We start from the raw sequence: 72,089 nt of genomic DNA on the forward strand, positions 1-72,089 counted from the left end.
AATATCGGGTATAGTTTAAATTTGTTTAATGTTTACCTCTTTATATAATGAAAGCCCAGTTTATTTAAAAGAGCTATTGGTATCAACTCACCTGATCACTACGCTCATCTCAACAACATCTTCTTCAGTCGCCAAGTAAAATCAAATTATTATCTCCCTCAAAGTGGGTTTTTGGGTATATGGGTTCCAAATTATGGAATGAGATTTTTATACATTTAAGATTGTTTTTTTTCTTTTTCAGAATTTTTATAACTGATGTATTTTATGGTTCTTTTGTGCAAGACTTTATAGGAATTGTTATAGTTTCTTTTTATATTGTACACATATTATTGCATTTTCTACTGTGTACTTAAGTTGAGTATTTTATATTTCAGTGTATTATGTAATTTTTGATTTGCTGTTTCTCACCTCAAGTTTTTTACCCCCCCCTGTTTACAAAGCCATGCTTGTGGCTGTCGTGCTGCACCAGTGGCATTCCTGGGGGGGCGGTGGAGGTGGTCCGCCCCGGGTGCATGCCGCTGGGGGGGTGCCACGCACGCCTGTCCATCGTTCGTTCCATGCTCCCTCTGCCCCAGAACGAATGACGGACAGGCGCGCGGCACTCCCCCAGCGGTGTGTACCCAGGCGGGGGTTCTTTCGCCAGGGGGGGTCACGCTGCATCCGGGGGGCGCTGCACCCGTGGGGGCAGGGTGCATCGGCGATCCGCCCCGGGTGTCAGCCCCCCTAGGAATGCCACTGTGCTGCACTGCCAACATAGCCCATTCAAAATGTCACAGAAGTCAGGAATTGTGAGTCCTTGGGCCACTACCAGCGACCGGAAGCAGCAGGCGAACCACCTACACAAGGATCTAAGCTGGAAATGGACAGGACTGGTATGAGTAGAACTGGAACCAGCTGGACTGAAGCTGAAGGAGCAGGACTGGAACAGAAGCTGAAGGCAAGCTGAAGACAGGCAGGACTGGAACAAGCAGGACTGGAACTGAAGCTGAAGGCAGGCAGGACTGGAACAAACCAGACTGGAACTGAAGCTGAAGGCAGGCAGTGCTAGAGAAAGCAGGACTGGGACAGAAGCTGAAGGCAGGCAGGACTGGAACAGGCTTTGAAGGCAGGCAGGGCTTGATCAAGCAGTGGTGGAACTGAAGCTGAAGACTTACATGACTGTAACAAGCAGAGTTGGATTCAAGTTGAAGACTGGCAGGTCAGGAACAAGCAGGGCTGGAACTGCAAGAAACACACACAGACGAAAACTCATCTGACGACCTCTGTTGTAAAGGCAAAGCAGGAAGTTTTCTAAGCGCTTAATAAAGGCATTTACTGATGATGTCACGAGTGAGAATGAGGCTTGTCAGCAGGGACAGCAGAGCAAGGCTTGGCAGCAGGAACACCAGGTTGAGGCTTGGCTGCAAGAACACCAAAGCGAGGCTTTGCCACAGGAACACCAAAGTAAGGCTGGAATGCTGGAACATCAAAACAGGACTGGAATGAACTCTGGAACACGATTGGGAAACAGGGAGGAGGCAGTCCAAAGCAGCCACAGTACCTGGTTACTGGAAGGAGAGGTGAGTGTAGACCCAGGGCATGGCCGCAACCGTGACACAAAGTGAATGGGCTGTGTTGGCATTAGCACACCAGCAACCGCTACTGCAGCTTAGTAAACAAGGGTTTAGTGAGGCTTGTCTTCAAATAAAGTAAAGTAGAATGATTCATTTTTTCACAATCTTCCTTTGATAAAACTATGTTCCTTCAGATCTTGCAGCCTATTTGATTCTAGAAAGTTCATTATCCTTTCCTTCAGCAATGTCTTCATGACTTTTTCCACCAATGAAATTAGACTAACCAGTTTGTAGTTTCTCACACCTTCTCTATCATGTCACCAATTTTATAAAGAGGTACTGCATCAGCCCTTTTCCAATCCCATGGAACCTCTTGTATCTCCAAATATCTGTTAAGAACCTGCCAGAACCTCTCAAAGCTCTCTCAGTATTCCAGGATGCATTTCATCCAGCCTTATGGCTTTGCCCACTTTTAGTTTTGAAAGTTGTTCATAAACACTACTGTGAATGATGTGGTATCTACTCCATTACCACATGTGTCTCTGTGAATCATTTGTGGTCCTTTGCCAGGATTTTCTTCTGTAAACACTAAAGAAAAGTATGTGTTTAGCATTTCCACATTTTCCACATCACTCTCCACACATAGTCTTTAAGTCTTATAATTGCTCCTCTGGCTTTCCTCTTCCACCCAATATACTTAAAAAATGTCTTGTCACCTTGTTTTACATTTGCTTTTGACATCCTGATTTCTCTCTTTATTCCAGCATCAACTCTTCCCTAGTGGGTTTCATGGATGCCTTGCCTGTACAAAGCTCTTGGCAAGGCATCCACATGTTTTCTATTTCTTCCACATCACTGGCATACTCCACTCCATATCTAGCTGATTTAAGTCATCTAGTCATTTCTCACTTGCTCCCACTTTGATGATACCATTGATCAGATTTATCCAGTTCTTCTGTTTGAGAGAGGGGTCTATAGACTTCACTGGTGAGGGTGGAAGTGCCATCTTCTCTTTCAAAGATTATACACAGTGCCTCTTCTCTTCCTCACACTCTTGCATTTCAGCCTCTTTAATACATACACACACACAGGGCCGTGCCAACACGGTAAGCGGGGTAAGCATCGCAGGGGGGTGCCGACCTCTGGAGGGCGCCACCCAGGTCCGCTCACTTGCAAAATCTTTTACCTGAAGTTGTGATTCTCCTCTCTCCCCTGCCCTTCCCTCTCCGCGTCAGGAAGTGAAGGCAGCCCAGCAGTGCTAACTGAGGCAGACACGCTCTGCTAAATTTGCTTCAAAGAGTACAACCAGTGCTATATATGTCTTTGGTGTGAGAAGAACTCCTCATTCAGGGTGAGCTTCAACAACATTCAAATTAAAGAGAACAGGTTTGGAGGGAGGTGTGCAAGTGAGACTGGGGAGAAATACAAAATAAATAGTGTAATTGTTTGTTAAAATCTGTAAGTGGTTCAAAGGGTTTTTTTTTCTGAGCATGTACACTGAGAGGAGGGCATGACTGCAATGATGTGTGCATAATTATCAGGTAAGCTGGAATATCTACAGCTAAAAGCCATTTCATTGGCTGATGGTTCAAACAGTAAGTTCAAAGAGGAAGTTTAGCAGTGTTTAAGAGCTGGTAAGTGAAAATCTGATTGCTTTTCTTGTGTGTAATTACTAAATGTTTATTTCTTATATATCGCCACCATTTATGATGTATTGTAAGCCACACTGAGCCTGCAAAGAGGTGGGAAAATGTGGGTTACAAATGCAATAAATAAATAAATATAAACATTCTGCTTGGATAGGATGTGATAAATTTTGCTTTAATGAAATTGCCAAACTTTAGAGTCAGTGCTTTTTTTGTGTTTGTTTTTATATAAAACATTCTCCTTGGATAGGAAGAGTCTGTGATATGTGAAAATACATTTTGCTTTAATGAAATTGCTAAACTTTAGAGTCAGAGACTTATCAATGAGGGATACATACAGTGCTTTTTTTGTGCCAGTACAGCGTACCGGCACCTTTTTCCTGAGGTCCGGCTCACTTGCCCGCTCCCTTCTGTTCCTGCTCTCGCGCTCCAAAATCTTTTACCCCCGTTGCGATTCTCCTCTCTCCCCTGCCCTCCCCTCCATGTCCAGCAATTCTCTCTCTCCTCCCCTGCCCTCCCCTCCATGTCCAGCATGTCGCCTCCCTCCCCTGCCCTCCCCTCTCCTCTCCATGTTGGACATGGAGGGGAAGGGAGAGGAGGGCAGGGAAGAGAGAATTGCTGGACATGGATGAGAGGGGAGGGCAGAGGAGACATACTGGACATGGAGGGGAGGGGAGGTCAGCGAAGAGAGATTCACTGGACATGAAGGGCAGGGGAGAGAGGAGAATCGGACATGGATTGGAGGAGAGGGCAGGGGAGAGAGGAGAATCGGTGGACATGGATGAGAGGGGAGGGCAGGGGAGAGAGGAGAATCGCTGGACATGGATGAGAGGGGAGGGCAGGGAAGAGAGATTCTCTGGACATGGATGGATGGAGGAGTTGGCTGGGAGAGAGGAGAAATGCTGGTCTTGGATGGAGGAGAGGGGAGAGAGAATTATTGCTTTATATGGATACAGGGGAGGGACGAGAGATGAGAAATGCTGAACATGGATGGAGGGGATGAGAGAGGAGAAGTGTTGGACATGGATGGAGGTGAGGAAAGAAAAAAGAAGAAGATGCACATGGATGGAGATGAGGGAAAGGGAAGAGAGGAGAAAAATTGCACATGGATGGAGAAAATAGGCAAAAGCTAGATCCACGTTATACCTCCTCCAGTCAATTCCACAGAGGAGGACACAGCTTTTACTTATGGATGTAGGGCAAGAAATGAAGAAGAAAGGAGGAAAGTAAAGAAATAAATGGAAAGGAAGCCCTGGAAACGGAGTTAAGAGAACAGACAGAGAGCAGCAGAATCAGAGACTCGGACCAATATGGATAGAAAAACAAAGTCACCAGATAACAAAGGTAGAAAAAAATCATTTTATTTTTATTTTAGTGTTTGGAATATGTCCACTTTGAGAATTTACATCTGCTATCTTATTTTGCAATGTATAGCAATTTGTTTTCTAAGAATATTGCTGACAATTCCTGTCAGTGTGGCAAGTGGTGAGCGATCATTTTCACAGTTAAAAATCATAAAAAATTATTTGCGATCAAGTATTTCGCAAGAAAGTCTTGTAAGCCTTGCCATCTTGTGCCACACGGGGGGGGGGCCCCAACTGATAGTCTGCAGGGGGGCACCAGAGTCCCTAGGCACGGCCCTGCACACACACACACACATATTCATGAGGCTCATTGAACAATGTCTCCATAATTGCTACACTGTCCAACTCTATTTTCACTATTAAGCCTTCCAGATTAGAAATTTGATTGCCTATTCTCTGAGCATTTTTGATCATAGTCTTCCAGCAATTTTTGGCTGGCTTGCTCAAATGTTGTATAGTTTCTCTATTCCCGTCTCCTCTTCTCTTTTTTGTTGAATGATTTAAGATGTCTCCTTTTTATTTTTGCTATTATTATAATGCTTAAGGAGCTGGATGAAATGTTAATGTGGTTTCATTTTGGAGGTAGAAATAAACAATGGAGAATTAACAAAAATAATTCCCCTAATCTCTCATGTAAAGCCTTGGCATAAATGAGCAGTTTTTTTTTTTTAAACCAGTGCATACCTCTGAGCTTGTGTAAAAACTTGATGGAGGATTTTTTTTCCATTCTTCAAGAACTGAATAAACCTCCAATAAATAAAGAAGGAGCACTTAAGGTTCTATCTTCTCCAAACAAAGGGTTCCTTATACTATATAATAATGAACAACACTAAGGGACTATTTTACTAAGCTGTGATAAAAGGGACGCTGCGCTATTGGTGATAACCATTTTTGCCATGCACCAGGGCCCCTTTTACCACAACGGGTGAAAATAACCAAAAATGAAATGGCTATGTGGTAAGTTGGCACTTGCCCTATGGTCATTTCGGGAGGGAGCACTTACCACCACACGTTGAGCTGGCAGTAAGGGCTCCCACGCAAACCTAGCGGCAACCAGGCAGTGCGCGATGCTACCTGATTACCGCCGAGTAACCCCCCCCTGCGGAAAGTGTTTGTCAGTATTTCCGCTAGTGCCGGAAATGGAGCGCACTTGGGGTGGAAAAAAATGCCAGCATCCGCATTGGGTCAGTGGTAGTTTCAGGTTGCCACGTGGCAAGTTCGTTGCTGCACAGCAACCCTTTAGTAAAAAGGGTCTTTAAATGCCAAACAGCCCATTGTGTTCCTATGCACTGAATGCCATTTAACGCACACTAATTTATTAGTGTGCTAAATCCATTAATATACCTTAGTAGAAAGACCCCCAAAGTATTAAAAAGAGAGATGTTCTAAACATGGAGGAAAAAGCCTCAGAGCTTACATGAGAACCACTTTAAACTTATCAGTGCTGACTTGTTCAATCAATGTCATTAAAAGAAAAACTCCATAATATCTCTATAGGTAATTTGAGTTATCATGTGGCCCTTTTACTAAGCTGCGGTAGGCAGGATGCGCTGATGCATCCCGTGGTAGTGTGCTGATCAGTATGTGCTAATCCTGCGCTAAACAATAGGAGGATTTTGGCATGGGAAGCATTACGATAGGCAGAGAGTAGGTGTGCCCAGTGCTAATCGAGTAGCTGCCTCCTTGCTGCTTTATAAATAGGCGGTGGTACGGGCTCCTGTGGTAATGGACACAAGCTAATTAGGAAGGGGAAAACCTCAGACGCGGATGACTGTGGTCCACTACGTACAAAAGTTCAAACAGATAAGTAGTGTGACCATTTTATCTTTTTTACTCATATATTTGTACGTTATTATTTTATTTGTTTTTAGGCCCCTGAGGCAGGCACTTTGCCAAAACATGGTGCCGTGTCGGGCATTATTATAAAAATAAAGTTGTCATTACCACAGCTCCATCTTCCTGTTGTCATTGGTCGCACATGCTAATTAGGAAATTAACGTGTGGCCATTATAAGAAATTAGACAAATGTGGCCATTTTATTGCCATGCTCAAAGTGGCTGCAGAGTGTGAAAAGCCCATGTGCTGTAAACAGCACCGTTCACTTTTGAGCGTGGCTTCGTAAAAGGGCCCCTATATATTTTCTATGAATAAGTTGTGTAATTTTATATTTTACACAAGGAACTTTGCTGTTTCTGTCCTTCGTGGCCAGTGTTTTGCAGTATTTTAATGGTTAATGCAGTGGCCTGAGGACCTTGGGAACTGGGTTCAATTCCCACTGCAAATCCTTATGACTCTAGACAAGTTACTTAACCCTCCATTGCCCAAGGTACAAAATAAGTACCTGTAAATAATATGTAAACCGCTTTGATCTTAATCACAGAAAGGCGCTATATCAAATCCTATCCCCTTTCCCTTTGTACCACTACCTCAGGGACTATGAAAAGCAGTTTCAGTAATTCAGCTTTTTTTTCTCATGCACATGTATTTCTTTTATAAAATGGAGAATGAATGTGTAGATTTTTGTCCCACCCAACCATGCTTCCTTGAAATATCTATGTGGTATTAATTTTTTGTATTAATAGTGGCTTTCTGAAATCATCATTTACATGTAGTAGCCTAATGGTTAGTGAATGCGGAGTTCCACAGGGATCCCCCCTTTCACCGACCTTATTCAACCTAATGATGATACCCTTGGCCAAACTACTATCAATAATAACAAATATTGGGAAAACTTATATTTTAGAAACAAAGTACGTTTTTTTACACTCAAATATCTCTTGTACTCCCTGTTATTCAATTAATTCTACATATTCAAGTTATTTTAATGATTTTAATATAGGAATACAAATCTCAATATAAAACATATAACATATATAGCCCCACAGTGCTCCCAGCGTTGCTGGAGGTTCTTCCCCAATCCCGGTCATATATACATCATCTTTCAACAACTGTAAAATATACCCAGCTACTTAAAAGCTGATACTATTTTTTCCCCCCAAAAAAACATTTCCTATTGCATATTCCAAAGTCAATAACCCACAGGTATACAGGATTACCCTTGATGATTATCGGTATAAGATTTTTCAAGATAGTCCATGTGGTAGTCAGTATACTACTAAATACATCAAAAGTCCTGCGCCAACCGGCTTCAACTGTTAGTAACCCTCCTCAATAACAAGGAGCTTTAAATGTTTTTTTCCCAAAAAAATAGAAAAATGAAGCATCCATGAGTATAATCTTCTATGTTTTAAGACCGTCGGTGATAAAGGGATCCAGCTACTGCGAGCACCTGCAGTGCGTCCTTAATCCAGCCTGTTCTCACTTTCGGTTCTCAATGCGAGACCGCATTTCGCTCAAGGCTTCCTCAGGAGAACCGCAATCACCAACCTGAACAAACACACACAATATCCTACATAACATAACTCCTACTCACTTTTCATACAACACCTCTTAAATATATATAGTTCATTTTTAATCCATCAGTGATAATATCAATTTACTTGGCAACTTACCCAGCGGGCTGATTTCCAACTCTGAGCGGACAGGAAATGACGACACTCATTTATACCGGCGTTCAAGGTATGCACCCTAGTTCACAAAATCATCCATGGCGATGCTCCAGTCTACATGTTAAACCTGATAGACTTACCACCCAGAAATGCCAAAAAATCATCTTGCACATTCCTTAATCTTCATCTCCCCAACTGCAAAGGCTTAAAATACAAACTAATGCACGCATCAACCTTTTCCTGTATGAGCACACAACTCTGTAACACGCTGCCGCACAACCTAAAAATGATCTACGAACTAGCCAGCTTCCGCAAACTATTGAAGACCCATCTCTTCAACAAGACATATAACAAAGATCAAGACATTTGAAATTCCCCACATGCATCCAGAATTGTCTTATACTGTTTATCTTGTCATATCGCTACTATGCTTTATCATTATCATGTAACCCAAAATCCTTCTGTAATGCCAAATGTCTAAACTGTCCTATCTCCACTATTCACGATGTATTGTAAGCCACTTTGAGCCTGCAAAGAGGTAGGAAAATGTGGGATACAAATGCAATAAATAAATAAATAAATAGTGCAGTGGGTTGAGAACTGGGGGAGCCAAGTTCAGTTTCCATTGTGGCTGCTTGTAACCCTGGGCGAGTCACTCAGGGGTCCTTTTACTAAGCTGCAGTAAAAGGGGGCCGGCTCTAGCGTCAGCATGTGTTTTTGATGCGAGCTGAGGTCTCCTTTCACTGCAATGGGTAAAAGGCTGTCTTTTTTTGCTGGAAAAGAAATGGCCATGTGGTAAATGAACCACTTGCCGTGTGGCCATTTTGCGGGGAAGCACTTACCACTGCCCACTGAGGTGGCTATAAAGGCTCCCGCGCTAACCTGGCAGTAACTTGGCAGTGCTGGGTAAGCACCGGTGCTACACAAATAGAAATATTTTTGTAGTGCCGGAAATAGTGCGCACTGGGGGCGGGAACGACTGCCACGCTCCTGTGGTAGTTCCAAATTGGTGTGCGGCAAGCCTTTTGCCGTACTCCAACCCTTTAGTAAAAGAGCCCCTTAACCCTCCAGTGCCTCAGGTACAAAGCTTAGATTGTGAGCCCACTAGGGACAGAGAAAGTACCTGTATCAAATACGTAAACTGCTTTGGTTGAACCACAAAAAGGCGGTACAGAAACAAATCTTCTCTATTTACACATGGAGATGCTTCTGAAATAAGGAGCATTATTTAATAGATAATTACATTTTGGAAAAATAATGCCATGATTTCTGCTAGAAAACAATTGGAACTTGGGATATTTCCTGAAATATTGCCTCTAATTTATTATTTATGACAGAAGAAAAATAGAAAAGATTTGAACGATGCACAACCAGCTGTTTTTGGACAGTGTTTCTCAGTTGCCACAGATCCAGGAAAGCTGAAATTGTTCCAGAAATGCTTTTAGTCTCCCTTGTGTTGTAAATGGATAGACACTTTCTTTTGAAAACTTTCTTCTTTCATAGGGAGAAGTTATTCCTGACAGCAAGATTGTCTATTTTTTTCCTGACATTTCCAAACATACTCAAGATAAACCCAAAATTGTTCTTGGCTATGAGACCCTTAATAACCTTTGGTGTACAATTGTTTCTTAGATTTCCCTGTTAAGTACTTGACCAGATTTCATATAGGCATATGTTATTTTAAGGTTATGCTGCCATTTTCAGCATTCACACTTAGGCACATGGCTGCATTGAAAATCCATATAACTTAAATAACATCCATTTTTAAGTTATGCATTGGCTGCTTGACTGAATATTGCTTTCATGCTGACCAGATATTCGGCATCTAGAAATCCCAATGCAGTTTTCTTTCTATGTGGCTTCCTCCTAGGTAACACAGAACATGGATGCCTGCACGCTGGCCTGACTACTAGGCAAACTAGGTGTTTAACTAGGGGAACAGATTTCGGGAGGCAGCAGCACATTGCCAGCAAGATAGCAGTGATGGACTTTTGAGCACCCATGTGTACTATACGCTGCCTGCATCTCACCCCATCTGACAGGAAGTTTATGTCAAAGAGGGAGGAATGCTGCAGACCAGGGACATACATGGGTACTCAAATGCCCCAAGTAGTGTTTCCTGTTTGGGTGTTTGGAACAGAAGCAGGGTGGTGGTGACAGACATAAAGAAAGAGAAAGAGAAGCCTGCTTGTCATGGCGGCAGGGTCGAGAAGGAAAGATGCTGGGCACAACTGAGGGGGATGGAAGGAAAAATGCTGGACATGGAGAGGGCAATGGCTGAAGGTTTGTCTAGGGTGTTAGATACCCTTGGCCAGCACTGGATGTGTGCCATGGTTCAATATTCCAGTGACTGTCTTAAGGATTCCTAGCATACAGGAAGATAATCGGCCATATTTTTGAAAGTGATGGTAGCCCATATTTCGACCCAAATCGGGAGATGGGCACCCATCTCGCAAAGGCGCCCAAATCAGTATAATCGAAAGCCGATTTTGGGCGTCTTCAACTGCACTCCATTGCAGGAACAAATAAAGTTGACGGGGACGTGTTGGAGGCGTGGTGAAGGTGGGACTGGGGCGTGTTTATCGGCTGAGGAGAGATGGGCGCCTTTGGCCGATAATCAAAATAAATGGGCGTTTTTAGCGAGAATTTAGGTCACTTTTTTTGGACACTTTTTTTTCATGAACAAGTCCCCAAAAAGTGCCCTAAATGACCAGATGACCACCAGAGGGAATCGGGGATGACCACCCCTGACTCCCCCAGTGGTCACTAACCCCCTCCCACCCAAAAAAATACAACTTTGACAACTTTTTTTGCCAGCCTGTATGCCAGCCTCAAATGCCATACCCAGCTCCATCACAGCAGTATGCAGGTCCCTGCAGCAGTTGTTAGTGGGTGCAGTGAATGTCAGGCAGGTGGACCCAGGCCCATTCCCCCACCTGTTACACTTGTGGTGGTTAATGTTGAGCCCTCCAAAAACCCCAAAACCCACTGTACCCACATGTAGGTGCCCCCCTTCACCCCTTAGGGCTATGGTAATGGTGTAGACTTGTGGGCAGTGGGTTTTGGGGGGGGATTTGGGGGGCTCAGCACACAAGGGAAGAGTGCTATGCACCTGGGAGCTATTTTAAATGTTTTTTTTTTTATTTGTAAAAGTGCCCCCTAGGGTGCCCAGTTGGTGTCCTGGCATGTGAGGGGAACCAGTGCACTACGAATCCTGGCCCCTCCCACAACCCAATGCCTTGGATTTGTTTGTTTTCGAGCTGGGCGCCTTCGGTTTCCATTGTCGCTGAAAACCGATAGCGCCCAGCTCAAAAACGCCCAAATCCTAGGCATTTCCCCGCACAACTCGTATTATCGAAAAAAAAGATGGGTGCCCATCTTTTTTAGAAAATATGGTTTGTCCCACCCCTTCGCATGGCCACCCACGGAGATGGGCGCCCATGGAGTTGGGCACCCACTTTTGATTATGCCCCTCCACGTGTCTCAGGTATCCACATGATCCACAAATAAGTGGATATCCAGAATGTTTAGAAGGTCACTTCAGGTATTCTGTTTGCTCAGGTGTGGCCTTAGAGTGCTCTTCAGAAAAAGTGGCCATGATTACTTTTCTATTGCTTTGCATTGTAAGTAACCATTTAGTATGCATGTTAAGCTTGAGTTTTAGTGTATTAGAACATTTAGAAGTGCAATGCTGATTCATATCACTGGTCCCTCGTGTCCAGTCTCATATCTCTGACAGTATCTGGACCACTTGGAGTGCACATTAAACTGCAAATAGAAAAGCCCCCCCCCCCCCCCCCCCTCTATGAACAGGATACCAGCTGCTTCCAGTTATTCAGAATAAGTTGATCCAGTCCTGGGCTGTATCCTTCACACCCATAGATTTATGCTTCTGAAGGCATACAAAGAAATCCTGTATAGAAGGTGTGGAACTGATCAAGCTTAGTGGTAATTAGATGGCAACACCACTAATTGGAAAGCAAAGCCAGTGCTGTGCAGACTTCTATAGTCTGTGCTCTGATCGTAGCTGGACAGATTGAGCTTCAGTAGCTGGAGAGCAAGGCCAGTGTTGTGCACACCTCTACAGCCTGTGCCCTGAAAATGGCAAGGACAAATCAAGATCAAGCACACATATGTAGTATCACATCATACCTTGTGCTATGAGTTTATCTTGTTGAGCAGACAGGATGGATTGTACAGGTCTTCATGTTCTGTCATCTACTATGTTACTATACTAATATGTTAGGACATGCCTTCATTTTAAACTGGTTCAAAGAATTTTTGTTTCAATAGTCGAGTGCCACAGTGTGGGATTCCACAGGGTTCACAGCTCTCATCATTCTATTTAACTTCTATATGAGTTCATTTGGACAGGGTTTCTCCACTCTTAATGTCAGCTTGTATTCATATTCGGATGACGTGTTGCTTCTTGTTCCTGGAGAGGATGACTAAATCCCACCATGTCCAGTGTAAATGACAGTATTGCTTTAGTAGAAACCCACAGCAAGATACATGGCTTTAAACTCAATGGGGTAAATATTCAGCTGGCGGTGGTGAGCATTTTGCTGACTGCTGTTGGCGTTATTCCCAGATATTCAATGCCAAGCCATGTCTAGGCTTCAGTGGCACCAACTAACACATAGCTGGTTAAGTCAATATTCAGAACTTTACTGGCCATGTGTTGCCACACAGATCGGACTGTGTTTTATGTAGTCCAATGTATTCGGTCACTCTGCCTGGTTAAGTGCTGACAGGATTATTATATCCAACTGACCAACTCTCTTGGCTCTAATCCTCGACTTCTCTTCACCACATTGAACTCTCTCCTCAAGGTGCCCCCTCCCCCAACTCCCCCTTCATTATCTCCTCAGACCCTTGCTGAATTCTTTCACAACAAGGTTCAAAGATAAACCTTGCTTTCTCTACCTCACCAGCTCTCCCTCCACTAGTCCGTTCCCCTCTCTCTCCTTCCCCTCATTCCCTTTCCTCCTTTCCTGAAGTTACTATTGAGGAAACTACACTTCTCCTTTCTTCCTCAAAATGTACCACCTGTTCCTCTGATCCCATTCCCACCCACCTTCTTAATGCCATCTCTCCTACTCTTATTCCTTTTATCTGTCACATTCTCAACCTCTCACTTTCCACTGCGACTGTCCCTGCTGCCTTTAAACATGCTGTGGTCACACCTCTCCTTAAGAAGCCTTCACTTGACCCTACTTGTCCCTCTAATTACCGACCCATCTCCCTCCTTCCTTTTCTCTCCAAATTACTTGAGCGTGCTGTTCACCGCCGCTGCCTTGATTTTCTCTCCTCACATGCTATTCTTGACCCATTACAATCTGGTTTTCGCCCTCTCCACTCAACCGAAACTGCGCTTACTAAAGTCTCCAATGACCTATTACTGGCTAAATCCAGAGGTCAATATTCCATCCTCATTCTTCTTGATCTTTCCGCTGCTTTTGACACTGTCGATCACAGCATACTTCTCGATACCCTGTCCTCACTTGGATTCCAGGGCTCTGTCCTTTCCTGGTTCTCTTCCTACCTCTCCCTCCGCACCTTTAGTGTTCACTCTGGTGGATCCTCTTCTACTTCTATCCCTCTGCCTGTCGGCGTACCTCAGGGTTCTGTTCTTGGTCCCCTCCTCTTTTCTATCTACACTTCTTCCCTTGGTTCATTAATCTCATCCCATGGCTTTTCCTACCACCTCTATGCTGATGACTCCCAAATCTACCTTTCTACCCCTGATATCTCACCTTGCATCCAAACCAAAGTTTCAGCGTGCTTGTCTGACATTGCTGCCTGGATGTCTCAACGCCACCTGAAATTAAATATGACCAAAACCGAGCTTCTCATTTTCCCCCCCAAACCCACCTCCCCGCTCCCCCCATTTTCTATTTCTGTTGATGGCTCTCTCATTCTCCCTGTCTCCTCAGCTCGAAACCTTGGGGTCATCTTTGACTCTTCTCTCTCCTTCTCTGCTCATATCCAGCAGACCGCCAAGACCTGTCATTTCTTTCTTTACAACATCCGTAAAATCCGCTCCTTTATTTCCGAGCACTCTACCAAAACCCTCATCCACACCCTTGTCACCTCTCGTTTAGACTACTGCAATCTGCTTCTTGCTGGCCTCCCACTTAGTCACCTCTCCCCTCTCCAGTCGGTTCAAAACTCTGCTGCCCGTCTCATCTTCCGCCAGGGTCGCTTTACTCATACTACCCCTCTCCTCAAGACCCTTCACTGGCTCCCTATCCGTTTTCGCATCCTGTTCAAACTTCTTCTACTAACCTATAAATGTATTCACTCTGCTGCTCCCCAGTATCTCTCCACACTCGTCCTTCCCTACACCCCTTCCCGTGCACTCCGCTCCATGGATAAATCCTTCTTATCTGTTCCCTTCTCCACTACTGCCAACTCCAGACTTCGCGCCTTCTGTCTCGCTGCACCCTACGCCTGGAATAAACTTCCTGAGCCCCTACGTCTTGCCCCATCCTTGGCCACCTTTAAATCTAGACTGAAAACCCACCTCTTTAACATTGCTTTTGACTCGTAACCACTTGTAACCACTCGCCTCCACCTACCCTCCTCTCTTCCTTCCCGTTCACATTAATTGATTTGATTTGCTTACTTTATTTATTTTTTGTCTATTAGATTGTAAGCTCTTTGAGCAGGGACTGTCTTTCTTCTATGTTTGTACAGCGCTGCGTATGCCTTGTAGCGCTATAGAAATGCTAAATAGTAGTAGTAGTAGTAGTAGACTCTGCCCCTGGAATTGCCCTCAAAATGGGCAGTTTTCACTTAGAGGGGCATTTTGAAAAGTCTAAGTCAGACTGCTCATAACATCTAAAAAAAAGACCACCCATCTCACAGCCAAGTTCAAACAGGAAAAACAGCCAGATTTTCTGTTCGAAAACGGATGTGAAATGGACATTTTTGTGCTGAGAACATCCAAAAGGAATAGCTATTTTCCAAATTGAAACATTCAACTAATGAATGGCAAAAAAAACAGGGATAGGGACGTCTGTCTGGCATCATTTTCAGAAAAATGGCCACACAGACCTCCAGACAGAGTAGAAGGATAGCCTAGTGGTTAGTACAGTGCACTTTCAACCAAGATTCAAATCCCACTTTAACTCTTTTATTTTGTAACTGTGAGCCCTCCGAGAACAGAAAAATACCTACTGTACCTGAATGTACACCGGCAGCCTTCAGGCTTTCAGGTGGCTTATATATAGTAGGTATATTTCTGTTCCTAAAGGGCTGAAATTGTTTTTATAAATGAGTTAAAGGAGGATTTGAATCAAGGTCCCTTGGTTTAGAGTCCACTGCACTAAACACTAGGCTATTCTTTACACTTGCTTCCTGCTTTGGTCATAATGCTTGTACATAATTATTACCACACTGGGACAGACCAAAGGTCCATCAAGCCCAGCATCCTGTTTCTAACACTGGCCAATCCAGTTCACAAATACCTGGCAAGGTCCCAAAAAAAGTACAAAACATTTTATGCTGCTTATCCCAGAAATAAGCAGTGGGTTTTCCCCCAAGTCATTTTAATAATGTTCTATGGACTTTTCCTTTAGGAAGCCGTTCAAACTTTAAAAAAAAAAAAACTCCACTAAGCTAACCGCTTTTACCAACTTCTCTGGCAACGAATTCCAGAGTTTAATTACACATTGAGTGAAGAAACATTTTCTCTGATTCATTTTAAATTTACTACTTTGTAGCTTCATTGCATGCCCCCTAGTCCTAGTATTTTTGGAAAGAGTAAACAGACGCTTCACGTCTACCCGTTCCACTCCACTCATTATTTTAAAGACCTCTATCATATCTCCCCTCAGCCGCCTTTTCTCCAAGCTGAAGAGCCCTAGCCGCTTTAACCTTTCATCAAAGGGATGTCGTCTCATCCCCTTTATCATTTTTGTTGCCCTTCTCTGCACCTTTTCTATTTCCATTATATCTAATTCCACTATTCCACCTGGGTCTTTTATAAAGCCTATTTTTTATTCAAGTTTTATTTTCAGGGGAGAAGGAGGGGGGACAGTAACCACTTAATCTGTTCAATCAGAGCACAATTTTTTTATTGTGGACATTTATTTATTTATTTGATTATTTATTTACTTATTTATTTGTGACATTTAGATCCCACAGTATCCCAAACAAGTTTGAGATCAATGTGGCTTACATTAAACTGTATAGGATACATAATGCATAAGAAAGTAATTTGTTGAAAGAATCCAATTATACAATACAATATCATAAACATACTGGGATAGCTATGGATGTTTAACATTTAGAAAATCTATTATGAATGAGAAATTGTACATAAAAAAGAGAAAGTTAATGGTAAACAGAGTAATAACCAATTCAGGTAATAATTAATTGTTTGAGATATGGTCGTTCTTTGTGAGGGTTTGTTTGAATAGGAACGATTTGAGGATTTTGCGGAATCTAGTATATTCCTGTATATTTCTTATTTTGGGTGGTAAGGAGTTCCACCGTTTGGTTCCTAGGTAAGTGAAGTCTGCAGAGTAGAGTTTTGTAGATCACTTTTTTGCAATTTGGGAGGTATAGCCTGAGATAGTTTCTTGCCTCACATTTAGTGTTTCTTTGTGGTAAGTTTATTAATGGTACCATAGAATCTGAAGCTGTGCCATTTAGTATTTGAAAGCTAAAGGTACATAATTTGAAGGTGATTCTCGCTTTGATGGGAAGCCAGTGTAATTTGATTAATAAAGGGGAGGCTGAACCTGGCTGCAGTGTTTTGAGCTGTTTGGAGTTTTTTCAACAGGTATTCCTTACAGCCACCATATATGGCATTACAATAAACAAATTGGGATAATGATTGTACCAATAGTCTGAATGTTTCTGATGAGAAATAGGATCTGATCCTTTTTAGTTTCCAAAGAGACCTGAAAGATTTTGTGATTACTGAGGAAACATCAGTATCAAATGTTAAATGTTTGTCTATAATTATACCTAGAAGTTTCAGATTAATGTCAATGGGGAATGAAGTGTTGTCAATAGTGAAACAGTTGTAGTTGTTTTGGTCAAATAAGTTGGTAATGACCATGAATTTAGTTTTTTCTTTATTTAGCTTTAGTTTGAATTCTGAGGCCCAGGTTTCCATCAAATTTAAGCCATGATTAAAACAGGTCTAACTTAGACAACATAAATCTAAGACATGGACATTTCTTCCTGTTCAATTATCACTGTTAGATGTCCTGTATTTGGGCCCTCCCTAGTCCCACCAAAAACATGCCGCCTACCCACCCCCAACATACACCTTGCCTCAGCCTTTCAAAAATTTCTATTTGGACATTTTGGCAGATAGACATTATTATGGGGGCGGGGCATTATCAGACATCTTTGTGCTTTGAAAATGAGCACTTTAGGCGCTAATTCTAATTTTCAGTGGTGATAACTGGTTATGTGCCACTGAAACTTAGTGGATATCCCCTAACAAGCGATTTAACTGGTCAATGAATGTTTCTGGCAGGTTAAATTGTTTGTGGAAACCAAAACAGCAGATCAGTGAAAAATATAAAAACTTTATTAGTAGTACCATATACCAAAATGCTGCCCGACACAGGCCATGTTTCGCCCAGAAGGGCTGCGTCAGGGGCTATAGTATAAACCGTATAATGGAATGCTTGTATAATGGTGGGTGTTGTTCACATCAATCTTGAAAAACATAAAAATCTTGAAAAAACCAGCATGGAAACAGCAACTGTTGTCCACCAACATACATAAAACGCTTCGCCTACAATGCTGGTTAAATTGTTTGGAATATCAACCGGAATAAGGATAATCTGAAGTTGCTCTGGTTCAGTCATTTTATGAAACAGATTCCAGAGCTTTCAACACTTCCAGGTGGGTCATCTCTTAAAGATGAATTCACTTCTAAAGTCTTGGGAGTCCTTTTGGACACTACTTTATCTTTTGAACCACAGATTAATCAAATTGTTAGCAATTTATTTCTGAAATGGCATCAAATCCGTCTTATACATCCTTTATTTTTGGAAGAATCCTTTTTTTTTAAAAATTGGTTCAGGCTCTTATTCTGTCTCATTTAGAAGAACAAATCTCCACAGAAAGCACCAAGCACAGTAACACAGCGAATTAAGCAAAGACAAGAGATATTTGTGCCAGTAATCCTTTTTTCCAACTTTATGGAAGGAGGTTGCTGCGATTGTACACAAATTGCGGAAGCAGTTTTTACTTATGCTGTGCATTGACCTTTGGGTCATTATTGGCACTTGTGTCAATTGAATAATTGTATGCCAGTTTGGATTCCTGCCCCTCAAGTTTTCAGAGACTCCTGATGCAGGCATAATTGCTGAAACATGGCTCTTGTCGCCCCATTTAGATTACTGCAATAATTTGTATTCTACTATTTCTTCAAAGCTTTATTCTAAATTACAGCTCCTTCAAAACACCACAGTCAAAATGATTTTCCATCTGAAGATGTTTGATAAAGACATTCCTGCACTGCTTCATTTGCACTATTTTCCGACCCTCATCACGCAGAACGAGGGATCTCTTCTGCATTCTAACCTTCAGTCTCTGGCCGTCACAGCCTGGATGTTGAAAGCCTAGAATTGGTTTCCTTGGGTCTGTCGGAGGGTGTCTCCCGGGTCTTGCTGGCTTTCAGGAAAGATTCCACTAAGAGGTGTTATTCCTTCAAATGGAGGAAGTTTGCTGTCTGGTGTGCAAGTAAAGCCCTAGATCCCATGTCCTGCCCTAAACAAACCTTTCTTGAATACCTTCTACACCTCTCTGATTCTGGTCTCAAGACCAACTCTGTAAGGATGCACATCAGTGCAATTTCTGTTTATCATCAACGTGTAGAGGGTAAGCCCATCTTTGGACAGCATTTAGTTGTTTGCTTCATGAGTGGTTTGCTTTTGTCAAAGCCCATTGTGAAACCTCCGCCTGTGTCATGGGACCTCAATGTTATTTTCACCCAGCTGATGAAAGTTCATTTTGAGCCATTGACTTCCTGCCATCTGAAATTCTTGACCTGGAAGGTCATTTTTTTGGTGGCTGTTATTTCATCTCATAGAGACAGTGAGCTTCAGGCTCTAGTAGTGGGTGCACCTTATACTAAGTTTCATCAGAACAGAGTAGTCCCCCACATGCACCCTAAGTTCCTACCTAAGGTCACATCAGCGTTCCATCTGAACCAGTCGATTGTCTTGCCAACATTCTTTCCCTAACTTCATGCCCATCCTGGCAAGAGCACCTTGTAAACCTTGGACTGCAAGCGAGCATTGTCCTAATACATGGAGCAGACAAGGCCCTACAGATAGTCCGCCTAACTTTTGCTTTTTTTGATCCCAGCAGGATGGGGGTCACCATCAGGAAATGCACAATCTCTAATTGGCTGGAAGATTGCATTTCTTTCACTTATAATCAGGCTTGGCTGACACTGGATGGTCATGTCAAGGCTCACAATCTCAGAGCCATGGCTGTGTCAGTAGTCCACTTGCGATCAACCTCCATTGAAGAAGTTTGCAAGGCTGTGACGTGGTCTTCAGTCCACACATTCACATTTCATTACTGCCTTGAGCAGGATACCCGACAAGACAGTCAGTTTGGGCAGACAGTGTTGCAGAATCTGTTTGGGGTGTAAAATCCAACATCACTCCCCTAGGCCCATTTTATTCTGTTCCAGGCTGCACTCTCAGCCAGTTTGTATATAGTTTCAGGTTAATCTGAGTTGTGTCCTCGCTGTTGCAAGGCCCAATTGACTAATGTTTGTTGTTTTTGGTGAGCCTGGATGTTAGGTGTCACAAAAGTCAGGAATAGTGAGCCCATGGGCCACTGCCGGCAACCAGCAGCAGCAGGAGAACCATAAGCAGGACTGGAATTGAAGCGGAAGACAGGCAGGAATGGAACAAGTCATACTGGAATAAGCAGGACTGGAGCGGAAGCTGAAGGCAGGCAAGGCTAGAATAAGCAAGACTGGAACTGAAGCTGAAGTCTGGCAGGCAGGAACAAGCAGGTCTGGAACAAGCAGGAGTGGAGCTGAAACAGCAGTAATGGAACAAGCAGGATTGGAACTCAAGCTGAGGGCAGGCAGGGCTGGAACAGTAGGAATGGAACAAGTGGGACTCGAACTGAAGCTGAAGGCAGGCAGGGCTGGACCAAGAAGGACTGGAATTGATGCTGAAGGCAGACAGGGCTGGAACAAGCAGTGGTGGCAGTGCCGTAGCGAGGGCGGCTGACCCCCAGGGCGGTTCGCCGCTGTGCACCCCCCCCGGGTGCAGCACGGCGCACCCCCCCCCCCTTGTCACATGCACGCACCACCCCCGGACCGCGCACCCTCCCCTCCCAAGCGCATTCTTACCAAGGGGGACGGGCGGGAGGGCTGCTCCGCTCCGAGTGCACATCGATGGGAGCTGCGTAGGCTCCGCTGGTTCCCTGCTCTCTCTGCCCCGGAACAGGAAGTAACCTGTTCCGGGGCAGAGAGATCAGTGAACCAGCGGAGCCAACACCCCCCAGCGGCGTGCACCCGGGGCGGACCGCCCGCCCCCCTTCCTACGCCACTGAGTGGTGGAACTGAAGTTGAAGACAGACGGGGCTGGAACAAGCAGGGTTGGAATGAAGCTTAAGACTTACAGGACTGGAACAAGCAGGGTTGGGATTGAAGTTGAAGACTGGCAGGATAGGAAAAAGCAGGGCTGATACTGTAACAAACACATACAGATACTCATCTGAAGAGCTGAAAAGCCTGAAAGTTCCCAGGTGATTTATAAAGACATTTACTGGTGATGTCACAAGTAAGGATGAGGCTTGGCGGCAGGAACACCAGGGCGAGGCTTGGCTGCAAGAACATCAAAGCAAGGCTGGAATGATGGAACATCAGAATAGGACTGGATTGATCTCTGGAACACGACTGGGAAACAGGGAGGAGGAGCCACAGGGCCTGGTCACTGGAAGGAGAGGTGAATGTAGACCCGGGGCATGGCCACAACCGTGACACTAGGGATACTTCAATTGTGAGAATTAATGGCCTGCTTGTCTTCAGAGAAAGTGAAGATACTTACTTGTAGCAGGTATTCTCCGAGGACAGCAGGCCTTATAGTCTTACAAATCCTCCCACTTCCCCTAGGATTTGAATCCTATTTTTTTCTTTTTTATGCTGTAGTATTTAACTGTGGTAGCCACACCTTTGTGGTGGGCAGAAAGGCACCCGTACATGTGTGGTGGAACATGTCTCACACTCCACAAAGCTCTGTAAAGTTTGTTATAAGCTCTGTACCGGGCAACACAGTGCCACATTACCCAGTTCTGAGAATTTAAGGTCTGCTGTCCTCAGAGAATACCTGCTACAGATAAATATCTTTGCTTTGTAATCCTATATAACTTGGTTATATAGTGGCATGTAGTGTTGAATAGAGTTCTCAACCGTTATAGTGAATAAAAAAATTCTTGAAAAATTCTATTCAGGAGGAAAAAACCTCATAAAACTGAGGCAACATCATGACCAATATCGTGAATCGTTTCATCAGTATTCACATCTGCTCACAGTTAAAACAACAATCATTGGTCAAAAACTTCCTTTCAGTGAATTAATGTCCAAAAATTATATCTAATATAATCATTTGCTCCTGCAACGTTCCAATGTCTCTCACTGTGTTCGTAACCATCTCCTGATGTCACTCTCCTCCAACGTTCTCCGTCCCTCCCTCCCTCCCAGTTCCAGGGTCTTTGTCCCTCCCTTCCTCCCTCTTTCCCTCCCTTCCAGTTCCAGACCCCCTCCCTCCGAATTTTAAAAGTCATCTTGACTTACCACGTCGGGGTTATGGCGGCCGGCAGCAGCAGCGGTAAAAAGCGTGCAGGCTCGGCCCTTCTCTCTCTCTCAGCTCTGGTCCTGCCATTGCGGAAACAGGAAATGAGGGCGGGACCAGAGCTGAGAGAGAGAGAAGGACCAAGTCTGCATGCTTTTTACTATTGCTGCCGGCCGCCGTAACCCCGACGAGTTAAGTCAAGATGACTTTTAAAATTCGGAGAGAGGGGGCCTGGAACTGGAAGGGAGGAAGGGAGGGACAAAGACCCTGGAACTGGGAGGGAGGGAGGACCCTGGAACTGGGAGGGAGGGGCCCTGGAACTGAGAGAGAGGGAGGGGGACCTGGAACTGGGAGGGAGGGAGGGGATGACCCTGGAACTCGGAGGGAGGGGGAACCCTGGAACACGGAGGGAGGGGGAGGGAAAGGAGAGAGAGAGGGGAGGGAGGGAGGGGGCCTGGAACTGGGAGGGACTGGAACTGGGAGGGGGGTCTGGAACTCGGAGGAAGGTGGAGGGGGGAGGTGTGATGCACATGTAGAGGGGGAGGGCAAGGGACAGAGGAGAATTGCTGCACCACGATGGATGGAGGGGGCAGGGGAGAGATGCTGCACATGGATGGATGGAGGGGGCAGGGCACAGAGGACGTTTGTTGCATATGGATGAATGCAGGAGAGAGACCATAATTGGTGCACACGGGACACACACACTACACTCTCTCACTCACACAGACAGACAGACAGACAGACACACACACACACACACACATTCTGTCTCTCTCTCAATCACACTCTCTCTCTCTCTCTTTCTGACACATGCTTTCTCTCTGACACATACTTTCTCTCTGACACATACTCACTCTCTGACACATACTCATTCACTCTTTCAGACATACTCACTCTCTCTCACACATACTCTCTCCTAACAGTTCCCTTAAAAACATAGTTGCCATTAGAGGACAACCTTGCTAGCGCCCGTTTCATTTCTTTCAGAAATGGGCCTTTTTTTACTAGATTTATAAATAAATATGTCAAAATAATATAACTCACATAATTCCCAATGTATTCCCAATAATTCACTCTGCACTTTTTTGTAGTTCATAAGCAGGGTCAAAAAAATGATGGCAGGCAAGTCTGTAAGTTTTCACAGGCAAGAGAATAGAACAGTGCACTGTATTCACTATAATGGTTGAGGATTGTTTTGCCTGTATATTATGTTGCGTGAATAAGATCCGATTTTGGCACTTTAAACTGTGCTGCATATAGTGACAACACAAACAGAAGAACAGGAACCCTCTCAGTCCCAAAATCATGCCAAACACAGCAAAAGTGACAAATGAAGGAAGCTAGACAATGTTCAACAAATATACATGTATTAAAACATCCCATACTCGACACGTCATGTTTCGGTCAAAGTGGCCTGCTTCAGGAGTCTTCTAGCTGATGTTATTTGCTAGCTATCCATTTGTTAATCAAAATAATACCCTACTGTTGGAGTTGCTGGCAATAAAACCTAAACAAATGGTGATGAAATGTCACCAAACAGCTTAAAAGTACAGTCTCTCACAGCCAAGCACTTACATGTGATCGCTCAAACTTAGCTGCTGGCTACAAAAGGGTTCAGTATGTCTTCCAGGTTCACTGAGATTTCTTTCAGTTCTTCTGCATCGTCACCCTTGAAAACCATTTCCAGTACAGGTAGATCTGTTACATCTTCCGTAAAGATCGAAGCAAAGAATTCATTCAACCTCTCCACTGCTCTGCTGTGATGCCTGTGTGGTTAGAACATAACATAAGAACATAAGCCATACTGGGTCAGACCAATGGTCCATCCAGCCCAGTATCCTGGTTCCTCCTCCATCCCAATCACTTGAGTTTATGCATTTTATATTAGTTTTTTTTTCAAAAATGGTCCAAAAAGATAGATGCACTGAGCACAACAACGTCTAGCAAATGGCCATTTCCAAAACAAAAAGATGTTTTTTGAGTCTCTTTCAATTGAAAGGAAGCTCTGGAATGAGGGGGCATAGGATGAAGATAAAAGGGGATAGACTCAGAAGAAACCTGAGGAAATACTTCTTTACAGGAAGGATAGTGAATTCATGGAATGGCCTCCTGGTGGGTGGTGATGGTGGTGACAAAAACTATATCTGAATTCAGGAAAGCTTGGGACAAGTACATAGGATCTCTAAGAGAGTGGAAGGGATAGTAGATGGCATTGTTAGTAGACTGAATAGGCCATATGGTCTTTATCTGCCTTCATTTTTCTCTGTTTCTATTTCATCTGAAGCCATTTGGAAAAAAAAACACTATAAACAAAACTACTGTTGTTATGTTGCAAATATCTTTTAGTCATCACCAAGCAATAACCTAGACATTATTGAGATTTCAGAAACATGTTATTAGCATGAAAAATCATTACTTTTCCAAGACACTGAACCAGGCTGGTACTCAATATTTTTAGATGTCCTTTCCCCCCCCCCCTGCCCCCCCCCCCCAAATGATCTCATCTAAAAATTTCAGTGACTATCAACTGTCCAAATTTCCATGGTCTCCAACAAGCCAGTTAATTGTTTTCTTGCTTAAAAAAACAAACAAACAATCACTCACTCACTCATATTTATTCCAGTAAAACTGTTTCAATTTAAAATAAATCAGCACTGTTGAACCTTGATAAATAGCCCGTTTTTGGAAAAAGAAGAAGAGTGAAACCTCTGGCATATTTAAGAAACTTATTGTTCATCGGTTTGATTATTTTCCAATGAGTAATTCAAAGCATACTTTAAAATAATGTTTTCTTAAACAAAGTGCTTAATTAGATTATTATTCCTTTTGTGTTTAGTTTTCTCACTTATTTGAAAATGCTTTCTCCATTCCTTTTAAAATGTTTACATAGTTGTTAATTGTACTTTAAAAAAAAATTCAGGGCTCTTTAAAGTGGACATCAGTGCATAGTTTTAGAGCTACAAAATTAAATCTAATATAATTAGATTCCTTCTGACAACACTCAGAATTCATAAAGGTATTTGAAGACACTGGTAAAAATTCCATATTACTTAAATCTAGATTACATGACCTTTTTTTGGAATGGACTACAGCTTGATTCATGATTTAATATATTTAATTTTGTTCAGAAAAATTATATATAATAACTTAGAGATCTAGGGAATAGTTTATTGACGTTTACCCTGCTGAAAACATTGTTCAAGGTTCATTAATGAAAATCTCCCAGTATTTTTGGTGAGAAAAATACTATAACCTACAGTACTATGCTTGGAATTATTAGGAAAACAATGGAAAACAAAAATGAGAATTTTATAATGCCTTTATTGCTCCATGGTGCGACTGCACCTCGAATACTGTGTGCAGTTCTGGTTACTGTCTCTCAAAAAAGATGTGGAGGGGCATAATCGAAAGGGGCGCCCAAGTTTTCCTGAGGACGTCCTCGCAGGATGTCCCGGTGAAGGGGCGGGGAAACCCGTATTATCAAAACAAGATGGGCGTCCATCTTTCGTTTCGATAATACAGTCGGGGACGCCCAAATCAAGAAATTTAGGTCAACATTAGAGATGGTCGTCCTTAGAGATGGTCATCCCCGATTTTCAGCGATAATGGAATCCGAGGATGCCTATCTCAGAAACGACCAAATCCAAGCCATTTGGTCATGGAGGGAGCCAGCATTCATAGTGCACTGGTCCCCCTGACATGCCAGGACACCAACCGGGCACCCCAGGGGCACAGCAGTGGACTTCAGAAATTGCTCCCAGGTGCATAGTTCCCTTACCTTGGGTGCTGAGCCCCCCCCAGGCCCCCAACCCCCCCCCCCAATACCCACTACCCATAGCTGTACAACACTACCATAGCCCTAACAGGTGAAGGGGGGGCACCTACATGTGTGTACAGTGGGTTTCTGGTGGGTTCTGAAGGGCTCACATTTACCACCAGGAGTGTAACAGGTAGGGGGGATGGGCCTGTGTCCGCCTGCCTGAAGTGCACTGCACCCACTAAAACTGCTCCAGGGACCTGCATACTGCTGTCATGGAGCTAGGTATGACATCTGAGGCTGGCATAGAGGCTGGCAAAAAATATTTTTGAAGTTTTTTTAGGGTGGGAGGGGGCTAGTGACCACTGGGGGAGTAAGGGGATGTCATCCCCGATTCCCTCCGGTGGTCATCTGGTCAGTTCGGGCACCTTTTGAGGCTTGGTCGCAAGAAAATATGGACCAAGTAAAGTCGCCCAAGTGTTCGTCAGGGACACCCTTCTTTTTTCCATTATCGGTCGAGGACGCCCATGTGTTAGGCACACCCCAGTCCCACCTTCGCTATGCTTCTGACACGCCCCCATGAACTTTGGTCATCCCCGTGATGGAAAGCAGTTGAGGACGCCCAAAATCGGCTTTCGATTATGCCGATTTGGGCGACCCTGTGAAGACGCCCATCTCCTGATTTGTGTCGAAAATAAGCCTGATAGTGGAATTAGAAAAGGTACAGAAAAGGGCAGCAAAAATGATAAAGGGGATTGGACGACTTCCATAAGAACATAAGTGTTACTATATTGTGACAGACCGAAGGTCCATCAAGCCCAGCATCCTATTTCCAACAGTGGCTAATCCAGGTTACAAATACAGTAAAATAGATTTTATGCTGCTTATCCTTGAAATGAGCAGTGGATTTTCCCCAAGGCCATCTTAATAATTGCTTATGAAAAGGCTAAAGCAGCTAAGGCTCTTCAGCTTGGAGAAGAGAAGGCTGAGGAGAGATATGATAGAGGACTATAAAATGCTGAGGACCAGATGATCAAAAGCAAACGTAGGTGCTAGAGGCCGTTTGCGCCGGAGTAGCACCTGTGTTTGTCTGTGGCCCAGGATCAGAGCCAGAGAGCACATATAACAATGCGCTCGCCAGCTCTGATCGCTAATAGCATGCAATTGCATGCTAAACAGGGACATTTGTATTCCTCCCCAATGCTCGGAGCTGGCGTAACGGTTTAGAAAGCATTGGGGAGGAATGGGTAGCCCTGTCCAGCATACATCTGCATGCTAGCATTGGGCCCCCTATTCCCCCCTAACTGACTGACCGACCCCCCCCCCCCAAGAGATCCAACCCCCTTACCTGGTGGTCTAGCAGCCCCTTCAGTCTGTCCCAGTATGGCAACGCTTATGTTCTTATTGTAACCTCCCAAGTGAAGGAGCCAGGTATTACAGTGATGTTACAAAATATGTCATGGTGTTTCCTCAAATGAACTCTACACCAACCAGAGAGTTTAACAATAAAAATAAATTTTATTTTGAAATGTTTAAGCAAGTCAATCATAGTATTCACTCGTCTTTCCCTTTGCAGAACCCTCAGAAGTCTACAACAATATTTTAACAGTACAATGAAAAAAAATAAATTTCTAAAACAACCCTGTTCTTCCTTGAATTGATTCTTTGTGAACTAATTGTGTTTTACAGGAATTTAAGATCCATCTCAGGAGCAACAACCCCAGAGTCAGGTAAATAGGCTTTTTCTTTTACTCTCTCTTACTGTTTATTTTTATATGTCCCTCATGTCTCAGTCTTTAGTATAAGAATCACTCAGCTGTGTTACAAAGCTCAGTTCCCATGAAATCTTCTCTTTGTCTTCTTTTTATTGCGTTGGCCGGCATCAATTCCAGAAGATCTTCTCCCTACTATCCTTTCTTCAAAAAACTCAATAAGAAAAAACTTATCTCCCTGGTGTGTGCTCACTTCTTTAATGTGTCCTGCCTTAAAATTTAACTTTATATATATTTACTATTTTAAAATAAACAGATAATTCAGGTCCCTACTCTCCCCAACCCACAACATGAGCCCCATTACATTAACTCCATAACTCAGTGCATGGTTCCTTTGAAGTTTTTCAAAATCTTCACTTCACAAACACAGACATTAACCAGCTTATTTTCGAAAGAGAAGAGCATCCATCTTTCGACACAAATCGGGAGATGGGTGCTCTTCTCTCTGGGGCACCCAAATCAGCTTAATCGAAAGCCGATTTTGGGCGCCCTCAACTGCTTTCCGTCACAGGGACGGTGAAAGTTCCAGGGAGCGTGTTGGAAGAGTAGCAAAGGCAGGACAAGGGCATGCCAGGGCATGCTTAAGAGATGGGCGTCCACAGCCGATAATGGAAAAAAGAAGGGTGGCCCAGATGAGCATTTAGTCCACACACACTTGGTCCCTTTTTTCGCGACCAAGCCTCAAAAAAGTGCCCGAACTGACCAGATGACCACTGGAGGGAATCAGGGATGACCTCCCCTGACTTCCCTAGTGGTCACTAACCCCCTCCCACCTTAAAAACAAACACTTTAAAAACGTTTTTTCCAGCCTCTATGCCAGCCTCAAATATGATACCCAGCTCCATGACAGCAGTATGCAGGCCCCTGGAGCAGTTTTAGTGGGTACTGCAGTGCACTTCAGGCAGGTGGACCCAGGCCCAAGCCCCCCCCCCCTACATGTTACACTTGTGGTGGTAAATGTTGAGCCCTCCAAAACCCCCCAAACCCCACTGTACCCACATGTTGGTGACCCCTTCACCTGTAAGGGCTATGGTAGTGGTGTACAGTTGTGGGGGAGTGGATTTGGGGGGGTTTGTGGGGTTCAGCACCGAAGGTAAGGAAGCTATGGACTTGGGAGCATTTTGTGAAGTCCACTGCAGTGCTCCCTAGGGTGCCCAGTTGGTGTCCTGGCATGTCAGGGGGACCAGTCCACTATGAATGCTGGCCCCTCCCACAACCAAATGCCTTGGATTTGTTCATTTCTGAGATAGGCGCCCGCGGTTTCCGTTATCGCCAAAACTCAGAAACGAACAAGTCCTCAGGGCGAACATCTCTTAGTCGACACAGATTCAAGGATTTGGGCGGCCGGAACCGTATTGTTGAAACGAAAGATGGACGCCCATCTCGTTTCGAAAATACGGTCGGCCCCGCCCCTTCATGGCACCATCCTCGGAGATGGGCGCCCCTAGAGATGGGCGTCCCCGATTAAAAATGCCCCTCTATGTCTCAGTATATACTAAGACAGCCTCAGTGTCTCCCTGTTATCTTGGCAGCCTTTAAATTAAATATTCAAAATTATATACATAACACCTTTCACACACTGGTCATCCACATAACAACCAGCCAAGCGATAATGACAAGGAACTAGACCCCCTTCCACACCCTCCCACCAATCCTCCTACATCTCCTCCCCCCTATTCTCTCACACCAAATCTCCTGATTTAAAACAACTCACCCACCCCCTCCCTAACTCTCCCACCTACACTACCCCTTCTCTTGCGATAACAAATAACTACTTCTATACTGCTACGCTAAGACAACGCTGCTACAGATTGTACTTCTCTCTGTAATTCACTGAAATCCTAACTACTATGTAAGCCGCATTGAACCTGCCATGAGCGGGAAAGCGCGGGGTACAAATGTAATAAATAAATAAATAATTCTCACACCCTGAAGTCAAAATACCCGCAGGCTTCTCACATTAACTGTATCAGTCACTCTGCATCAAAACTGGTAAACAAACCTGACACATTTCCTATTTTAAAAACTTACTTTCACTCACAACTTACAACACATGTTCACACTCTTTTACTTTCCCTCCCAAGTACTAGGTACAGCAGCTGCAGCTTTTAGAATGTTTACCCTGGTAATCAGGACAACCGGCAGGCACATGCATGCTTGTCCCAGCACAGCTGTACGGCGTAATCAAAGCTTTTTCAAAGTTCAGTAAATTAGTAAATTATTTAAAAGTTTGATGCGTTCTTTAAGTGGGAGCCAGTGTAATTTTTTACATTCAGGTTGGCAAAAAAACCCAAAAATGTTTGTCATAAACATTTTTTTAACACTGCCCCAACTACCAAAAACTTCTCACTGACATTCCACAAATCCCAACACCCAATCCTGTCTACATTTGTCACATCTTTTAATACATACATTTTACCCCTATACACATTACACTTTTATCTAACATTTTTCAGTCTACTCCTTTCTTAGTCAAATGTACATTTTACAATACAATTTTCAATACCTTTATTTATTTATTTATTTGTTGCATTTGTATCCCACATTTTCCCACCTCTTTGCAGGCTCAATGTGGCTTACAATACATCAAGAATAGTGGAAATATATTAGAAAATAGACATTTGGTGTACAGAAGGATCTTGAGCAATATGATAATAGTAATACATAATAATAGTTTAACAAGCAGATATGAGACAGTTCTAAATATATGTGGATGAGTTGTGTATATTCACATTGGTTGATCTTTGTGGTAGGCTTTGTCAAAGAGATGGGTCTTCAATAGTTTGCGGAAGTTCGTTAGTTCGTAGATTGTTTTTAGATTGTGCGGTAGTGCGTTACATAACTGTGTGCTCAAGTAGGTAAAGTTTGATGCGTGCATTAGTTTGTATTTTAGACCTTTGCAGTTAAGGAAGTGCAGATCAAGGAATGTGCGGGATGATCTTTTGGCATTCCTGGGTGGTAGGTCTATCAGGTCTGACATGTAAGCTGGTGCATCACCATAAATGATTTGTGAACTAGGGAGCAAATTTTGAACGTGATACATTCTTTAAGTGGGAGCCAGTGTAATTTTTCTCTATCACATCACTGTTGTAATCACATCACTGTTGTAATCACAGTGTAATTTTTCTTTATCACATCACTGTTGGTAAATTCATGTTTGCGCAAATGCTAGGGTTAAATTATAGTCATTCCTGGGTAACCCCCAGACCTCCCCTTCAGATCAGAGTCACCTCTCAACCATAGAATATCTCTTTTTCCTCTTCTTGAAGTCAAAGTTCCTCATTTCTTTTCGGGTTTTTTTACAGCCTGCTTCATTTTGCACTTTTGAGCTGGTGTTAGCTGGAAATATTCCAGATTTCCATCACATTATGTGGTTATCACCGGGGCACCCCCATGTCACCAGAGTCAAGCTCAAATCACATCAACCCTCTGCATAGGAAGGTGCGGCACAATACCATCCTTACTGGATATAAACAGGGACGACCACATAAGGCTTCCCTGGTGGCAGGGGAGAAGGGCTGCTGTTATTAGTAAAGTATCCAAGGTGCTCCCTCAGAGGAAGGGAAAACTAAGGAAAAAAAACAGATAAAAGTAGGATTCGAACAGATTTTATTTTCTTTCTTGGAAGAAGGTAAGGTAATAAGCAGGATGAGAGTTAAAGCTATATAGCAAAATAAAATAGAAAAAAAAAACATATCACAACAGAAAAATCATTAAAAGTAAAGGCCCAAAAGGATTGCTTGTTTCTTTGAAGGAAAGTACAAGTGCTCTGTGGGATCCTTTTACTAAGCTGTGGTAAGCAGTACAACAGTACAATACATTTTATGCTGCTTATTCTAGAAATAAGCAGTATATTTTCCCCAACTCCATCTTAATAATGGTCTATGGACTTTTCCTTTAGGAAGCCATCCAAACCTTTTTTAAACCCCACAAAGCTAACCGCGTTTACTACATTCTCTGGCAACGAATTCCAGAGTTTAATTACACATTGAGTGAAAAAATATTTTCTCTGATTCATTTTAATTTTGCTAATTTGCAGCTTCATTGCGTGCCCCATAGTCCTAGTCCAGCTCTTTTATCATTTTGATTGCCCTTCTCTGTACCTTTTCTAAAAAACTCAATCTTTTTTGAGATCAGAATTGCATACCGCATCTCGAATATTGTTTTCAATTCTGGTCGCTGCATCTCAAAAAAGATACAATGGAATTAGAAAAGGTACAGAGAAGGGCAATGAAAATGATAAAGGGGATGGGACGACTTCCCTATGAGGAAAGGCTAAAGTGTTAGGGCTCTTCAGCTTGGATAAAAGAAGGCTTATGGGAGATATGATAGAGGTCTAAAAAATAATGAATGGATTGGAAAGGGTAGATGTGAATTGCTTGTTTACTCTTTCCAAAAATACTAGGACTAGGGGGCACGCAATGAAGCTACTAAGTAGTAAGTTTTAAATGAATCGGAGAAAATATTTCTTCATTCAACATTTAATCAAATTCTGGAATTCTCTGCCAGAGAATGTAGTATAAGCAGTTAGCTTAGTGGGATTTAAAAAAGGTTTGGATAACTTCCTAAAAGAAAAGTCCATAAGCCATTATTAAAATGGACTTAGGGAAAATTCACTGTTCATTTCTAGAATTAGCAGCATAAAATGTATTGTACTGTTTTGGGATCTTGCCAGATACTTGTAAACTTGATTGGCCACTGTTGGAAACAGGATACTGGGCTTGATGGACCTTCGGTCTGTCCCAGTATGGCAATACTTATGTACTTATATAGTCACTATACTAGTGCATGCACAATTTCTATCACATGCAACTTCTAGGGGCTTGGCCATAGGAGAGTCAGGAATGGGTCAGGAGCTCTCTTCATTAAAAAAAAGAACAAAACCTCTGTGATCTAGTCACTAACCTCAAAAATATCCCTTTAAACTTGGATGAATCTATTTTTTTCTCTGTTTGTGTTACATTGGCAACATCATTTACATAGGGCATCTCTCCCATTCTCTCTTTTCCCAAGGCAGCCACAATTGAGTTTATATTAAAACAAAAATCAAACATCCTTTGACTGTATTTTAATAGACAGTCATAACATCAGCATAATTTGCTCTTGCTGAAAAGCAATGGGCCAAAGTAACTATATACCACGGATGTTATTGTAAATGAACACTATAATCACTGACCAGTGGAACCTGTCATTCTGGAAAGAACAGCTGCTTAAAAAAATGAGTCCTCTTTTAAATATTTTTATGTGGTACTGGTTCCTTAAAATAAATATTTAAATGCAGCTGGTTTATAGCATTGAGAAAGGGGTTCTTAGTAAAAATCAACTATATCATGTAATTTCTGTGGCCAACTGTTCATTAGCATCAAACTCTCTGCACTAGAAATATGTGTTCATTTTTTAAAAGAAATATGATTTTTGCAATATCACAAGTTTAATATGGGGTGTGTGTGTGGTAGGGGGTGGGGAGAATGTAGATAGTTATGTGTGGGTGCTTCTGTGGGTATATGTGTGTGGGGGGGGGGGTCTGTGTGAGAAAATGTATTTGGTTAGGTGTTATGACTGTATGTGGATTATATATGGGAATTATGCATGGGATATGCATGTGAGGTGATGATATGTTCAAAGTATTTGTAAAGGAACTTCTAAAAGCAAGGAGGTGTTGATATGTGGACAGCGTATATGAGAGAATTACTAGAAGAAAGGAGGTGTTGGTTTTGGCCTCTTTGGGAGTAATTCAGTTGTTGGTTTTGGCCTCATTTGGAGTAATTCAGTTTTGGAGGCTGTTATCTCTCCGAGGACATAAAAAGACTTGAAGTGGTTTAGAGGAAGGCAGCAAAAATGGTTCAGGGTTTGTGCCAAAAGACATGAAGACCTGAGTATATATACCTTAGAGGAAATGAGGGATAGGGAAGATATGATACCGATGTTTAAGTACTTGAAATGTATTACTATAAACAAATCTCCTCCAGAGAAGGGGAAGTGGTAAAACTAGAAGACACAAATTGAGGTTGCAGGGTGGCAAACATCAGGAAAGACATTTTCATGGACAGAGTGGTAGATGCCTGGAATACCCTTCTGATAAGAGGTAGTGGAGACAAAAATAGTGATAGGATTTAAAAATGCTTGGAATAAACAAAGAGGATCCCTAAATAGAAAGAAGATGAAATCAAAATATGGCTATTGAGGAGTTATGATAGGCAAGAGTGATGCTTATTCAGTAACTCCTGTAGTTGGGAACTAAGGCCAGTGTCAGGCAGACTTCATAAGTACATAAGTGTTGCCATACTGGGACAGACCAAAGTCCATCAAGCCCAGCATCCTGTTTCCAACAGTGGCCAATCCAGGTCACAAATATCTGGCAAGATCCCAAAAAAGTACAAAATATTTTATACTGCTTATCCCAGAAATAGTGGATTTTCACGAAGTCCATTTAATAATGATCTATGGACTTTTCCTTTAGGAAGTCGTCCAAACTTTTTTTTAACTCCGCTAAGCTAACCGCCTTTACCACATTCTCTGGCAATGAATTCCAGAGTTTAATTACACGTTGAGTGAAGAAACATTTTCTCCAATTAGTTTTAAATTTACTACATTGTAGCTTCATCGCATTCCCCCTAGTCCTAGTATTTTTGGAAAGCGTAAACAGACACTTCACATCTACCCGTTCAACTCCACTCATTATTTTATAGACCTCTATCATATCTCCCCTCAGCCGCCTTTTCTCCAAGCTAAAGAGCTCAAGCTGCTTGAGCTGCTTTAGCCTTTCCTCATAGGGAAGTTGTCCCATCCCCTTTATCATTTTCATTGCCCTTCTCTGCACCTTTTCTAATTCCACTATTTCTTTTTTGAGATGCGGCGACCAGAATTGAACACAATATTCGAGGTGCAGTCGCACCATGGAGTGATACAAAGCATTATAATGTCCTCATTTTTATTTTCCATTCCTTTCCTAATAATACCTAACATTCTATTTGCTTTCTTAGCCGCAGCAGCACACTGAGCAGAAAGTTTCAACGTATCATCAACGACAACACCTAGATCCCTTTCATGGTCTGTGACTCCTAACGTGGAATCTCGATTGCCAACCTATATATGGCTCAGTTTGAAAAGGATTTCCTGGAAGATCATCCTTTTAATGAACAACTGCTTGTCTGGAAAAGCTATATAGATGATGTTTTTATGTTATGGACAGGTAATGAGGAGGAGCTAGAAAAATTTTAATGAATGGATTAATGTGCAGGATGAAAACATCAGGTTTAATATGGAGTACAGTAAATCAAAAATTGCTTTTTTTGTTATTCTTATATCCCAGGAGAAAAGAATAGTTCACACTGACATATATAGGAAGCCAACTGATGAGAATAAGCTATTTCATTTCACAAGCTTCCACAGTAGATCACTTAAGAAGAACCTACCTTTCAGTCAATTTTTAAGGATTATGAGGGTTTGCTTTGACAAGTATCAATATAAAGAGAGAGCATTGGATCTGAAGAACTGTTTTAAATCAAGAGATTACCCTGATGTCTGTATTGATGAGGGTTTTCAGAGAGCAGAACAGTACACTAGAGAAGAACGTTGGAAGAAAAAAGAAGAGTGATAGGGATAGAGTAGTTTGCGCTTTAGAGTTCAATCATCTCTCAAATGACATTATGAAGATTTTGAAAAAACACTGGCATTTGATTCAGACAAATAATGCTTTTATAGGTAAAGATATTTGAATTGCATATAAGAGGGGTAAGAATTTAAAGGATCTTTTGGTTCCATCTGACTTTATAGGGAGGGATATACAGGAAAAGACTACTCTGTTTGGTGATTACCCATGTGGGAAGTGCTCAGTTTGTGCAGTTAATCGTAAAACACTATCACCCATCCACTGAGGAAAAGACCATATGTTTTGAGATATTTCTCCAATTGTCAGTCCAGTCATGTACTATATTCTTGTACTTACATAAGTACATAAGTAATGCCACACTGGGAAAAGACCAAGGGTCCATCGAGCCCAGCATCCTGTCCACGACAGCGGCCAATCCAGGCCAAGGGCATCTGGCAAGCTTCCCAAATGTACAAACATTCTATACATGTTATTCCAGAATTGTGGATTTTTCCCAAGTCCATTTAGTAGCGGTTTATGGACTTGTCCTTTAGGAAACTGTCTAACCCCCTTTTAAACTCTGCCAAGCTAACCGCCTTCACCACGTTCTCCGGCAACAAATTCCAGAGTTTAATTACGCGTTGGGTGAAGAAACATTTTCTCTGATTTGTTTTAAATTTACTACACTGTAGTTCCATCGCATGCCCCCTAGTCCTAGTATTTTTGGAAAGCGTGAACAGACGCTTCACAGCCACCTGTTCCACTCCACTCATTATTTTATATACTTGTCCATGTAATCTTATGTATATACATAAGACAAAGAGGACATTAAACAAAAGGATTATAGAACACAGAAGTGTTATTATGAGACGAGCTTTGGAAAAACCCTTGGTAGAACACAATGTAAGGTTTAATCACAAATTTGAGGACTATAAGTTCTGTGTGATTCAGAATCCTAAACTACCCTGGCATGGTAGAGATTTTGATAAAAATCCTTGTGAGGATAGAGCAGAGATTGATTTTAATACAGTACACCCAAATGGTTTAAATAAGGAGATAGATTTGTTGGTTTGCATATAATAAGTATGTTTTTATTTTAAGGTGTCTGTGCATAAGTTTACACAAGTCTCTTACACATATTTGTTCAGCCCGTTTTATTATTTTTATGTGTGCTTTAGTGTTCCATTTTCAAATATATATATTGTTTTTACATTAGATTTTTAAGTGGTGTATGCCTTTAAGGTTTTCTTGTTGCATTGATGCCTGATGACGTCATTGGAATGCATCCAATATGGCCACCGAAATGCATAGTGTTTTTATTGTTTTTAGCTTCTATTGTGGCAAAATTTTATAAAAATTACATATTTCAGGAGGGCATAACTTACAGAGAATGTAGTAAAAACAGCTTAGCGAAATTTAAAAAAGTTTTGGATGGCTATCTAAAGGAAAAGTCCATAGACCATTATTAAAATGGACCTGGAGAAAATCCACTGCTTATTTCTAGGATAAGCAGCATACAATGTACTTTTTGGGGATCTTGCCAGGTACTTGTGACCTGGATTGGCCACTGTTGGAAAGAGGATGCTGGGCTTGATAGACCTTCGATCTGTCACAGTAAGGCAATATTTATGTACTTATGTATAGAACAAGAATCCATCGTTATTTTTGGATCTCAAATTTGACCAAATGCCAATTTTTAGCATTTTGACATGAAGATATTAAAATGAGTCTTTAAGTTTAGGGACACATATTGCGTTTGAATCCAGCTTTTAGTTCCCCATTTGTGGATGTTATGTTTTTTTAAGCTTTAATAGTAATTGCTTATAAGTATAAATAGTAGGTGGGATCCAAAATAAAGGACTTCTATACAGAGAGGTGATGCTGTTGCTCTGCCCTCCGTTGGTAAGAAGCTGCATTCAAGTAAGTTTATACTTTTGTTCTAACCTTTTATTTTTGGCCAGTTTTGAGCTTTGTAATTTGCTTCTTTATTTGAAGGCACACAGAGTTCTGAGTGTATATTTTTATGCATTTCTTCAGGTCATCTTGGATGTTTAGTGTCATTACCAGGGCAAAGCCTGTGAAACCCATAGGATCCAGCTCTGTGGGTGTTGTGGGTGCTTGATCACACCCAATATTGAGAAACTTCCTTGCATGTGTCCAGGGAGGGGTTATTTCCACTGGGCTTAGCACCCCCAATAATTTTGAAAAGTTGGCTCCTATGGTGAAACCCTGGTTAGGTATGCACTTCAAATCAGACCATTATTGTCTCTTTTATTGTTTATATTTCTATGCACATATGTTGGTTTTGATTATTTTTAATTTTATAATGTTATACATATGTATGTTGATTTAATTACTTCTTTTAATTAAGATTTTTTCATTTGATAATTCTTTGGATTTTTTATATTCATGTTATTACTGTTTATGTGATTAATTCAGTTCCAGTTGTCCATTTCTGAGTTTATGTTTATATGTTTGTTTGTTTTATCGGTTGTTTATATTTACCCCTGATGCAGCCTTATTTGCGAAATGTGGCCACGTCGGGACTTGTTGAATAAACATTTACACCAGCCATTGACTAGATATAGTGTAAGCGGCCATGTGTAAATGTTGGCACATAAATACCAAATTATGCTAGTATTCTATAATGGCAATTACATGTATAATTGCCGGTACAGAATTTGCAATTAATGTGCAGCATCCCGGTTCCTAACTTTAGGCAACCTGTACTGAATTACCTTCGTAATGTACATGCAAATGTTAATGCTCATTTTGTAGATTTACCTCCATGTAGTGTTTACTGTTCATTTCAATATGGTCATTCCTATTAGAGCAGTGAGCAGGTCCTGGAGTAGCCTAGTGGTTGGTGCAGTACACTGTAGAGAAGGGGACCCAGGGCCATATCCCACTCTAACTGGTACACTTGTGGTGGAAAGTGTGAGCCCTCCAAAACCCACCAAAATCCTACTGTGCCTACATTTAGGTGACATTTGCCGGCATATGGGCTATTGTAGTGGTGTACAGTTGGGTACAGTAGGTTTTTGGTGGGTTTTGAAGGGCTCCTCATATACAATATAAAGAGATACCAGTGAGATGGGACCTTTTATGTGAAGCCCACTGCAGTGCCCCACAGGATGCCCCACAGCTCTGCTGGGATAAAATGCTGGCTCCTACATCCCAATGGCTTGATTTTGTGAGTTTTTCATTTGAGCTTTTTTTTTTTTTAATGATTCAAAAAGATAGATGCACTGAGCCCAACATCATCTAGCATATGGCCATTTTCAAAACAAAAAAAGAAAAGTAGACCTTTTTTCAGGTTCAAAAATGACTTATGTTTGCTACTGGACTTTTGGACATTTTCTGCAAAACATCCAAAGTTGGATTTAGACATGATATCAAAAATGCTGGTCCACATCATCCACTCATGTGTTATGAATCTGCTATTAATTTACAACTCCATATATATCACACTTGAATTGAGCAGTTGCATGCCAGATACCTTTCTTTGAAATCTAAGACATTCTATGAGTTATTTTATCAGTCATCTGGAGAGAACTAAAGCAGTGTTCCTGTTGAATCAGTGAAACCATGGTGGGGAGTTTAAATCTGTTCTATCATGCTGAGGTACTGCAACAACCCTTCTCACCTCAGTTATACTTAAATGAAAGTTCACACACACACACAAACAGGAAATAAGAAAATGCAGATGTTGCCTGTGTTTTCTCATACTGGCAATAAGTGAGGATTCACTCTGAGATATCTTCTACAGTGAAACTGGCTGGAAATAAAAGGAATCAGTAATGACTTGATCAGTGTGGAGAACATTTGGCTGTAAAGTAGATGCCTGTCGGATTCTAGACCACATCACCTTGCAGTAACTTGTCTGAGTGTTTGTAGTGCCACACCTTTACTAATAAGTTTCCTTTAAAGATCACCTGCTGCTCAAATGACAGCAATCTTTGCTTTGAAGATGTACTATACTTGCTAAGGATGAGTCTGGTTCCAAGTAAAGGTGGCAGCGGCTGACCTAAGGCTGAAATATTTCATTGCATTTAATTATACTTTAATGTAATTGCTGAAATATTGTGATAATTGCAAGTGAATTATGTGTGATTCAGGTTAGGGTTCTCACATTCATTTTAACCCAACTCCATAAATATTTATCACAAACAACAATGGTGACTCCTCAGTTTTACTGTGTCTTGTGAGACGAATAAGAAAGATGACAGTAGAAGCCAGAAAACTCTGAAAGGAGAACAAAGGAGAAGAGAGACTGCAGTATCATAGGGAAAGGGTTTTGTAATTGTTAAGTCTTTTAAATCCAAAATCGGGAGCTAGAAACTTCTATTTTGATGTGGGTGGGGAGATATCATGTTAGTATCTGCAGTGTTCTGAAAGGAAGGATTCTCTCCAAAGATTTATGGCTGCCAGAGGGACAGGAAAATTAAGAGGGAAACCCAACAAGGCATTGAGCCACTGCATGAAGTAACATACACCAGGAGATATGAAACAACTTTAAAGATAGAAAGTGCCTCAAGAATGTTTTTGTCAGCCATGCAAAACAAGTTTTTGTTTCCTCTTTTTCCACTGAAATGTCATTTCTCCAATTACAATATCATTTTCCTTTATTAAAGCAGGACAAAATCACAAATAAACAGCTCAATTTATGGAAGGAATTCAGTGGCTTTTACCATATGTATTTATACCATGGGTGGAGGAGTAGTCTAATGGTTAGAGAAATTCACCCCTTGTATTTGCCAAGACATTTTGGAGTTCATTTTCAAAACAGAAAAGTATCCAAAAAGCGGCACAAAGCAGCAGATACAGTAAACTCTTTTTGTCCAAAACGTTCAAATTGCTATTTTCAAAAAACATTTCTAATACATTTGTTATTTCTAGGGGTTGTAAGCCCTTGGTTAATAGTAGGAATCTATGAAAGACTGAATCCCCACAGACAGACAAGGGAAGCAATTGCAGGCAGCCAGGCAAAGACAAAGCACGGAGGGTAATAGGATTAAACACCACAAGTAGCAATACTACAACACAAGGACACAGTGAACAAGGCCAAACTGGAACCCATGCACACAGAAAATCAAACTGAACAGGAGCCCACTCACACAGGCTGCAAGGCTGAACTGGAACCCATGCACACAGGAAGTCAAACTGAACAGGATCCCACTCGCACAATAGCAAGGTGAGGCAAAAACATGTGGAGGGGCATAATCGAACGGGGCGCCCAAGTTTTCATGAGGGCATCCTTGCAGGACGGCCCCGCGAAGGGACGGGGAAACCCGTATTATCGAAACAAGATGGGTGTCCATCTTTCGTTTCGATAATATTGTCAGGGACGCTCAAATCTCAACATTTAGGTCGACCTTAGAGATGGTTGACCATAGAGATGGTCGTCCCCGGTTTTCAGTCATAATGGAAACCGAGGACGCCCATCTCAAAAATGACCAAATGCAAGCCCTTTGGTCATGGGAGGAGCCAGAATTCAAAGTGCACTAGTCCCCCTGACATGCCAGGACACCATCCGGACACCCTAGGGGGCACTGCAGTGGACTTCAGAAATTGCTCCCAGGTGCATAGCTCCCTTACCTTGGGTGCTGAGCCCCCCAAAACCCACTACCCACAACTGTACACCACTACCATAGCCCTTACGGGTGAAGGGGGGCACCTACATGTGGGTACAGTGGGTTTCTGGTGGGTTTTGGAGGGCTCACATTTACCAACACAAGTGTAACAGGTAGGGGGGGATGGGCCTGGGTCCGCCTGCCTGAAGTGCACTGCACCCACAAAAACTGCTCCAGGGACCTGCATACTGCTGTCATGGAGCTGGGTATGACATTTGAGGCTGGCAAAAAAAAAATTAAGTTTTTTTTTTAGGGTGGGAGGGGGTTGGTGACCACTGGGGGAGTAAGGGGAGGTCATCCCTGATACCCTTCCTTTCTCTAACTCCTGCAGTGTTACAGCTTCTGCATAGCTGGGCTCAGCCAGGCCAATAATAGCATTCCCAGTGGCTGTCATTTCCTCATTGTTCTTAACTGAGGAAGAAATTGGCACAATTAAATCACATTCTGATAAGGGTACAGAAGCAGCATCAGACTCTTACTAACTCATGACATTGAAATAAAGGGGGGTTGTTTACTGGGCTTTCAATCTTAGCATTGTGCTTATCCTTGTCAGTGTTAGATAACAACAAAGTTTGATTTAACATTATATTAGAGCTTTCCTGTCCCAAAAAGCTGCCAGTTTGTGCAAGAGGCAAATTTACATTGCTGTTATCACAAGCAGAGACTGTGTCCACTAAAAAAAGAATAGGGCTTGGGGGCACTGTTTCCTGGCCAGGGAATAGAGACTAACACGGTATGCTCTGACTCACAACAGTCCTCTAGCTTCACATCCTCTGAGGGACCACATACAGTGTTTCCCTCCTTAAAGGGATATGCTAGACTTTTGTTCTATCTCCTTGTTAAAACAAATGTCTGACTCAGGAAGAGACTCTGGTTTTGTTATCATGAGGCATGGCTCTGAGACTGCTTGCTGACTAGAGACCAGCTTAAATTTTTGTGTCCCAGTTATTTTTCCAATGGGAACCTGTAGCAGCAGCTCCATTGCTGGACAGCGGCTCTCTCCTCCATAGTTTACTGAAGGAGAGATACTCATCACCCTCCCACATGACTAAGGGCTCAGGTACCGGCTCTAAGCATCTCTACATAATACATTCTTATAATCCCAGAAGTAATGTATTTAGACAACACTGTCCATATCAATGTGCCAGTATCATGCTCCTGACCTGAGTTCCTAGGATTGTGTTGTTCATTCACCATAGGAAGAATTCAAGGGCCATATGTTGCTAATGTGGACCACCCTTGAGCAGATGAATAGGGCTCAAGTGAGATCAAAACCTCCTCAAGCACTATGGTGACCTTTATATATGCAGACTGCCATAGATCAAAATACTTAACAAGGCCAGAGAATTATAGGTACTGTTCACAAAGTTTTATTGCTTCATCCGTCTTTCCTTTTATCTCTGGTGTTACCACAGTTCTTCCGATCCTAAACACAGAACATACATTCCGGTAAACATTGTCCTGTCTCATCCTGACCAAATCAACATAATTGGGAAGGTCTACTAATGATAAATAACAAACATGTCACAACTTTTGCCATCCTCAATGCTGGCTTGTTTAAAGATAAATTAAATGAATATGCTACTATTTAGAATTGACTGTATGCCAAGGGAAGGTAATTACAGTAGTGCAATAAAAAAGCATTGTTTCATTAATAATAGAAGGAGTTAATGTGCTCTTACTCTGCTTACAGAAATGAAACATTCTTACTGCTCTTATTCAGTTCACAATAAAACTGATTAGTGTTAATTGCTCACTATAAATGATTACTCTTCTAGGGGACAGCTTTAACTTTTGCAGTGCATGGTTTACTGTTTTTATACAGTGAATAGACACACATATTTATGAATATATAAAACAGAGCTGTCTCCTCCATGGTTTACAGGAGTTTATTAGACTGTCCAATCACTTAGAAAATGAACCTATGTCTACAAGGTCCTCTTTTCTGGTCTAAAATGGCTGCCATGACCTTTCACAGCAGTTTGAGGTACCACGTGAATTACCACAAACTGCCACGAGAGATTGTGGCAGCCATTTTAGACCAGCACCACAAGGGACAAGAGCAAGGAGGCTGTGCTCCTGCCCCCAATGACCCTACTGGACCACTAGGGATAAAAGTAGGCCCGGAGGAAGGGCCTGCCTGCACAGCTTGGGGGGCAGGGGTCTTGAAAAGGGCTGGGAGGATGAGAAAAACAAGGGGACATTGGGGGGCTTGGGCTTTAGTAAAGAAAAAAAATATTTAAAACATTTTTTAAAACGTTATGCAGACGTGCTGGCCTGATATTCAGCCATGGCCTCATAACTTTTATGTGACCCTGGCTGAATATCAGCTGGGGGTCCCAGAAAGCAGCAAGGTCCACATAAGTGCCGGGTGCCCAACCGACCCCCCAAAAATCACGATATTCAGTGTTGGTGCCCAGACATGGCCCGGCACTGAATATCGGGGGATATGTTAGCTGGCAATGATCAGTGTTTTAAAAAAATGCTGACCGCCACCGACTGAATATCAAGGGGAATGTTTCTGGGAATAGTTTCAAGCCCTTAGTAGTTCCAGACCCTATAAATGTAATACTGGGGTGCAGGTAGTCTTTATTATATTTAGATCTAATCATATCTTGATCTAGATCTCGGTGGAATCTCCAGCTGTGTGGCATACACAGATAACCTTTTCGGGTGTTGTTGGGGAACATGACACATAGTTTAGATTATAAAAAATGGAACTCTGCAATGTTGTGCACTAGACAAAATACTGTCAGAAGTAAGTGTTGCCACTTATCTCCAGATCCAAGCTCACTTCATTCAAATAATAACAGAACTAACTCCATTACTAAGTATTATTAAAAAAATAGAATGCTTATTTATTTACAACAGCAGCAAAGATAATGTGAAAAGGAGGCAGGAATAAAGACACTGAAAGTCTTATCTTGGGAACAGCTTAGAATAAACGCATATTATCCTAGATGAAGTTCTAATTCCATCAATTAATCTAATCCCACAGCATTACACAAGTGTACATGGCAAACAAACAACCTGGTACAGATATCAAGCAGATGGCAGAGTGTTCCTCAGCTGTTCAGTCAGATGCAAAGCAGGGTGGCACCTTGGATGGAATGTCAACACAGCAGCTTTTTGTATCAGATAAGAACCCTCTTTTGTACAGAAATCACAAATTGCAGCTGGCTAATAGCACACATTTTGGCCTTGTGGGTGGCATACACATAACTCTGTTTATCCCCAGATGTTGTGGTTTCAAGTGCCACAAGTTTGTCTCACTGGCACCACATTGAAGGTGTCACCCTGACAAGGAACTGGGGTTTCATAAATAATGCTCAATTTTGCCAGCCACAGCATCTCACCAAATGTATTAGAGAATCAAAGAGTTCTTAGTTGGTCTGTCCACAGCATCAGTGCTGATGACAACATAGTTATTCTGGTACATTGGCCATCCTTGTCAACATTCTTGTTTGCATGCAAGGCCAAGGCTCATTAAGCAACAGGCTTTAGCAAAGCAAAATGAGATAATTCTGAGTCTGCATTTTAAAATGAAATTGTTAATGCTGGACAGTGCCATGCATTATAATCCCATATATTTTATTATATAGGAACATACAGTTCAGTATATAGTGTTCAATAGCGTTTGGTTTGCTGCTACATATGACCCCTACTGTACCCACATATAGGTGATATCTGCAGATATAAGGGCTATTATAGTGGTATACGGTTGGGTACAGTAGGTTTTTTGTGGGGTTTGGAGGACTCATTTTACAATATAAGTTGGTAACAGTGAGATGTGTACCTGGGACCTTATATGTGAAGTCCACTGCAGTGCCCCCTAGGGTGCCCCACATCTCTGAAGGGATGTCTGTGTGGCCAGTCTGCTAAGAATACTACCCCCACCCCCACCCCCCTGATCTTCCAATGGCTTGCTTTTGTGTGTTTTCCCTTTGGACTTTTTTTTCCAAATTGGTCACAAAAGTAAAAAGCACTGAGCACAAAACGTCTACAAAACATCTAGGAAATGGCCATTTTTGAAACAAAAGCTTATTCAAAAGTATGGATTCATGAGACAAAGCCAACATGGATTTAGTGAAGGAAATCTTGCCTCACCAATCTAATACATTTCTTTGAAGGAGTGGACAAACATGTGGATAAAGATGAGCTGGTTGATACAGTGTATCTGGATTTTCAAAAGGCATTTGACAGAGTATCTCATGAAAGACTCTAGAGGAAATTGGAGAGTAATGGGATAGAACTAGTGTTCTATTGTGGATTAAAAACTGGTTAAAAGATAGAAAACAGAGAATAGGGTTAAATGGTCAGTATGATCAAATGGTCAGTATGCTCAATGGAGATAGTGGGGTTCCACAGGGGTCTGTACTGGGGCCGCTGCTTTGTAACATTTATAATTGATCTAGAGATGGGACTAACTAGTGAGGTAATTAAATTTGCTTACTACTCAAAGTTATTCAAAGCTGTTAAATCGTAAGAGGACTGTGAAAAATTAAGAGGACTTTACAAGAATGGGCATCCAAATGACAGATGGCATTTAATGTGAGCAAGTGCAAAGCAGGGGCGTATCTGGACTCTGGCAGTAGGGGGGGCCAGAGCCAGAGAGAGGGGGCACATTTTAGCCCCCCCCCCCCACGATGCCACTGATCCCCCCCCGCCATTTCCAGACCCCCCCCCCGCCACTGCCAGACCCCCCCTTGCCACCAATGACACTCTCCACCCCCTCCCACCGCCGCCAACCCTCCCCCGCTGCTGTCACTTACCTTTGCTGGCGGGGGACCCCAACCCCCCGCCAGCCAAGGTCCTCTCTTCCATGCAGGCTGCAAGTTGCAATGCTTCCTGTTCTTCTGAGTCTGACGTCCTGCACGTACAACGCGCAGGATGTCAGACTGAGTTCCAAATTCTGAGTCTGACGTCAGTCTCAGAAGAACAGGAAGCGTTGCAACTTGCATCCTGCATGGAAGAGAGGACTTTGGCTGGCGGGGGCTTGGGGTCCCCCTCCAGCAAAGATCGGCGACGGGTTGGTGGCGGGCGGGTGGGAGGGAGGGGGAGGTTGAGAGGGTCGGTGGTAGGGGGGTCCAGGGCGAAATCTGCGGGGGCCCAGGCCCCTGTGACCCCACGCAGATACCCCCCTGGTGCAAAGTGATGCATGTGGGAAAGAAGAACCTGAACTATAGCTACGCAATGCAAGGTTCCACATTAGGAGCCACCAACCAGGAAAGGGATCTAGGTGTGACCATTGATGATACGTTAAAACCCTCTGCTCAGTGTGAGGTGGCAGCTAAGAAAGCAAATAGAATTTTAGGTATTATTAGGAAAGGAATGGAAAACAAAAATGAGGACTTCCCTATGAGGAAATGATAAAGTGGCTTGGAATCTTCAGTTTGGAAAAAAGACAGCTGATGGGAGATATGATAAAGGTATATAAAACAATGAGTGGCGGGGAAAATTAGACGTGAATCACTTGTTTACTCTTTCCAAAAATGCTAGGATTAGGGGGCACGCAATGAAGCTACAAAGTAGTAAATTTAAAACAAATCATAGAAAATATTTTTTCATTCAATGTGTAATTAAACTCTGGAATTTGTTGCCAGAGAATATGGCAAAAGCAGTTAGCTTTCTGGAGTTTAAAATAGGTTTTGATAACTTCCTAAAAGAAACAAACGATTCATCTGTTTCACTCCACTCATTATTTTATATAACTCTATCATATCTCCCTTCAGCCATCTCTTCTCCAACCTGAAGAGCCCTAGTCACTTTAGCCTTTCCTCATAGAGAAGTTATCCCATCCCCTTTATCATTTTCATTGCCCTTCTCTGTACCTTTTCTAATTCCACTATATCTTTTTTGAGATGCGATGACCAGAATTGCACACAGTATTTGAGGTGCATTCATACCATGGAGCAATATACAGGCATTATAATATTATCAGTTTTGTTTTCCATTCCTTTCCTTATAATTCCTAGTATTTTATTTGCTTTCTTAGCCACCGCTGCACACTGAGCATAGGGTTTTCAACATATCATCAACGATTACACCTAGATCCTCTTCCTGATTGGTGACTCCTAACGTGGAGCCTTGCATTACATAACTATGGTTTGAGTTCCTCTTTCCCATATGCATCACTTTGCACTTGCTCAGATATACAGTTATAACCTCATCATATTATACAATAAAATAAAAAAAATTACAGAGGGGCATCTTCAACATGATATCTGAGTCCAACTTTGGAAGTTTTGCAAAAAACGTCCAAAATCTGAATAGGAAAAAGGTCATTTTCCAAAAAGAAGTAGAAGTAGAAAGAAAAACATCTTTTTTTTTTCCGAAAAATACTATTTTGAGCAAGGTTTTGTGAGTTGGAAGTTTTGTTTTTTGGTCCATTTTCAAAAAAAAAAAAAAGTTCAAGTCCAAAATGCACAAAATCAAGCAATTGGGACATAGTTGGAGCCAGCATTTTTAGTAGACTGGTCCCCCAGACATCTCAGGAAAGCAATAGGGCACCCTAGAGGGCACTGCAGTGAACTTCATAAAATGCTCCCAGGTAAACATTTCACCATTGCTCCCTTATCTTGTCTGCTGAGCCCCCCCCCCCAAAAAAAAAAAAAGAAAATACACCACCCCCAACTGTACACCACTACCATAGCCCTTATGGGTGAAGAAGGCACCTATATGTGGGTACAGTGGGTTTTCAGTGAGTTTTGGAGGGTTCACAGTTTCCTCCACAAGTGTAACAGGTAGGGGGAGGTATGGGCCTGGGTCCACCTGTCTGCAGTGCACTGCACCCACCACTAGACTACTCCAGGGATCTGCATGCTGTTCTAATGGACCTGAGTATAACATCTGAGCCTGGTATAGAGGTTTGCAAGTAAAGTTTAAATCACATTTTTCGGGGGTGGGAGGGATTAGTGACAACTGGAGGAGTAAGAACAGGTCATCCCTGATTCCCTCCAGTTGTCATCTGGTCATTTAGGGCACCTATTTGTGCCTTATTCATTATAAAAACAGGACTAGCTCGTCATTTTAGTTTTAGTCCTGGATGGTTCATTATGACTGAAAAACGGAGTACCCAGATCCCGCCCTTAACATGCCCCTGACACATGCCCCTTGTGATTTGAATGCACTTCTGATGGAGTTCGTAGAAAATGAGCTCCGAATTAATTTAAAATGGCCCTAAATTATAAATATTTTTCATCAATGTATGATAAATATTTTTCAAATAACCAGCTTTTCAAATATTTCTGAAATAGAAGATAACTGTTAAGATATCTGAGATGCATAAGTAGATCATTCCATATTTTTGTTGCCACAGAAAAAAATACGATTGGTAAACTTTTTAAAAATCTAACTCCTTTAAATGGCAAAGTAAATCAGCCTAACTGCTGTGTTCTGCAATGTTTGAAGCTTCTTTAAGAGTACACTCACACACACGACATATAGTAAATTACAATAATCCAGTTGGCTTAATATCAGAGCCCGCACAATCAATTTAAACTGGACATATTCAAAGCAATGCATAATCCTTCTTAATCGATGTAAATAATAGAAAAACTGTCTGTAAGCAAAGTACACTGTTTTTCAAAAGATAGATTACTATCAAGAACAACTCCCAACATTTGTATATCTGTTTCTAAAGGGAAACAAGATCCATTAATTGCCAATGTCCAGCAAAAAGCAGTCTGTTTTAAATTATATGATACAAATTATTTTATTTTTTTCTAATGCAACATATTATTTTTTTACAGAAAAGGATCATTGTGAAGAGAAGATGTATACTTGTGTTTATTAACTATATCATACGAACATGTCTTTTGATATTCTTGTTGTTCCATGATGCATGTCTCATCCCATTTTGATGTGTCATCCCAAATAAAAGAAGTATTACAGATATGGAACCCTAATGTTCCATTCATAGAGCATTTTGTTGAAGTGAAATATGGACCTGAGGAATTCAAAGTATGGATCCTGAAGCAGAGTGACGCTAATAAAAAAAAGGTGGAGACCTTGATTTATTGTTGAGAGGGTAAGGGAAAACAAGTGGGTTTTCGGTCTGAACTCAAAGTCACCTGGGGGCTTGAATTCTGATTTGTATTTGTCAGTATTCATTTAATTTATGTTCATGTGAGCATCCCTTGCCTATGGCCAAAGACTAACATGCCCAATCTTGTCTGATCTTGGAATCTATTTTTTGTGACACTTGCTTATGGCTTCCACGTGTTTTAGCCTTTTTGATTTGTTAGACTTAGATTAGACGGGTCATCTAATAACAAATTGATTCTTCTAACTAGTCACTTTTCTCTGTATTGTTAAGTATGAACCAATAGCTCTTTTTTTTAATTTTTGGGGCTGCATTGTAATTTATTGTTTGTTTGAAGTGGGACACAGCTGTGATACCATGATATTTAGACCAGTCAAAAATATTGATTAATCAGCTATAAGAAACATGTTTTTGATTGACTGACCAAAATGTTTTTTATTAATTTTAGAAATTTTCAGAAACGTTCTCAATTTTCAGGGGTTTTTTTGTTCCAATTTGTTTCACATGTTTGGTGTAATAAACACTTTTTAATGCATGCAAATGTATTATACATCCTTTATTTTGTAGGTTTATGTGTGATAAATTTGTATCCACTAAGGGGCCTTAAGTGCAGTACATTTTGCAGATATTTCATGTTTAACACATAAATTAAAATATGGTAAATGTAAAGGACTAGTTAGTACTATTAATGCCAAGTCTTATTCAGGAATCAAAAGGAGGCTTTATTAAAGGCCAATAATCCGTACTGAACATGCAAAGGATGCTGGCATATTTGCAATACTGTGCCTCCTGCAGCATCCTGTCTCTATTGATCAGCTTTGATGCAGAGAAGATGTTCATTAGGGTTTACTTGGTCATATATGTTTTGAACTTTGAATGCTTTGGAATAGAGAGTCAGTTTATGACTGCTCTGCATTAGTGTTGATGAATGAGCAGATAACAGTGAGGTTCCAGCTGCAGTGGGTATCTGTCAGTGCTGACCCCTGTTGCCTTTACTTTTCTTGTTAACTTGGAGCCATTGCTCTATAGAATTTGAACCAATGCTAGGCAGGGCCACCGAGAGACTGGGCCTGGGCCGGGGCTAGGCCATCCCCGAGGTCGTCGTCGCTGCCCCCCTCCACCTGTCCCCCTCTGTCCACCACCGGGCCAGGCCCCCCTGAATTCAAATCATAGCACCTCACCTCGACCTCGACTCCAGCGGCAGTCTGCAGATCGCATCCCTTCAGGCCTTCCCTCCCTGTGTCCCGCCCTCGTGCAAGTTATGTCAGATGAGGGTGGGACACAGGGAGGGAAGGCCTGAAGGGAGGTGATCTGCAGACTACCGCTGTTGCACTTCTTTCACACGGAGCGAGGTCGAGGTGAGGTGCTATGATTTGAATACAGGGGGGGCCCGGCCCGGTGGTGGACGGAGGGGGACAGGTGGAGGGGACTGCGGCGCTGGGCCCCCCTTGGAGGCCTGGGCCCAGGGAATTTTGTCCCCCTGCCCCCCTCTCAGCGGCCCTGATGCTAGAATACAGGGGTGAGGCTTGGACAGTGTGAGTTCAAGATATCTGCATTTGCAGACAACATGTCTGTACTCTTCATAGACTCTAGGTGGTCACGGGTGGTTGATGCAAGGATTTGAGGTTTATGACAGGCTGTCTGGGTTCAAGTTAAATTTAGAAAAGTCAGAAGTGCTACTTAAGATGATGAGGATTCAGGCTAGTTGGCAAAGATTGTTTCTCTTGAAGTGAACTGATAAAATCATTTTCCTATTTGGGAATTGCCTTACTCACAAATCCTGGAGACCTTTATCATAGTAATATCCCACTCCTTCTATGGGATCTGAAGATGCATCTAGAACATTGGAAAGGCCTACTCTTATGGTTGGGGTAAACTTGCTTTGTATAATTTGGTCCTTTTCCCATGCTGGTTATATATGTTACAAATGTTGCTGATACTGCGGTTGAAGAAAAATTTACAGATTAAGGCTTGCATGTATAGTAGGCTCCTTCAGAAGAGTAGGAGGGTATGCATACTAGTTAAAGTTTTACAGGATTTATGGCACAGAAATAGCATGGGTCTCCTGGATTTAGAGAACAACAATTTCGCATGCTTAATATAACATTATAAGGACTGGCTATTTGATACCTCTGACTACTCTCTATTGTCCCTCCCCTTTCCCTTAAAATATCTGATTTATGACAAAACTAGGGGCCAACCTGTAGGCCTTTATTCTACATCTCAATTTTCTACTGTGTGAGCAGTCTGATAGAAAGCATGCAAGGCACTTGGACATTCAGCGTCAAGTCGGCATGAGAAAGGTGAAACGGTCCAGTGCTATAACTCCCCCTTGACAAAGCGTTACCAGCGAAACAGGCACCTGTCGAGGAAAGAGGGCACACTGGCTGATACAGATAAGTGATGTGTAGCCATCAGCATTGTTAAGATTGCCTCAGAGTCAGATAAGAAAGTGTGTTAAAAGACACGAGAAACATAGACTTTGTAGTAAGGAGGAAGTAGGCGAGTCTATGATTATAAGCACACACACAAACTAAGATTCACCAAGTGGTGAAGTGAAATCAGCTGTGTAGACTTATGAGACTCCCCCTCCATTATCTGTGAATATACGAATAATCACTACAGAGGCGTGCATTACTCTAAATAGATACTCTACTTCTGACCAATTTGTTATTGTTGATATTACAAGTAGAGAAGAGTCACTCATATTTCTAGGATAAGCAGTATAAAATGTATTTTACTGTTTTGGGATCTTGCCAGTTTCCTATAATCTGGATTGGCCACTGTTGGAAACAGGACACTGGGCTTGATGGACCTTTAGTCTGTCCTAGTATGACAACACATATTTATTTATTTATTTATTTATTTATTTATTTATTTATTTAAATTTTTATCATTTACAAGTTGCACTTATAAAACTGAAAAGCGGCAGGTATTACATTTACATATTAGTTTTACAAGGAAAAGGAAAAAGCACTAAAGCTTTCTTAAGCCTTCTCAGACCACAATACATTACAGGGGGCGAAGAACACTTAATAGGAGTATATTTAGAAAACATATATCAAAACTTAGCAAATGGCCTCACCTTAAACTGACTATTTTAAACTCCGTCTTTAATATGCAGTCTATTTAATAATTTTCTTAGCTTCTATAAATGATTTCAAGTGGCTCGGGTCAAGAAAAACATATTTGTTACCCTAGTATTTCACACAACATTTGCAGGGATATGCTAATAGAAATGAGGCTCCCATCGCCCTAACCTCTTCTCTAAAAGCCAAAAAGGCTTTACGTCGTTCTTGAGTAGTCTTTACAACATCTGGGAATACCCAAATCTTTTGTCCACAGAAAGTTTTTGAAGAATTTTTAAAGTATACTTTCATCAAAGAATTTAAATCCTGTTCGAAGACAAAAGAGATGAGCAAAGTCCGTCGATCCTTAACCTCCGATAATGAATCTTCTAGAAGCTCTGAAATATTCAAAGTATCAATTTCTTGAGAAACTCTATTATCAGTTATTTTTGAAACAGGAAGATAATACAGTTTATTGACCGGTGGGATTGCAGCTTGTGGGTATTTAAGAATTTCAACCAGGTATTTTTTGAAAAGGTCAAGAGCCGATATCCCTCTGGCCAACGGGAAGTTTAACATTCTTAAATTCAGTCTCCTATTGAAGTTTTCAAATTGTTCTATTTTGCGAGCAATCATAATTTTGTCTTTAATCAACATCTCCGTAGTAGATTTTAAAGTCTGATGTTCAACTTGAATTTGTGTTACTCGAGTCAACATGTCTTGCTTTACATCTTCAAGGGCTAAGGTTAGAGAGTCTACTTTATTTACCAGTATAGTAGTTTCCTGCGATACTTTTGTGACTGTAGCCGTTAAATTTTGTAATATAGTCCAAATAGACTGCAAAATTACCTCCCTGGGAGCTTCCACATCTGCTTCCATGATTGTATCGCCTGTGTTCTGAGGTGAGGAGCTGTCGATCAAGGCTAAACCGCTACCGACTTCCGGTGTTGTTAGCCGTTGTATCTCATCTCGAGAAGATGCAGGGCAGGGAGGTGTAGCAGATTCGGGTGGAGAGAGTGAAATCTCATTCCCAAGCAAGGCTGTCGCTCCTCCGGCAGCCTGGACAGCGGGACTCAACGCTCCAATATTAGTCCGGGGGTCGGAAGCATAGCGAAGAATCGTCTGTTGGATTGGCGACGAGGTTCTTGCCGGCAGCAGCACGGCCTTCACCACGGCCTTTCTTTTAGAATGCGGCATTATTTCTTGAGGTAAAACAGTAAAGTTGCAAAATGAAGGCTCCAGTCCTCACAGACGCTCTCGCCTGCACTCCGACTCAGGTCGCCATCTTAACTCCGCCCCCCCATATTTATTTATTTATTACATTTTTACCCCACATTAGCCCATGAGTGACTCAAGTTCAATGTGGCTTAAATAACAAACAATTAAATGAATGATACATATTAAAAATTACATAAACAGATTATAAAGTATAATAAATAACGCTGTAACATTGGCTTTGTAAAACAAATATAACATATGTGGTGAATTAACCTGGATGCAACTGTTCTTAAGAGTAGATGGATAGAGAAGATTAAATCATAATTATGTATGTACTTATGCACTAGTCCTGAGCATTGTTATTTTTCAAACAGACACTTTGAAAAATAACACAAAACCCTGCAAAAAGTCATTCAAAACCTATATAGAAAATCTATCAAATCATAATAGCCCTAACCCACCTAAGAAGACAGGACCTAGAGCACCAAAATAACCTGTTACTGAATAACTTAAACAAGAGAGGGATGCAAAATAAAGCTGACAGATGAAAACTCTTAACACCGACATAATTCAATCACTAAACTGAAAATTAAAATAATTTTCCTACCTTTTTATTTCAATCATCTTGTTCCTAATGTTTGAATCTGCTTTCCTCTGTCTTTGCTCTTAATTCTGTTTCCAGGACCTCCTTTCCATTTGCTGATTATTTTCTCACCTTTTGATCTATGTCTGTTTGGCACTGATCTTTCACATTCAGCTTTCTTCAATTTTTCTGCCTCCTTCTCAGTTCTATCTAGCTTTCCCTCCTCCCTTCCCTACACGTGCAGCCTGTCTCTCCTCTTCCCTTCATATGCAGCCTTTCATCCTCTCCCTTCCCTTCCATTCATCCATGTGCATTTTCCCCTCCCTTTCCTCCTATCCAAGTTCAGCATTTTCCCTCTCCCTTCCCTTCCATCCATGTGCATTACCCCCCTTTCCCTTCCCTTCCACTCCATTCATGCGCAGCCTTTCTCCATCTCTTCCCTTCCATTACATCCTATCCACGTGCATTTCCCTCATTTCTCTTCCTTTAATAAGCAGCCTTTACCCCCTCCTTTCCATTCCATTCATGTGCAGCCTTTCCCCTTCTTTCCCATCCCTTGTATCCAATCTATGTGCATTTCCCTTCTCTCCCTTCTGTTCATATGTAGCTTTTCCCCATCTCCCTTCTCTGCCATCCTATCCAAGTGCAGTCTTCCCCCTCCCCTCCCTTCCATCCATGTACATTTCTCCCCTCCCTTCCATTCATATGCAACCGTCCCCCCTTCACTGCCCTCCTAGCCAAGTGCACCAATTCCCTCTCCCTTTCTTTCCATTCATATGCAGCCTTTCCTACTTTTCCTTCCCTCCTATCTAAGTACAGCCTTTTCCCCTCTCCCTTCCCTGCCTTCCTATACAAGTGCAGCCTTTCCCCCCCTCCCCCTTTCCTCCTATCCAAGTACAGCCTTTTCCCCTCTCCCTTCCCTGCCTTCCTATGCAAGTGCAGCATTTCTCCCTCCCCTTTTCCTCCTCTCCAAGTACAGCCTTTCCCCCTCTCCCTTCCCATCATGTAGCACCTCTCTCCCCAATGCAGCACCTCTCTCCCTCAGTCAGCAGCTATCCCCAGTTGCTGCTGCCCATGCCGGATCTGACAATCAAAATGGCAGCTGCAACCTCTCGCAGTAGTCTCATGAGAGTTCACGGCCACCATTTAGAAACATGGAGGTTCAGTATATGAAATTTTATCTCATCATGCATATTCTTTGTGCATATCTTGAAAATATGACTGGCTAGAATCCCCAGAACAGCCCTAAAATAAAAAAAATCATCTAATAAAATTGAAAAGCTGACAAACTAGTCTAATAATTCCTTTTGCAACATCTTCTCAACATAAGGCTTTGAAACTCAAAAAAAATGGCAGGGGAATAATATATTAGACCAAGCTAGGCCTGCCAAACTCCTGAAGAGTTTCTCTTAGGCAACAGTTCACTTACTACTATAATAATGCAGAGCTCAGAAGATGTCACAGGTAAAAAAGTCTAATGAAAATAAGCACAGCTTCAAGAAGGATTCTGAAATCTAAACAAAACGTACAGAGGCAAATTAAAGTAAATAAGATCTTGTCAAGAACATAGTGCAGGGCAGTTCTAATAAAAACAGAAATGTAATATCCTGCCAGACATATGATGAAGCCAAGAGAAGAATTCAGGTTAAGTGTAGGATTTCAACTTTCTATGTAGATGGGCCATCAGAGAGGTGCAATTACCCTCAATCCTTTTGTCCTCCAGAGGGCTAACATGGGGACAGGGAAAGAATCACAACTGTCACAAATGTAGACATATAGGAGATATGAAAAAAAAATTAAGATATTTGTTATGGCCTGAAAAGAGAAAGTAAAATATCACAAGAGGAAGGTATACTTTAAATTTTTCATGAATACCCTTCACTCTGCTCATAGTCCTTCACGCAAATATATGTATGATTTTATTTCACCTTTGGCTGCCCTCAGACCTGAGCATATGCATTTCAGCTGAAGGATGGCGTAAGCTTGAGCAGGAACATTACCACAACTACACAACTTCGAGTGATTCCCATGGAAGTGATTTTGATATATTAATTTTTTTTAAACAGTTGGAGAATAACAAAGCTAACTGCAACAACATTTTTAATGTTTCTTTTATAGCAACAGATTTATTCCCTATTTCACGCCAGGGGCATAGCTGCTATGGGGCCATGGGGGCCTGGGCCCCCATAGATTTGGGCCAGGACCCCCCTTGCCGGCGACCCTCTCAACCTCCCCCCTCCCGCCGCCTGCTACCTTTGCTGGTGGAGGACCCCAACCCCCCGCCAGCCGAAGTCTTCTTCCTTCGTTGGGTTTCTTCTGACTGAGTCTGACGCAAGGCTTCGTTCTGTTTCTGTGCGGGTTGGCGGCAGGAGGGGGGGTTGAGAGGGTCGTTGGCAGGGGGGGTCAAAGTTGTTGGAGGTGTCGGCAATGGCAGGTGGGCGGGGGGGGGGGGTCGGTGTTGGCAATGGGGGGGTCAGCGGCGCCAGGGGGGGCTAAAATGTGCCCCCTCACCTCGGCTCTGGACCCCCCTACCATTGAAGTCTGGCTAAGCCCCTGTTTCACGCACATGCACACACTCAGGGGCCCTTTCCCTAAGCTGTGGTAAGCACTAATATGTGCTTACAGCAGACTTATGATTCTGTTTGTTAAGGGCCCCTTTTATTAAGCGGCAGTAAACCCAATGCTAAACAGCAGCAGCCCAGCAGTACTTCCCACCCCTAGCGCACCGTCATACCCACTGCTACAAAAACATATTTATTTTTGTAGCATTGAAGTGTACCGTCATATCCACTGCTACAAAAACAAGTGTACCAGGCAGTAATCAGGCAATGCTGCTCGGTTACCACCGGGTTAGCACTGGAGCCCTTACCACCACCACCTCAATGTGTGGCAGTAAGGGTTTCCCTCCCGAAATGAAAGGCTGTGAGAGGATCGAACACATTCTGTTGTCATGGAGGTGGGTACGGCATTTGAGGCTGGCTTTCGACTATACCGATTTGGGCACCTTTGCGAGACAAACGTCTATCTCCCGATTTAGGTCGCACTATAGGCGTTTTTCTCTTTCGAAAATAAGGCGGATAATGATCCAGCAAATAGAGGGGAGCAAGGCCATGTAGTAATTTGAAAATAAGGTAGAAAACTTTAAACAATACCCTGGCATGCACAGGAAGCCAGTGAAGCTTTATATAAGGATTAGAAACTCTATCAAATTTTTTTAGTGAAAAAATTAAATGGAAAGCTACATTTTGAATCATACACAGCTTTTTCAACATCTGTTTAGAAGCTCCTAAATAGATTATGTTGTGGTAATCCAATTGACTCATAATCAAGGACTGTACCATACATGAAAATGATCCTGATTAAAGTACTTTCATACACGTCACAAATTAAGCATCATAGCAAAAGGTTTTTGAGTGAGCTTATTAACCTGGCTGTCCAAAGAAGGCCTATTATCTAGAAAAAAAACTCCTAATCTTTTATACAGGAGGGAAAATAATATGATGTTTGATTTAACAGCACACTAGTTTCTGTTTCATCTCTAGAATGACTGACCAGTAAAAATTGTGTTATTACCTTTTCATCCATATTTCCTAGGTATTAAGAATATCACAAAGTAAGTTAGAATGAAGTGAAACTTTAGAAGTAATGGGGATCATGACCGTTATATCACCTGCGTAGCTATAAAAATAAACACCCAACTTCTCTAAAGTATAACCCAAAGAGTACATATAAATATTGAAAAGGATAGGGGAAAGCGGGGAACCTGTGATTTCCACAGCTTTTATTGTTGCCATGCTTCAGTTCTAATGTCACATCTCCACATTTACATTCACGGCTCTTCTTTTTCCCAATGACTTGTGGTCCTCTGAGGCTCTTCATCTCCACTGCTGCTGAAATTTTGGGAGAGAGGCTGTCTGCGTAAAAAAGCACTTTGAAAGTGACCAAATCACCAGATGATGGCTTCTAAGTAAGAAAGAACCTCAGACACATAATCTCTATTTTACCACTGCTCTGTTCTCTCATCAGCAATTTCTAGAAACTAGCCACCATTGCCCCACTGTTTTTTTTTCTGCGTCTTCTCCCCCACGGGCGATAAGAGGTTATCCCTAGAAAATCTGGCCTAGGATTCCTATCACCACCCCACAGAGTAGAGCTGAGGATTATTACAATGTGATCCACAGGCACATAAAGGCTACAATGGAAAAGACCTATAGCATTTTTTGAAAGAAAAAAAAAAACACACTTCAGGTACCTGGATAGATCTGAGGGAACTCTACCATTCCATAAAGACAAGTGAAATCTTTTTAACATGCTTCACAATTTGAATCTGACCCACAGGCAGCCTCCTTCTGAGGAAGTTCAGATAAAGCCTCCAGAGAGTGAGGGAAATGCTGCCAAAGAGATGGAAAACTAGCCAGCTGCAGCAGCTCATAAGCAGGCAGTGGAAGCAAGAACATGAATTGATTCAGAGAGACTTTTAAGGCGTAACTGTCACATGTTGCTGTAACTCAAAGTTTATAAGGCTACCTGCAACCTTAGACTGCTGCCACAGTTCTCTGAAACATCCCACTTGAGTGATGCAATGCAGGGAGTTTGATAATAATTGTTACATTTGTACCCCGCGCTTTCCCACTCATGGCAGGCTCAATGCGGCTTACATGGGGCAATGGAGGGTTAAGTGACTTGCCCAGAGTCACAAGGAGCTGCCTGTGCCTGAAGTGGGAATCAAACTCAGTTCCTCAGTTCCCCAGGACCAGAGTCCACCACTCTGACCACTAGGCCACTCCTCCACTTTTGCTACTATTTGAGATTCTACATGGAATGTTGCTATTCCACTAGCAACATTAGCAACATTCCATGTAGAAGTTGGCCCTTGCAGATCACCAATGTGGCTGCGCAGGCTTCTGCTTCTGTGAGTCTGACGTCCTGCACGTATGTGCAGGACGTCAGACTCACAGAAACAGAAGCCTGCGCAGCCTTCTACATGGAATGTTGCTAGTGGAATAGCAACATTCCATGTAGAATCTCCAATAGTATCTATTTTATTTTTGTTACATTTGTACCCTGTGCTTTCCCACTCATGGCAGGCTCAATGCGGCTTACATGGGGCAATGGAGGGTTAAGTGACTTGCCCAGAGTCACAAGGAGCTGCCTGTGCCTGAAGTGGGAATCAAACTCAGTTCCTCAGGACCAAAGTAAACCACCCTAACCACTAGGCCACTCCTCCATCATCTGTAGCAACACTGGTTTTGAGGGGGGGGGGGGGCACTCTCTCGTCTTGCACTTTATACCCAGGGCTTTCAGCTGGTGGTTGCAAAGGATATAAATTTAGTCTAACAGAGGGGTAGAGAAAATCAGAGGGAAAATGAGGAGGTTGAAAATGAAGGTAAGGAATGGATACATTATGTTTATCCACTATAATCTCCAAAATATTTTCCATGATATAGGTATATCTGTAGAGCTCACTCTTTAGGCTTGCCAGCTACTCCTCGTGAGGTGTCTGACACAACCGCTCACCAGGTCATCATCTAGGAATGTGGACAAGATCTTGGTGATGTAATTAGATATGCTCCTAGTTGCTTGACTTCTTCCAGACTCTTATTAACCACCCTGATTGCTGCTGTGAGACTGTATTTTAATATTACAGGTCTGTATATGTTTCTCTTTCCATAGCTACTGACAGGGACCTTTGTAGCAGTTTCAAAGTGATAAGTCAATAGTTATTATCTATACCTCTAGTACAGCCTTAGATTTGTGCCCATCTTCTACATTATGCTAGAACAATCTTTGCCAGTCTGCACTAGGCTGGCTGGGGTCCTTTTACTAAGGCGCGCTAAAAAGTGACCTGCGCTGGTGTAGTCATGTGTTTTGCACACAAGCGGGTCCATTTTTCAGTGCACCTGCAAAAAAGGCCCTTTTTTTTGTGCTGAAAATGGATGTGCAGCAAAATTTAAATGAATTTGTGTCTATTTTGGGCCTGAGACCTTACCGCCACCTATAGACTTAGCGGTAAGGTCTCACACATTAACTGGGCGGTAATCGTCAGCGTGCGTACACTGCCGATTACCACCCGGTTAGCACCACACGGTAGAAATTTTCTGATGAGTATTTTAGACACGGGTCAAAAATAGAATTACTGCCTGGGGCACGCGGTAGCTGGGCGGTAGATCTAATTTGATGCACTGTGTCTTACAAAACATCGGGTGAGATTTACTAAGGTCCATTACTGCAATGGCATTATTTGCCACAGGTCCCATTTTATGCAATGGGGTCTATTTACTAATAAAAGGTGTTATTGGGATTAAGGCATCTCATACAGTAACACACTTCAGTAAATTTTCCCCTTAGTTTTTTTGTGCAGCATAAATCAATGACTAAAAATTGGCATGCCTGAGATCCTTTATCTATCTTTGTGCTACGAAACCCTACTATTCCTATCTGTTGGGAAAGTCTTTATCTTATTTGTTGCATCATCTGCTTTTACCTATCCTTTATATGTAATGCTTTTGCAGATATATCACTGCAATTTTGCTGTACAGTTGATGTCCTGTTTCATGTTTCTGAGAAAGAGTGAGGTTTTGAGATTGTTATTGTTCTATAGCAGAGCCGGTAGTGGGAGGCGGGGCTGGAGGTTGGGAGGCGGGGATAGTGCGAGGCAGACTTATACGGTCTGTGCCAGAGCCAGTGGTGGGAGGCAGGACTGGAGGTTGGGAGGCGGGGATAGTGCTGGGCAGACTTATACGGTCTGTGCCAGAGCCGGTGGTTGGGAGGCGGGGCTAGTGCTGGGCAGACTTATACGGTCTGTGCCCTGAAGAGCACAGGTACAAATCAAAGTAGGGTATATACAAAAGTAGCACACATGAGTTGTCTTGTTGGGGAGACTGGATGGACCATGCAGGTCTTTTTCTGCCGTCATCTACTATGTTACTATGTTATTAATAAAAATCCTAGCTTTTCCGCTTTTATTCAAAGCTGTATTGCCATTGTGTTCAGAGCAGGGGTTCCCAGCTCAATCCTCTCAGGTTTTCAGGATTTTCACAATGAATATGCATGAAATCTATTTGCATACAATGCAAATACTACATTGCCACCAGTGGCTATAAACTCTCTAGTCAATATTCAGCCTGCGTTAATCAGCATTTTTATATCCGCCACTGGCAGTATTCCAGGATATACAGTGCCAGGCCATGTCCGGGCACCAGCATTGAATATCCAATTATAGGTTGGCTGCTAAACCTTATGTGATTAAGGATCTCATTTTCAAACGAGAAAAACATCTCAAAAACAGCATAAAGAGGCATTTGGACATTTTTCTCTGAAAGCAGAAGATTGTGAGACTTCCCTGGGAATGATGAATGGAGAAATCTGTGTAATCCAGGGTCAGTACTCTCCTCCCCAGCCACACTCTCAACTCTCCTCTGCTTTATCCTTCCCAAAACATGTAAGTTATGGGCCACCTATGTTTAATCATCAGTAGCAATACTGCTACTACCTTGAAATCAGAGGATGAAGCAGTCAGCAGCATTGGACAGGAGGTAGAGTGTGGCTGTGAAGCCAGTTCAATGTTCTAAAGGAACAGAAATGTTCTTAACTCTTCTTTCTCTGAAGCCTTGGTGATACTGCTTACAACCAGGACAAGACCCTACATAGATTCAGAATTACTGTCCTGTTTCCTTAATAAATATGGGGTAGATATTAAAAGGCGGTTAAGTGGTCAGAAGAGGGTCCTGCCCTCTTAAACCTCAATCAGAGGGTCATGCCAGTTGTAGCGCCACCTTGGGGTGTCCCTGAGTCCGGGTCCTGATCTGTCTGGAGTCCCTCTAGGGAAGGCTCCATCGGTCCCTTAAGCTTCTGGCATTTGGTGCCCCCACCTGGGGAAGAAAAGGGTTATGGAGGTGGGTTTACCCTCTTTTCTCCCCAGGAAAACCAAAAAATTACCTCCATGAACATGGCTGTAAACCAAAAGGGTAAACCATTTATTGACTATATATATGTATATCTACACAGGCATAGATTAGCATTTAATGGTAAGTGATGACTTGGACTTCGTATTGAATAAAACACTGAAATGCAAAGAGTTCAATGAGCAATTCTCCAAATAGTCTATAACCAACATTCCTTTAACCAGTTATTCTTTTTGCCAAGGTATCAATTCCTGATACCTTCCTATCTCTGTGTTGAGTCTTTATGTGGGCATGGCAGTGTGCTGTAAGATCCACCTTTACTCCTCCTCTGAGACTCAACCCTTGTCCTTCTTCACCAGGTCCCCAAATCTTACCCTCCTGCTGAAACTCACTAGGTTGGTGGCTGTTGAACTTCTGATGACAGCCTAGTCAGACTGGTCAAGCCAGTTACTCTCCAGAGCTCCTGAGCCAATTGCACCCCAGGAGCCTCCACTCCACCAGGCTCCTGGTGCGAACTGCACCCTGGGAGCCTCCACCAAATTCCTTGTGCAATCTGCACTCCAGAATCCTCCACATCCACTGGTCTTCTCGTGCCAATAGCATCCTGGGAGCCTCCACCAGGCATCATGGGAACTTCCGCTCTGCCAAGCTCCTGGTGCCAACCGCACCCTGGGAGCCTCCATCTTGCTCTTGGTACCAATCATACCCTGGGAGCCTCCATCTCAATCCTGATGTCGACTGCACCCTGGGAGCCTCTGCCAGGCTCCTGGTGCTGATCGCACCCTGGGATCCCCTGCTCTGCCACTGGAACTTGGGCCCAACTGGGTCCCAGAGGCCACCGCCTTCCCCCTGAGCTGCTCCAAGGGGCTGACCGCCCTCAGTACTCTACCAAGAGTTGCTGGTCTTCTTGGCCTCAGGCACCGATTGTGCCTCTTCAGGAGGATCCTCTAAGGGTTCGTTCCCTACTTGGTCCAGAACTTCCAGCTCTGGAAAGAGTCTGTGGCCATAGTTACAGTGGTTCCCCAACAGAGGGCAACCTCTGTTCTGCCAGTCTTTAGGAGGAGCCCATAGGGGACTTTACTGTGCTTCGTCCAGACTCCCAGATCTTAAAAGAGCTTGAGAGTGCAGTTCCAGGGTTTCCCCAACAGACAGCAACCTCCCACCTCAGCCAAAATGCCAAGCACAATCTCCCTGATTATTAAAAGAGAACTCCAGATCCTAGCTCTAAGTTGAGAGGCCATAGTCACGCCACCCCTCTAGAATCCTGGTGAAGAGATTCTCTGACTACTTAATCTGCTTCAATGTTTCTTCCCCTGTGTGTGTTGTTCTTTATATCACATTCCCCTAAATGTGTATCTGTGCCACTTTTCCTTCAGTGAATAATTAACATAAGGTGCTGCCCACCTCCCTCTCTTTAGCTCAGTGATGCAACATTTATCAAACTAATACATTTCTCCTGCTCTGCTGCTGCTAAGGCAAAATGACAGAATAGAAACCTCTCTTATTTTCTCAGTAGTACACTACAGAGAGAGAAAATCTGCCTTTTAAATCTCACTGTGACCAAAGATCTCCTTTCTTCCCAATTTCTCATTAAACCCTCCCTTTAGGAGTTTTTTACACTGAATATCCCCTTTGACCACCATGGCACTGTCCAGTTATTGCCTGGGCAGTATTTATTTATTTATTTGTTTGTTACATTTGTACCCCACATTTTCCCACCTATTTGCAGGTTCAATGTGGCTTACATAGTACCATAAAGGTGTTCGCCACTCGGTTGATAACAAATACAGGTTATATTGTGGTTGAAATGAGGTAGGTGTGTATCAGGCACCATGAGGATGGAAGGGATGAAGATTGTATATTGTCCAATACGATCATTGGTTATGTTGTGTTGCTGGGTGTGGGGATTTACGTTGGATCAGTGGGGTAAGCCTTTTTGAAGAGGGTGGTTTTTAGTGATTTCCTGAATTTTAGATGGTCATGGATTATTTTCACTGCTTTTGGGAGTCCATTCCATGGTTGTGCGCTTAAATAGGAGAAGCTGGATGCATAAGTTGTTTTGTATTTCAGTCCTTTGCAATTTGGGTAATGTAGGTTTAGGTATGATCGTGATGATCCGATTCTGTTTCTGGTTGGTAGATCTATGAGATCTGTCATGTATCCTAGGACTACATAAGTACATAAATAATGCCACACTGGGAAAAGACCAAGGGTCCATCGAGCCCAGCATCCTGTCCACGACAGCGGTCAATCCAGTAGATAATTTTGTGGACCAAGGTGCAGATTTTGAAGATGATCCGTTCTTTGATTGGGAGCCAGTGTAGCTTTACTCGGAGGGGTTTAGCGCCTTCGAAACGTGTTTTACCAAATATCAACCTGGCAGTATGGTGATGAAGTCAGGGAGGAGTCAGCAGTTATGGGAACACTGATCATATTCAGGGCCCATGCCCATATACCTACGAAAGGAAGTCTTACCTTTGCTTACTTAGCTATGCAGAAGCCAACACTGAATATCAACCAGCACCTGCATAACTTCCAGGACCGGAACTGAAATGGATATTCAGTGCTGATGCCCAGACATGTACCTTCATTCATATCTGGGTTTAATTCAGCCCATGCTGTCAGCAGCTTGAAAACCACTAACCACTGCGGGCTGAATATAAGTACACAAGTATTGCTATACTGAGAAAGACCAAAGGACCATCAAGCCCAGCATCCTGTTTCCAACAGTGGCCAATCTAGGTCACAAATACCTGGCAAGATCCCAAAAAAGTACAAAATATTGGAGGGATAGAGGGCAATGCTAATCGCTGCAGGCCAAATTAGGCCTGGATATTGACTGTCAACGCCCATATGGGGACCAGCACTGAATATCTAGGGGTTTGGTGGTACCCAGAAGTTATTTGGGTACGGTCGACATTTAGTGTCAGCTAACCAGGCATAGTTTGAACTGCTTTTTATGCAGTCCAATATGCTCAGTTAGCTGTCTAGACACCAGTACTGAGTATCTGTGGTGCCTGGATAACTTTCTGGTGCTGGGGCAGTTAGTGCCCTGAACTGCCCTGGCACTAACCGGATAGTGCCATAGCACAGCCATCCCCAACCCAGTCCTCAGGGTACACCTAGTCCCATCGTGTTTTCAGGATACCCACAATGAATATGCATGCACTGCATATTCATTGTGGATATCCCGAAAACCCGATGGGACTAGGTGTGCACCGAGGACTGGGTTGGGAATGGCTGCCATAACAGTTAGTGTAAATATTCAGTGGCACTATCCAGTTAAGTGCTGTTGAATATTACCAGTTGGGATGGCCAGCACAATTTAACCTACCTGGTTAAATCTTTTTAAATATTCACCCCGTAATGGTAATTTGTGCAAAAATGCTAGCCAGTAGATTGAGTTCAGGTCTTCATCAGCTAATACATCTGGACTAATTGGGATTTATGAGCTAAAGATATTCATCCATCAATGTTTACTGTCATATGTAGAAGCTCCAAAAAAGCTTGAGGTCCTTGTTTTTATTGTCTCCCTTGATGCTGAAAGCATTTGACACAGTTACCTATCTTGGGTATTCAAGTGATTTACTTTCAGCCCACATATTATTCATATGGTCAACATATGTTACAGTAATTCTATGACTAGGCCCACAGAATGTAATTTTATAACAGGTTTCTTAGGTGAGGAAGCCAAGTGAATCCGAAATTTGGGCCTTATTTTATAAAGACAAATCAGAAGCTATGTTTTTTCATAAAATACTAGCATATATCTTGCGTAAATCATAGGTAAAATGAATTTGCATGCGTGTCATGACCCGGGGTGAGCCCTTGGGTCACAACCGAGTTGACGCTACCTAGCCAATCTGAGGGCTGGCTAGTTCATGACTGGTGACGGGTGAAACACCTGGACAAGGCTGGAGTTTGTAGACAGGAGTGGAGCTTAGAGTCAGGGCTGGAACAGAAGCTGGAAGACAGGGCTGGAGCTAGACAGGAAGCAGGGCAAAAACAAGGCTAGAACATGGAGCAGGGCTAGAACAAGACACAGACAGGAACAGGAGACAAACTGGAACAAGGCTGCAACACTCACTAGACAATTCTAGGAGACCTGTTGCAAAGGCACCTGCTGGGATACAGGAACTTTCTTAAATACTACCAAACAGGAAGTGATGACATAAACCAGCACCTTCTTGCAGAGCTATAAAGGAAGTTTGGGGTTTCTAGCAAGTAAACAGATCCTTCTTGGCACGGAATGCTGTTGGAGACCACAGAGAACAAGTGAAAGGTGTGACAATTTGCATCCACCTACTCAGAAGTGAGTATCATTATATGCATCTACAGTACACATGTTTACACATATTTTAGAAACATGTCTAAACCTTCCTTAATAGAAGTACCCAAGTTCTTGTCATCACATGTACTTTTATGTGTGGGGTTGTACAGTCTTCACAGCAACTAAGGACATTTTGGCATGCAGTGACTAACAAGATATTCAACAGCTTCTAGTGTTATTTAGGCATTGTGGGGTTAGTTCTGTAAGGGCTGCCCAGTTTTAGGTAGCATGAATGTGTGTAAATAGTAGTATTCTACATATTTAGGTGTGTAAATTACCTTTTATAGAATACCAACTAGTAGAAAATCATGCACTAGGTTTTCATGGCATGTATTTTGCCAGTTGATGTGTGCATGATGGAGTTTAGGCAGAGCATAAGAACATGTGTTGCCATACTAGGACAGACCAAAGGTACATCATGCCCAGTATCCTGATTCCAACAGTGGCCAATCCAAGTCACAAGTATCTGGCAAGATCCCAAAACAGTAAATCAGACTTTATGCAGCTTATCCTAGAAATAAGCAGTGAATTTTCCCCAAGTCCATCTTAATAATGACTTATGGACTTTCCTTTTAGGAAATTATCCAAACCTTTTTTGAACACTGCTAAGCTAACTGCTTTTACCACATTCTCTGGCAATGAATTCCAGAGTTTAATTACACAGTGAGTGAAGAAGTATTTTCTCTGGTTTGTTTTAAAATTTCTACTTAATAACTTCATTGCATGCCCCCTAGTCCTGGTAGTATTTTTGGAAGGAGTAATTCACATCTACCCGTTCCACCTCACTCATTATTTTATAGACCTCTAACATATCTACCCTCAGCCATCTCTTCTCCTAACTGCTTTAGCCTTTCATCATTGGGAACTCGTTCCATCCCCTTTATCATTTCCGTCACCCTTCTTTGTACCTTTTCTAATTCTGCTGTGACCAGAATTGCACATAGTATTCCAGGTGTGGTCGTACCATGGAGTGATACAAAGGCATTATAACATTCTCATTGTTGATTTCCATTCCTTTCCTAATAATTGCTAACATTTTGTTTGCTTTCTTAGCCATCAGTGGCTTGTACAAATACATGCATAAATAATAGAATAAATTTATGTGCAATCTGGCTAATTTCTAGATGTGAGCAATTACACCAGCTACAAGTCTGGTGTAAGTGATCATGCCTTAAATGTAAGTACTTTTTCTGCTACGTGCACTAGTATTTGATAAAGAAAATAGGGTGCCTACTTTTTCTTATAGAATAGTCAAACTGGATGCATGTTTATCCTCTTCTCCTAGGCACCCTATTATAGAATGACCCTCAGTATTACCAAAGCAGGGACGTTTCTATTTTGACTATTGAGTATGAGAAGGGAATATGTAAATCTTTTAGTAATATCTACTCAAAAGTTTAGCTAAAGGGTTGTATCTTGTCATATGAATACAAAATCTGATCAAGCGTTCCAACCTTGGATGCACAAAAATTGGCTGGATTCACCTTTTGCAATTTAGGTGGAGACCACATGAGCCGATGAGTCAAGAAGTACGAAGATTCTGTGATAAAAGCTAAGAGGGAACATCTGAAAACATTTTCCCAAAATATTTCCTATTCAGTGTCAGTATGAGCAAATGTAAATTCTTTTTGCCAGACCTTTCACAGGCCCTTGCAGCTGGGATGTTGTTTATATGCAAAAACTTTCTCGAATGGTTGCAGAATGACCAGTAGAATGATGCTTCCAAACAAACATCATATACATCCAATTGGCCAACTAAATTACGCAAGTTTCCTAATCTTGCTTTAATGAAGTGAGCAAGCTGCAATCATTTGAAACGTGAGGAAGAGAAATGGTATGTAGTAGCTCCAATAACATCATGAGATTCCCATTATACATAATAGAGGGATGTGTATATACTGACATTTAAACATGTAGACCACATAAGCATATAAATGGTGATTTCAGGATGCTGTGATTTTTTTCATGTGTAGATGTCCCAGAATGGACTAAAAATCGGCGCCAATAAAAATTAGTGCTATGCGCTATTCTATAAACAGAGCTCAGCGTTGGGCACCATTTATAGAACAGCTTTTGGCTCTGAGATCTGCGCCCAATTATAGGAACAGGGATTTACACCAAATGAAACCTGGTGTAGGTTCTCATGCCTAAATTAGTCACAGATCTCCCTTATTCTGTAATCCTGTGTGCACATTCCAGTAACATCCCGATCTGCCTATGCCCCTCCCATGATTGTGTCCCCTTTTCAAATCCAGCGCTTAAAGATGCATGTGTAAATGTAAATTAATGCAATTAGCACTGATAATTGGCTCATTTGTCATTTAAATTGCATGCATAACTTGGGTGCATGCCCAAATCTGTGATTGGAATTTTGAGTGCCGTATATAGAATTAGGGTGAATATGCCAATTTAAAGTGGGCATATTTTCAGCATGGCTTGATGGACCTTTGGTCTTTCTCAGTATGTTGTTCCTAAGTGTCCCATTGGCTTTTGCACCTCCTATGGGGCACTCATAAAGTTTTGCAATCTGCTATTTTCAATCATGGCTTAAACCCAATAATGGACGATATAAATGTTCTTAACCCCAAGGTAATTTTTTTTAGCTTTTACAATGTAAAAAAATTATATCTCAGGGCTTTGCTGCTTAATTGACTGCATTTATACAAATACTGCCCTGAAAACAGGACCCCTTACACAGGGTCACCGAGTGACCAAGCTGGGCCCAGGGCAAATTATCTTGAAAGTGGCCCCACCTGACAGTAGCTAACTGCTCACTCAGTTTGTCTCCTGCTTTTGTGTGCTGGGTTATCATTTTAATTCTGCTCTACCAACCATGGGTCCTTCGTCCTGCCATGTCCTCTCCCGCCTATGCAGAAATAGGAAGTATTTCACAAAGGAGGAGGGGCATGGCCAGCAGAGCAGAGTTAACATGATAATGTAATAACCCACCACACAGGAGCAAGAGACCAATCCAGACCAAATCCAGCCTTCTGCCTGTGCCTGCCACTGGAAGCCTGAAGAAAGCAGCTTTTTTATTGCCAGTGTGCCGCCCCCTCCCCCTACCTCAGTGGCCCTGCCCTTACATAGTTTCAAAATACTTTGAAATTGTTTATATATTTAGTGTGACCTTTAAAAATACATTAGTCCAACCTTTATTAGGAAACTCTATTAGCAAATGCCTAGTGCCATATGCCTTTGCTAAACATCAGATGGAGCAAACCAACACCAGAAGTGTCGTTACTCCAAAGAATATAATTAGCCTTCCTTCCCCTTTGAACTAGAGGTTAAAAAAAGAAAGCCACATTAAGAGCTTTCCAATTTACACTATATAGTTGTGGTCCAGCTTAAATTGGAGTTCCTGTGGGACATGTAAATTGAAAGTCACCCTAAGTGCTTCATGTTTTCAATTATCACTGAGCTGAAACTGCATCAACAGATAGGGAGATAGGGAATGACTAATATAACCTTTACCAGTTTGTTGTGCTTTGGTGGCAGTGAAAGCAATTATATATATATATAGATGCAGTAAAACATTCTGAAATATTGGCATGGAAAAATGATGTATCAAGCATTATTCTATAAAAGGTATCTGCACTAATAGTGACAAATTGCCTAATCTGCACCTAATTTAAGGCGCCTGCATTTACGCTGCCTGAAACCAGGTGTAAATGCTGATACCTAAATTAGGCGCAGATTGGATGTATTCTATAAAAATGTATATAACCCATAGGAGTGCCCCGAAAATGCCCCTAAACACACCCCTTTGACATTACACACTATAGGAATAATGTGCACATTGTTATAGAATACAATGTGCGTTTAACTTCCAATTAAGGCCAATTAATGCCAGTAATTAGTTGTTAGCAGCCAGTTATTGGCATTGATTGGCTCATTAATCAATTAACTTCCATGTGCAAATCAGCTATGCACGCTGATTTGCACACGCAACTTTAGTTGCCACGTATAGAAGCCAGGGATATGAAGTAATCTTATAACAGACATTTTCTTACCTATATGATACTATCTGCCAGATTCTATATAGCGCAGCTAGCGTTCCATGCAAAAATCTAAACGTATTCCATAACAACATGCATAACTTAATTGGCTTAACAAGCTAACCAGCATTGATAACACCACTTAACAAGCAATAATGAACACTAATTGGGAATAATTAGAAATTATGCGCATAAATCCCTAAGAGTATTCTGTAATGAACTGCGCCTAAATTCTAATGCATGCAGTTCAAAAGGGGTGTGGCTATGGACGTTACACGCGTAGTTATAGACTATGACCCAGTGCAAGTAAATCTGTGCGCAAGGATTTACGCCACATTTTCTTTGCTGTAAATGGACACATGTAGTTATAGGTGCTGGGATATCAACTAAGATCATTCTATATACTAAATCTAGTCTCACGCGGTAATAAGTACATAAGTACATAAGTAATGCCATACTGGGAAAAGACCAAGGGTCCATCGAGCCCAGCATCCTGTCCACGACAGCGGCCAATCCAGGCCAAGGGCACCTGGCAAGCTTCCCAAACGTACAAACATTCTATACAGTGGGGGAAATAAGTATTTGATCCCTTGCTGATTTTGTAAGTTTGCCCACTGACAAAGACATGAGCAGCCCATAATTGAAGGGTAGGTTATTGGTAACAGTGAGAGATAGCACATCACAAATTAAATCCGGAAAATCACATTGTGGAAAGTATATGAATTTATTTGCATTCTGCAGAGGGAAATAAGTATTTAATCCCTCTGGCAAACAAGACCTAATACTTGGTGGCAAAACCCTTGTTGGCAAGCACAGCGGTCAGACGTCTTCTGTAGTTGATGATGAGGTTTGCACACATGTCAGGAGGAATTTTGGTCCACTCCTCTTTGCAGATCATCTCTAAATCATTAAGAGTTCTGGGCTGTCGCTTGGCAACTCGCAGCTTCAGCTCCCTCCATAAGTTTTCAATGGGATTAAGGTCTGGTGACTGGCTAGGCCACTCCATGACCCTAATGTGCTTCTTCCTGAGCCACTCCTTTGTTGCCTTGGCTGTATGTTTTGGGTCATTGTCGTGCTGGAAGACCCAGCCACGACCCATTTTTAAGGCCCTGGCGGAGGGAAGGAGGTTGTCACTCAGAATTGTACGGTACATGGCCCCATCCATTCTCCCATTGATGCGGTGAAGTAGTCCTGTGCCCTTAGCAGAGAAACACCCCCAAAACATAACATTTCCACCTCCATGCTTGACAGTGGGAACGGTGTTCTTTGGGTCATAGGCAGCATTTCTCTTCCTCCAAACACGGCGAGTTGAGTTCATGCCAAAGAGCTCAATTTTTGTCTCATCTGACCACAGCACCTTCTCCCAATCACTCTCGGCATCATCCAGGTGTTCACTGGCAAACTTCAGACGGGCCGTCACATGTGCCTTCCGGAGCAGGGGGACCTTGCGGGCACTGCAGGATTGCAATCCGTTATGTCGTAATGTGTTACCAATGGTTTTCGTGGTGACAGTGGTCCCAGCTGCCTTGAGATCATTGACAAGTTCCCCCCTTGTAGTTGTAGGCTGATTTCTAACCTTCCTCATGATCAAGGATACCCCACGAGGTGAGATTTTGCGTGGAGCCCCAGATCTTTGTCAATTGACAGTCATTTTGTACTTCTTCCATTTTCTTACTATGGCACCAACAGTTGTCTCCTTCTCGCCCAGCGTCTTACTGATGGTTTTGTAGCCCATTCCAGCCTTGTGCAGGTGTATGATCTTGTCCCTGACATCCTTAGACAGCTCCTGGCTCTTGGCCATTTTGTAGAGGTTAGAGTCTGACTGATTCACTGAGTCTGTGGACAGGTGTCTTTCATACAGGTGACCATTGCCGACAGCTGTCTGTCATGCAGGTAACGAGTTGATTTGGAGCATCTACCTGGTCTGTAGGGGCCAGATCTCTTACTGGTTGGTGGGGATCAAATACTTATTTCCCTCTGCAGAATGCAAATAAATTCATATACTTTCCACAATGTGATTTTCCGGATTTAATTTGTGATGTGCTATCTCTCACTGTTACCAATAACCTACCCTTCAATTATGGGCTGCTCATGTCTTTGTCAGTGGGCAAACTTACAAAATCAGCAAGGGATCAAATACTTATTTCCCCCACTGTACATGTTATTCCTGGAATTTTGGAGTTTTCCAAGTCCGTTTAGTAGCGGTTTATGGACTTGTCCTTTAGGAAACCGTCCAACCCCTTTTTAAACTCTGCTAAGCTAACCGCCTTCACCACTTTCTCCGGCAACGAATTCCAGAGTTTAATTACACGTTGGGTGAAGAAAA

This window comes from Microcaecilia unicolor, chromosome 3 (genome assembly GCF_901765095.1).
Source record: "Microcaecilia unicolor chromosome 3, aMicUni1.1, whole genome shotgun sequence".
Lineage (NCBI taxonomy): Eukaryota > Metazoa > Chordata > Amphibia > Gymnophiona > Siphonopidae > Microcaecilia > Microcaecilia unicolor.